This window comes from Solanum stenotomum, chromosome 2 (genome assembly GCF_019186545.1).
Source record: "Solanum stenotomum isolate F172 chromosome 2, ASM1918654v1, whole genome shotgun sequence".
In the NCBI taxonomy this organism is placed as follows: Eukaryota; Viridiplantae; Streptophyta; class Magnoliopsida; order Solanales; family Solanaceae; genus Solanum; species Solanum stenotomum.
The window spans coordinates 34,993,024-35,065,112 of NC_064283.1; the positions used below are offsets into that span (position 1 = coordinate 34,993,024).

The 72,089-nt window shown below is 34.8% G+C and overlaps 3 protein-coding genes and 1 long non-coding RNA gene across 4 annotated transcripts in view; 3 read left to right on the forward strand and 1 right to left on the reverse strand.

Moving 5' to 3' along the window:
* The window catches only part of LOC125855934 (uncharacterized), a 1,044-nt gene extending 681 nt beyond the window's left edge, over window positions 1-363 (reverse strand). The window contains exon 1 of the mRNA XM_049535579.1: window positions 230-363. Within this exon, the coding sequence (XP_049391536.1) occupies window positions 230-363 (134 nt within the window). The remainder of the gene's footprint in view (window positions 1-229) is intronic.
* Window positions 364-9,401: 9,038 nt separating this feature from the next.
* LOC125855935 (uncharacterized mitochondrial protein AtMg00810-like) lies at window positions 9,402-10,172 on the forward strand. The gene is made up of 2 exons (XM_049535580.1): window positions 9,402-9,598; window positions 9,677-10,172. The coding sequence occupies exons 1-2, from the start codon at window positions 9,402-9,404 to the stop codon at window positions 10,170-10,172; spliced, it is 693 nt and encodes a 230-aa protein (XP_049391537.1).
* A 12,100-nt stretch (window positions 10,173-22,272) lies between these two features.
* Window positions 22,273-24,209, forward strand: LOC125855443 (uncharacterized). Its single transcript, XR_007445484.1, has 3 exons — window positions 22,273-22,415; window positions 23,016-23,217; window positions 24,099-24,209. It is a non-coding gene; the product is annotated as an uncharacterized LOC125855443 (long non-coding RNA).
* Window positions 24,210-27,660: 3,451 nt separating this feature from the next.
* Window positions 27,661-35,438, forward strand: LOC125856863 (T-complex protein 1 subunit epsilon). The gene is made up of 9 exons (XM_049536509.1): window positions 27,661-27,987; window positions 30,675-30,993; window positions 31,234-31,582; window positions 32,935-33,067; window positions 33,171-33,223; window positions 33,556-33,658; window positions 34,439-34,605; window positions 34,693-34,806; window positions 35,083-35,438. The coding sequence occupies exons 1-9, from the start codon at window positions 27,789-27,791 to the stop codon at window positions 35,251-35,253; spliced, it is 1,608 nt and encodes a 535-aa protein (XP_049392466.1). The 5' UTR covers window positions 27,661-27,788; the 3' UTR covers window positions 35,254-35,438.
* The last annotated feature ends 36,651 nt before the right edge of the window (window positions 35,439-72,089 follow it).

Genomic DNA, 72,089 nt, shown 5'->3' on the forward strand with positions numbered 1-72,089 from the left:
GTCCCAACTACGCTCAAACTCCATAATGCAAGCTCAAAGCATATCCTCCAAAATTTGTATCACTCTTTCCGACTGGCCGTCTGTCTGAGGATGGAACAAAGTGCTAAATTTCAAATTAGTACTCAAAGCTTCCTGCAAGCTACCCAAACATCTAGATGTAAACCTTGGGTCTCAGTCATATACAATAGACACAAGGATCCCATGTAGTCTTACAATCTCATTAATGTACAATTCGGCTAAACGCTTAAGTGAGTAATCCATCCTGATTGCTAAGAAGTGAGCACTCTTGGTAAGCCCGTCCACAATCACCCATACCGCATCATGATTTATCTGAGTGCGAGGAAGTCTAGAAACAAAATCCATAGTTATTCTCTCCTATTTCCATTCCGGCATCGACATAGGTTGTAGTAAACTAACTGGGACCTGATGTTTTGCCTTTACTTGTTGACAACCAAACATTTTGAAATGAATTCCACAATGTCTCTCTTCATACCATTCCACCAATAATATTCTTTAATGGTTTGGTACATCTTTGTACCTCCTGGATGCATTGCATATGGTGAAGTATGTGTTTCACTCAATATTTCTTTCCTCAATTTGTCATCATTAGGGACGCATATACGTGCAAATTAGCAATAACTGAATGATTTGAATCAAGTGTAAACCAAACATTCACGGATCTTAACTCAAGGAGCAACGGTAAAGGACTCAAAGAAATGCTTGTGAAGGATTTTCGACTTATGGCATCTGCAACCACATTAGCTTTACTTGAATGATAATCAATCGTGTAGTCATAATTCTTGATAAGTTCAAGCCATCTACGTTGTCTTAGGTTTAACTCCTTCTGAGGACCCAAGTACTTTAAGCTCTTGTGATCAATGAATATATGACACTTCTCTCCATACAAATAATACCGCCATATCATTAAAGCAAACACTATAGCAGCAAGATCTAGATCATGAGTAGGATAATTCAATTTATGCAATTTTAATTTCCGAGAGGTGTAAGAAATAACTTTCCCTTCTTGCATCAAAACGAATCCTAGAACATTGTGAGAAGCATCACTGTATACTACATACTCTTTCCCTTCAATTGGTAGAGTAAGTATAGGTACTTGAGTCAACAAGGATTTGGGAGTTTCAAAGCTCTCTTGACATCTGTCATCCCAAATAAACTTTACTTCCTTCTTCAAGAGCGTAGTCAAAAGAGAGGCGATAATGGAAAAGTCTTTCACAAATCTTCTATAGTATCCTGCTAAGCCCAAGAAATTTCTTACCTCAGTTGGACTTTTGAGAGGTCTCCATTCAACAACTGTTTGTATCTTACTAGGATCCACCTTCATGCCTTCGATTGATACATGTCCCAGAAAAGCCACTTCATCAAGCCAAAATTCACACTTGGAAAGTTTAGCATAAAGTTCTTTCTCCTTCAAAATTTGAAAAATAATCCAGAGGTGTTTATCATGGTCTTCACTACTTTTGAAAAAAATTAAAATATCATCTATAAAGACAACCACAAACCGATCAAGATAAGGCTTGAATACTCTATTCATTAAATCCATGAATACCGTAGGAGCATTTGTCAATCCGAATGGCATCACCAAAAAATCATAATGACTATATCGAGTTCTAAAAGCACTTTTAGGAATATCTTTCTCTCTAACACGTAGTTGGTGATATCCAGACCTTAAATCAATCTTCCAGAGCACTTTAGCACCCTTCAGTTGGTCAAATAAATCATCGATCCTTGGTAGTGGATATTTATTCTTGATTGTTATTATGTTCAATTGCCTATAGTCAATACAAAGCCTAAGAGTGCCATCTTTCTTCTTTACAAATAAAACAGGGGCACCCCAAGGAGAAACACTAGGTCGAATAAAATCTTTCTCAAGAAGTTCTTGCAATTAAGATTTCAATTCTCTTAATTTTGCTGGAACAATTCTATAAGGAGTGATAGAAATAGGGGTAGATTCAGGAATAAGCTCGATTGGAAATTCAACCTCTTTTTTCGGGGGCAACCCAGGAAGATTTTTTGGGAAGACTTCTAGGAAATCACATACATAATGTATGTCCTTGATACAAGGCTCTCCAAATATGTATCAACTATGTGAGCAAGGTATGCCCCACAACCTTGACACATCCACTTTCTTGCCAAGGCCGCAGATATAATACTAGATGTCAATGATCTTTCACCTTGTACAATGATGTGTGAAAATGTAGGATCTTTAAAAGTCACATGCTTTGACCTACAATCTACCACTGCATGATATTTATAAAGTCAATACATTCCGATATAACATCAAAATCCTTGAAGGGCATTTCTATCAAATCAGCAGGGAAGACTAGGCCGGTCTTGAATCACGAAGGGACAATCTTGGTAAATTCGATGACACACAACTTGATAGCCCATAGAACTTTCAACCAGCACATCATAATTAAGTCTCACAGATTTCACGTTTTCAGGAAGAACAAGTGATGACCAAATATAGGAATGTGTAGAACCCAGGATCAAACAGTGTAAACACACATAAGCCAAATAAGTGAAATTTACCGACAACCACGTCTTGCCGCTCTTGATTATCCCTCTGCCTCATAGCATAAACGCGTACAGTAGCCCTTGGTCCACTAGCATTATTAGCTCCACTTACACCCGCTGCTTGGGTGTTTTTAGATCTTGCACCTCTATTAGTTTGAGGAAGATTAATAGAAGGCTTATGAACTGAGCCTTCAAATTCAAGGAAGGAGCATTATTAGGATTAGGACAATCCTTCACTTTATGATCAAAGCTCCCACAATGGAAACATGCACTAGAAGCTCTCCTGCAAGTACCATAATGGGTTTTTCCACATTGTGGACAAGTGGGAACGCGAGGCATGCCTTGGACATAATTTGGGGTGCTAGCTGTAAAAAAATCTGATCTGTTTTGCTTTTGTTGAGGTGGCCCATTAACACTACCAGCCTTACAATCATCAAGCCTTCCCCTTTTGGATGAACCTCTAAAATCTGATCTAGGCTTTCGGAATTTGCTTTCATTTCTACTATCTTCTTCTTTATCAAGTTGTTCCCAAGTAAAAGCAGCAGAAACTAACTTACAAAAGTTCTCATGTTGTAGGATCACCACGTTCTTCCTAATTGAATCATTTAAGCCGTCTTCAAATTTTCTGCACTTGTCCTTTTCCTCTTTAATAATACCGCCAGCATAATAAGAGAGCCTTAGAAACTTCTTTTAGTACTCAGTAATAGACATGCCTCGTTGCCTTAAATTCAAAAATTCCTTTCTCTTTACATCACAATAAGAAGTGGGACATACTTCATACAAAATTCCTTAAGAAAATCATCCCAAGTAAGATTGAGAGATTGTACCTTGGCATTCAGAACACTTACCCACCAATCGTAAGCATCTTTTTGTAATAGTGAAATAGCATACTTAAATTTGGCAACATCTGAGCACTACAACTGCTCAAACACCCTCTCCATGCGCTCCAGCCATTGTTCAGCATCAGTTGGATCAACACTGCCTTCAAACTCCACTCCACGCATTTTTCTCATTTTCTCAAAGTTAATCACGTTGGGATCATGCATTGATTCAGCCATGTGGTGGAAGAATTCAGTCATTTGTTGAAAAGGATGATTCATGGCTTGAGTACCACGACTCATGTGAGGATGTGAACCAACTCTTACCCCCTCAAAGATCAGAGAGGCCCAGCATATATCACTAAGATAAAATCATTACAAATGAGTTCAAGATGCTAAAAGTAAGCTCAGGGTTCAGAAAACCATCTTTATATGTCGATTAAAATGATATTGAAATGCTAGGCGGCAATGTAATACACTCTGAACACACGATCAACGACTCAAACACTCTAAAAATGCAAGAATATAGAAACTAATGTGCGGGTGTAAGTTTGGGAAGATTCAAAAGTGAGGGAAAGTGAAAGAGTTGGAAGTTTAAACCTTTGGCCTTTTAAAAACCGTCCAGTTCTTGCCCATTCGGCGACATTAGTCGTGCTCACCGACCCACTCGATGACATGCCAAGTGGTCACTTACCTCACCGAGTTTTATAGGACCTCCAGTTAATGTGGGGGTCCAAACGGTGGACTAGATCGCGATCGCCGACCTGGTCGACAATTCGCCAAGTTGCTGCTGGGATCGCCGAGTTTTACAGACTCCAAATTAAAATTATCTTGAGTCTAACAGTGGTCCAAGTCGGGTTCGCCGACCTCTTCGGCGACGCGTCGACTAGACCTTTAGCTCACCAACCTGCACTTTTCAACCACTTTCTACACTTTGACCTGCACATTCAACACACCATTATTTCAAAATTAAAAAGAATGAAAATAAAACTTGGGTTGCCTCCCAAGCAGTGCCTTAGTTAACGTCGCGGTACGACACAAGTCCACACTTAACCTCATTCTTGGGGTTAGCCATAGTATTACTTGGAGAACCCTCTTGCTGTCTCGAGTTCAGATAAGACGAGATATGACCCATTTGGATCTCCAACTGCTTGATTGATACTGAATGGGAGGTAACAGTCTTGGCTAAGGATCGACACATTTTTTTTTATTTCCTTTAAAATCTTGTATGACCCTTCAACTTTGTTGAGGATACGAGAAAGCATATCCTCAGACTGGCAACCTTCTGAATCCTTTGGCTTTTGGTGCTCATGGGGAGGCATATACCTATCCTTCTCCCCATTCCTCCAATTTGGATTACGGTCCCTCCATTCTCGATCGCGATCCTTCCAACCTTCATCCCTATTCCAACCTTAGTTACCACCCTACCTCGGGTAGTTTGAACGATAACCACCACCTTAGGTGGCTAGGAAATTCACCTCTTCATTATACAAGGCCTCAAATTTGGACTCCTCTAGATTAGCACACCCAACACCCATGGCATTGACACTTCGAGCACCAGCCTCATGACATTTTTAGACAAAATGTCAAGTTGTGTCATGGTCTTTTCCATGTTCTGGTCCCTATCTTGGTCTTTCTCCATCTGTTCCTTGGTCAATTTAAACATAAGATAGGAGACCTGATCTTCACAGTTGTACCACACCCGGTTTATGGTAGTCATGCCATCCAAGAGATGAGTCGCTATCACATAAGGTTGCTGCATCAAACCTCCTGGAGAAAGTTGGTCAGCAACACCCTTGTTTACCGAGTCAAGGCTCCGATAAAAATACGCAACACGTTATCAGGCAAGCCATGAGTTGGGAATTGAAGCACCAACTTCTTTAATCATAGCCAAGTTTCATGAACTGGCTCGCCCTCTAGACGCTTGAAGCTCTGAATGTTATCTCGAAGAGTCATCATCTTTGAAGGAGGGAAAAATCGCACTTGCAATGCGGTGACTAACTCCTCCCACGAAGTGATTGATTCACGTGGCAATTCAGCTAGCCACTTACACACTTCTCCCATCAAAGAGTACGAGAACAACCTCAACCAGATCAACTCTTGATATATGTTCTTGCAGGAGAACGATTAGCATACATCCACAAAGTTTCTAATATACTCATGGGGATCCTTATGAGCCAAACCACCGAACAACCCATTCAATTGCAAGAGCTACAACATAGTACTTGTGATATGGAACACCGTATTCCCTTCAGCTGGGGCAAGCGAATGGCACCAATACCACTCATAAGATGGGGGTTATTAGCGTTAGGCTCGTTGACATCGTTGAGGTTACCAATGTCATCTTGATGGCCTACTTGGCTGCCATTGCTGTCGTTCATACTCATACTTCCAATTTCAAAACACAAACAAGCAAAACAAAACTAAAATTAAGTAAGTTCAACTATGACTAACAAGAACAAAATTCAACTTAACCAAAAATTCTCAAGTAACACCACTCCCTGCCAGTGGCGCCATTTTGATTAATAACATTTAAAAGACACTTCATCCAATACTAAGCGTCAACAATCATTAGTTAGTAATATAACCAAACTAAGTGAGTTGGGGTCGCGTCCCAAGGGATTGGTACGTATTTGAGAATCAATAGAAAGGCATGAATATGCTCAAGTCAATCATAGGTAAAAATATTTACGAATAAAAGCATGGTTCAAGTTTGGGGTGACATAAGTGTCAAATAACAGGGGGATTTGGGTTCAACTATCAGCTATAACAGCAAATAACACGAAAATAACAAGTATGGAGACGGGTTCTTGGGTTGCGATTGGATTATGGGATAAGGCAGACAAATGGGTGATTGCAATCAATGATGAATAGTTGTGAATTAGTGAATAAGCTAGACTTTAGTGGGGATAAACTTTCTCTCGAACAATTTACCCCGAATCAAATTGGTTTCTCTCGAACACCAATAAGCAGCAATTAAGAACAACCTATGCTTTAATCCATTCATTCTCTCGAGCTGAATGTGTGGAAAAGGATTTTGATCACTCTCTTGAGCTAAACCCATGACAACCCAATACCCACAGACCATCAAATTAGTAATCTTGGTTGTAAAACCTCTCTCTCGAGCAAGCCAAAAGCACAAAGTTTGAGTTGCATTTGCAACTACAACCCTTTAAATTAACCCACAACTACTGAATGAAATCACTTTTAAACAACATTTACACTATCAATTAACAATACCCAGCAACTAAATCAACCCATAATCACATAATCACATCCCAAGAATTGGGGTTTTAGCTAGACATCATAAAAAGATAGAAATCGTTACCAAATTGTGTTTCCATCAACTAGGTAAGATTAACATTGTCTTTACAAAGGTCTAAGATGAAGAATCTTCAATACCCACTTCCAATTTCTCAGAAATGGAAATCTTCAAATCTTCAAAGCTAAGGAAATATTGTCTAAAAACTTAGTTCTAAGCTCTCTAACTTGAAAACTGAACAATAATGAAAAACTAGATAAAAATTTGATACAATATGATACTAAACTAAAAATTCAAACATGTATTTATAGTCGCCAAAAATGTGTTGCGAAGGACCATTCGGCGCAATAAGTCAGGATCGCCGATCCACTCGGCGATCCGCCCTTTGGTCAGTTCCATTTTGGCCTTCAGCAACTTCAAGTTCTATAACTTTGGGCAATATAGCACTGCATCGTGAAATCATTCGCTGACTCGCCGACTGCTCATTTCTATCATCGACTTGATTTTTTCCTTCAGGGCTTGGCACACTGGAACATTAAGCGAGACCATGGCCATTCGGCGACTCACCCAGTGGTTTAGGCAATCCTCAGGCCTTTTTTTCTTCGTTCTTTCAGTTGCCTTGTTCCTTTTTGCTCATTAGTGTCCATGTTTTGTTCCTCAATCCAAATACCTGAAAATCAAAGATTTACATCAATTATTGCCATAAAATATGCATTTGAGGACACTAAATCTATTAAAATAAAGTCCTAAATGAGTCCAAATCGTGGACTCATTAGTTTACATCTCAAACATTTAACAATTATTGTTTGTCCACTGGAATAACAGTTGAACATCCCGTTGCACATGTTCATACTCAAAATGATTTAGCAGAGTCATTGATTAAACATTTTAAATTGATAGCTAGACCATTATTGATGAGGACAAAGTTGTTTATTTCAGTATGGGGGCATGTTATTTTGTATACAGCAACACTTGTGCACATAAAGCCAACCAGTTATCATGACATCTCCCCATTACAATTGGTTTTTGGTCCGGAGCCAACCATTTCCCATCTTAGAATCTTTGGTTATGCGGTATATGTTCCAATTGCTCCATCACACCAAAGAAAGATGGGTCCCCAAAGAAGGTTGGGATATATGTTGGGTATGAATCTCATTCTATTATAAAATATTTAGAACCTAGAACTGGAGATTTATTTACGGCAAGGTTTGCTGATTGTCATTTTGATTAATCAATATACCCAATATTAGGGGGAGAACAAAAACAGTTGGGAAATGAGATAGATTGGAATTCACTTTCAGTGTCTCATTTAGATCCTCGAACAAATCAATATGAGCAAGAATTTCAAAAGATGATTTATTTGCAAAATATTGTAAATTAATTGCCGGATGCATTTACTAACCTCCCATGAGTTACTAAATCAGATATCCCAATGGCTAATGCTCAAGTTCAAGTTGATGTCCTAGTAGGACAAAATGTTAAGGAAAATGAGTCTAAACCATGCTTAAAACGTGGTAGACCAATTGGTTCCAAGGATAAAAATCCTTGAAAAAGAAAAGGAATAAATGATCAAGATGATCATAATATGGAGGCAATTGCTCATGAAGAGCTCCGAGACATAATAAATAATGACACCACTAAGGAGGTCTATGCACCTGAAAATTATGGGAATGAGGAAATCTCAATAAATTATGTCTCGATGAGAAAAAGGTGGAATCGAAATAATATTGTGGTGGATAATATTTTTGCCTATAATGTTGCAATTGAAATAATGCAACAAGATGAGGATTTAGAACCAAGATTTGTCAATGAATGTAGACAGAGAAATGATTGGTCAAAATGGAAGGAAGCAATTCAAACAGAATTGGCTTCACTTGAAAAACATGAAATTTTTGGACCAATTGTCCGAACACCTTCAGGTGTCAAGCCAGTGGGGCACAAATAAGTTTTTGTGTGAAAACACAATAAAAATGGTAAAGTCTAGAGGTGGGCATAAATACCGGAAAACCGAATCAAATCGAACTAATTCGGTTCTTCAGTTTTTCGGTTCAGTGTCGGTGTTAACTTTTCGAAAGTTTGGTTCTTCGATTCGATGTTCGGTGTAAGGGTCTCAAAACTTCGGTGCACCAAAAAACTGAACTTTTATTAAAAAAAATTAAAACTAAAATATTTATATATATATGGGAATTCGCTTAACTAAAAATTAAAAATTCAATCAACAATTAAATCATTCATGAACAAATCAAAGTAACACCAAATGTATAATTCAATAGTTAACTTGAAATATTAATTTCCAAGAGAAACTCAAACATATTTCTACCAATGTACATTATGTAAAGGAACCATCTTCATACTTGTTTTTCTAAATTGTTGGAGGCACAATGTTTTTGATAAAGACAAATATAGTCTTTTAGTTAGCACAATAAGTGTTCCACGCTAATACGCATCATTCCTTAACATAGTTTTAAATTTCTAAGTATCTTATACTTTATCCTTATTTTACTTTTCATTCACACTGAAAACCGATTTAAAAACACCGAACTAAATCGAACCGAAGTAGAAAAAACTGAATCGAACCGAATTAGTTTAGTTTAATATACGGTGAGCACTTTTCTAAAATCGAAAACCAAAAAACCGAATCGAAGAATCGAACGCCCACCCCTAGTAAAGTCGTAAGATATAAAGCACGACTTGTGGCACAAGAATTTTCGCAAAGGCTAGGCATTGATTATGAGGAGACGTCTTCTGCTGTGGTAGATGAAATTACCTTTAGGTATCTAATAAATATGGCAGTTAATGAAAAGTTTGAAATGCATCTAATGGACGTTGTCACAGCCTATTTATATGGCTCACTAGACCACAATATTTTTATGAAAATTCCTGAAGCACTAAAAGGGCCTGAAGCATATAAAAATTCAAAAGAAAGTTGTTCAATAAAGCTTCAGAAATCCTTATATGGATTGAAACAGTCAAGGCGAATGTGGTATAATCATCTTAGCGAATATTTGCTAAAAGATGGGTATAAGAATGACCCTATTTGTCCTTGTATTTTTATATGAAGGTCAAAATCTGAATTTCTAGTAATATATGTTTATGTTGATGACTTGAACATCATTGGAACTCCTAAAGAGCTTTCAAAAGTTGTTGAGTGTTTGAAGAAAGATTTTGAAATGAAAGATCTTGGTAAGACCAAATTTTATCTTGGCCTTCAGATTGAACATTTGACAAATGGAATATATATCCATCAATCAACATATACTGAAAAGATTTTGAAGCGATTTTACATGGATAAATTATACCCATTGAGTATCCCGATTGTTGTGAAATTTCTTGACAGAAATAAAAATCCATTCCAACCTCAAGAAAAGGATGAAGAGTTTCTTGGTGATGAAACTCCATATCTCAGTGTTATTGGGACATTAATATACCTTGCCAATATTACCCGACCATATATTTTATTTCGCAATAAGTTTATTAGTGAGATTCAGCTCATGTCCAACAAGAAACTATTGGAAATGTGTAAAACATATATTCATATATCTTCAAGGAACAATTGATATGAAATTATTGTATTCTAATGCATCCAAGTCAGAATTGATCGGTTATGCAGATGCTGGCTATTTGTCTGACTCACATAAAACCCGATCTTAAACAGGCTATTTAATTATTCACATATGAAGGTATATTTATATCATGGCGTTCGATGAAACAAACAATAGTTGCTACTTCTTCACATCATACAGAGATAATAGTCATTCATTAAGCCAATCGAGAATGTGTATGGTTGACATAAATTACTCAACACATTTTACAAGTATGTGGTCTTTCTGTCAAACAAAGACTACAATAATATTGTATGAATATAATGTTGCTTGCATAGCTCAATTAAAGGGATGATACATCAAAGGAGACCAAACAAAACATATTTCACCTAAGTTCTTTTTCACACATGATCTTCAACAAAACGATGAGATAAATGTTCAATAGATTCGTTCGAGTGATAATCTTGCAGATTTATTCACTAAGGCATTTCCAACGTCAACATTTAAGAAGCTAAGATATAAGATTGGAATGTGTCATCTCTAAGATATCAAATTAAGTTTTCATCAGAGGGAGTAAAATACGCGTTGTACTCTTTTTTCCTTATCCAAGGTTTTGTCCCATTGGAATTTCTTGGTAAGGTTTTTAATGAGGCAACACTCAAGGCGTATTACAAGATGTGTGCACTCTTTTTCCTTTACTAGGCTTTTTCCCACTGGGTTTTTCTTAGTAATATTTTAACGAGGCACATTATCTATAAACATCCAAGGGGAGTGTTACAAATCCATTTAATTGTGTGGATGTTTCTTTTCAATCTACACGTAACGTAATGTCCCATTTAATGTATCACTTAAAGAGCTTCTAACGTATTTTGTTTAACTTTGTAAATGGGTGATTTCTAAATCCTATAAAAGGGTATGTTTCACCTTTGTGAAAGAGAACACTTGAAGAGATTAAATAATATTCTCCACTTTATACTTTCCATCACCATTTGTCTCCCTTTATTGTTTGTGTATTCTTGTTTTTCCTCTTGTTTTACAACATAAAAGAATATTTCAAAAATATTAATTAAATTTCACATAGCTTGAAATTCAAGAATAAGTATATTACCCTTATTTAGAAGGCACAATTGGAGAGGACTAACATAGCATAAGAAAATTGTACCAAAAGCAAGTTAAATTGTACTACTTTCTCTTTTTATTGGAGAGGACTAACATAGCATAAGAAAATTGTCCCAAAAGCAAGTTAAATTGTACTACTTTCTCTTTTTCTATAAGCATTCTATAGTGTACAGTGAAAGCCTTTAAATTTTTTGCTCTGTCTGGCCCATTTTTATTGGCAATAGTTGCTTTATATCCACGTGTAAGGAACTGAAATTACCTCTGCTTTTGATAAAAATAAATTGTCTTTCTCTTTGCAAAGTATAATCATCTCTATCCCTTTCTCTGTTCATCTTGAAACGGGTGAGTCTTTTTTCGCTTTTTCTGCATCTGTTTTTTTCTCTTCAAAGATTGCTTGTATTAAGTGTGATGATTGTAAAATAACTATTTTTATCCTTCAATTCCTAATTTGTTTCTAGTTATATTTTGTATTTATTTGATTTTATGATTTTTGAATGCATTGTTGTAGGATTGTATTCTTGCATGTTACTAATTTGGTTTGATTTACTCATGGTTGTTCGAAAATTGATTTTCCCATTTTTATTCTTCTCACTTTTCTCTTTTTCTCTTTGCAAGTTCACGTTTTTTGTAGTCACAATCTGTTGGTTATTTTATTTCCAGTTCTTTTATCGTGCATTTTCTGCTTTTTGAGTAATTTATGGTAGAATTTTGCACTTTCATGTTCCTAATTTCGTGTTATATAATGATGTATGTTTTGAAAATGTATATGTACTAGACCGTGTGATGTAGTACTGTAGTGCATCTGGAGCTTTTTGTGGGTTTTCGTTCTTTTAGAATTTGTCAATTTTTTTCTATTTGTGCAAAGTTTGAGCTCGCTATAGTTGGAGTTATTTTTATTTTTTATTTTTGATTTGACTTGAGAGTTGTATTGTGAATGACCTAGAAAAATAACAAAGAGAGCCTATATGTGGAGCAATGACAACTCAAAAGTAATTTCGGAGAAAGAACAAACGTATAGTTCCATCTTAAGAGTAGTTCCATTTTTTAAAAAATGAGAAAAGATCATGTGAATGTAAAGTAGCGCATGTGTTTTCTTTCCTCCTTTGAATTGTTTCCCTTTCAGATCTGCTAATATTGATTTATTTGACGACTAATTTTAATGTTGTTTTCTTATTTTTCTAGCATATGGCAAGATGTAAGCACAAGGGTGGACAAGCAGATGAAAAAAAACAGCATGTTCTCGGGGTCACTAGAAACCTTTGATACTCTCAAATTACACCTCCTTACAGAAGTATAAGCGATCGTTATCAAGTAAAGAACCCAACTTGTAGGTTGGGGTCGATCCCACGAGGAAAATGGTTTAGACGTTACTTTAACCAACAATTATATTCAATTAGTCAAATTATTTCCAGAAACAGGTAATAAAATGGGGGTTGTGCTTGTGTGAAACAAATAGTAAGAACTTAATAAGTAATCAATAATCAAACTCAACTTTGGTTGTTATCAAGATAAGAGAAATAACTAGGGTATACGTATTCCCCACAATCTCATAACGCAGTAATCCTAGTAATAGCAATCTTTTTCTAGTGTATTACATGCAAAGTGATAAGTTAGGTATCTCTAAATCCTTGGTACGGCATCTAGAGAATTTCACCCCGCACCTTGGTCCGGCTACGTGTGTATAATTTACTAACCCTTACCTTTACCTCATATTAGACATCATAATCGATGTTTGGCTTAGTTATTACTTCGCACCAATCGACACTAGCCTATTAGATAGTATCACACTAAATCTATGTTGATAATTCTTTTCTTGTTAATTACCTCCTTGGTTCGGCAAGTAGTAACAAGGCGAGTTCTAACGTTGGCCACCGTTAAAAAGACTTCTAAACGAAAGAATTATCAATGCATGCAAAATACTAGTCAAGAATTACTTATTTACTCTTCATACTTTGTTAATTGATCATGGTTCCCACAACCCTAGTTGTGGATTTAGTTACTCATATTGGCAAGAACTCAATTCATAATTGTAGATGAAGAAATCATGAACTTACGTAAAGAGAATAATAAACCCAGAAATTGAACTTGAATAGCAAAGCCAAAATCTTCAAAACGAACTTGGGAAATCAATAATTGCTAGAGTTGCAAATTAATCTCCAAAGTTAAAAAGCAAAAATAGAATAATAGTCTCTAACCCCCAAAAACGAGGTTTACATGTCCTATTTATAGAAAACAAAACCTAAATACAAAAGGAAACAAATTAAGGAAAGTTTTGTTCAGGTGCGCATCTTCAATTCACGAGACCGACTTACAGACCGTCGATGGATCTACGGTCCGTAAGTCCCTTCCGTCAATCGAGACTTAGAAAATATTTCAGCTTCCAAAAATCAACTTCTCTGAAGCAAACAACGGACCAACAGTACGGACCGTAGATCGACCTACGGTCCGTCAATCCCCTCCGTAGCTCCATACTTAGAATCTTCAAAAATCAGGTACTGGAACCTTTGCAGTATCACTCTACGGATCAACAGTAGGGTCCGTAGATCAATCTACGGACCGTCAATGGGAACCGTGGTTCCACACTTAGTCAGATTTCCCTGATTTGTCCTCAATACCATGTCTGCTGATCTACGGTCATAACCTACGGACCGTGAATGGACCTACGGTCCGTAGATCACTTCCGTAGATGCCCTTTTTCTGCATTTCCTTCAGTTGTCTCTACACTTCCGCGCTTGAACACCTTTCCTGCAAAACATGATAAAAACACATAAAAACCAGTATAAAAAGGCCCTAGACACACACAACTTGTAAGTGAATCGATCTACGATCCGTAGATCGGGACCGTAGAGCACTATTATACTTGGACAAATTTAGGGACTTACCTGGGATCTACGGATACCATTGATGGTCCGTGGATCAATCGACGAACCGTCGATGGGATCCGTAGATCTCTGCACCAGACCATTTTCTGCAAATTTATTGTGTGGTGCACCTGCACATGTAGCAACCAATAGGCTATTATTTTGTTACATTTTCTGGAAACTTATTAGACGCGGATCCTATATTACTTCTAGCCAACACTAAGAACGAAAACACTGAAGCACCAACCTACATTGATACAAAGACGCAAGTAATCAAAGAAAGCTAAACTACTAAATGGAAAACAGAACCCTATCGTTGGCCAGATTGTACATCTTGGGTTGCCTCCCAAGCAGCACTTGATTTAACGTCGCGGCACGACGTAGGTGTCTTGATTACTCAGACTTTATCAAGATTCCAGGCCTCAATCACTTCTTGCACAGTTTCAGCATTTCCTAGATAGACCTTGATCATTTGCCCGTTCACCACAAACCTTGTTCCATCCTTATTTTCAAGCTCAACTGCTCCATGCGAGAGCACTTTTGTGAGCACAAATGGCCCGGTCCACTTGGACTTGAGTTTGTCTGGAAACAGGCGCAACCTAGAGTTGAATAGCAGCGCAAGATCACCAACCACAAATTTTCGCTTTTCAATTCTTTGATCATGATACCTCTTCATCTTCTCTTTGTATAAGGCTGAACTTTCATAAGCTTTTAGGCGAAACTCATCAAGCACATTCAAGTCATTCACCCTTTTATTAGATGCAGTGCCCCAATCCAAATTTAACTTCTTCATTGCCCACATAGCTTTGTGCTCTAACTCTACTGGTAAATGACAAGACTTCCCATATACAAGTTGGTAAGGCGACATACCTATGGGGGTCTTGTATGCAGTGCGATATGCCCATAGAGCATCATCAAGCTTCCTTGACCAATCAGTTCGATTGGCGTTCACAGTCTTCGCCAATATCTGCTTTATTTCTCTGTTGGACACCTCAACTTGACCGCTAGTCTGTGGATGATAAGGAGTGGCTACATTGTGACGGACACCATATTTCTCAAGTAGTGTTTTGAACAACTTGTTACAAAAGTGAGAGCCTCCATCGCTAATAATAGCCCTTGGTGTACCAAATCTGGAGAAGATATTCTTTTTCAAGAATGCGGTGACACTTTTACCTTCGTTGTTGGGGAGTGCTACTGCTTCCACCCACTTCGATACATAATCAACCGCGACCAGAATATACTTCATCCCATATGAACTCACAAATGGGCCCATGAAATCAATGCCCCATACATCAAACAATTCGATCACCAATATGGGATTCATAGGGAGCTCTTGTCTCTTTGAAATTCCTCCATCTCTTTGGCACCGATCACAAGACTTGGCGAAATCATGAGCATCTTGGTGGATGGTAGGCCAGTAGTACCCACACTGCAAAATCTTATGTGCAGTCCGAATACCACTATGATGCCCACCAACGGGTGATGAATGACATGCTTCAAGTACACTCAGCATTTCAACCTCAGGCACACAGCGACGAATAATCCCATCAGCACAACTACGATACAAATAAGGTTCATCCCAAAAGAATTTCTTCACATCATGCATAAATTTCTTTCTTTGGTGAAAAGACAAATCGGGTGGCACAATGTCGCTTGCCAAATAATTAGCAAAGTCTGCGAACCAAGGAATCAAATCATTAGAAGCAGCCAATACCTGTTCATCTGGAAACGCATCATTAATTTCAGCCCTATCTCCAAGCTTTAGCATGGCCTCTTCCTCTAATCTGGACAAGTGGTCGGCAACTTGATTTTCGGTTCCCTTTCTATCTTTTACCACAAAATCAAACTCTTGCAGCAACAATACCCATCTGATCAATCGTGGTTTTGCATCCTTTTTCGCCATCAAATACCTCAATGCAGAATGGTCAGTATGCACGATGACCTTAGTACCAAGCAAGTAGGAACGAAATTTTTCGAATGCAAAAACCACCGCAAGAAGTTCTTGTTCGGTCACTGTATAATTCTTCTGGGCCACATTCAGAGCTTTGCTAGCATAGTAAATAGGGTGAAGAATTTTCTCACGCCTTTGACCCAATACTACACCAAGCGCCACTCCACTCGCATCACACATTACCTCAAACGGTTGTTCCCAATCTGGTGAAATAATGATAGGTGCTGTAACCAACTTTTCCTTCAACTCTCCAAATGCTCTAAGACAAGCATCATCAAAGCAGAACTTATTCTCCTTCTCGAGCAGTTTGCACAAGGGATGTGCAATTTTTGAGAAATCTTTGATGAATCTCCTATAAAAACCTGCATGCCCAAGAAAACTTCTAACACCTTTTACAGAGATGGGTGGTGGAAGCTTTTCTATTACCTCAACTTTAGCTCTATCAACCTCAATACCTTTCTCTGAAATTCGATGACCCAACACTATACCTTCTTTTACCATGAAATGACATTTCTCCCAATTCAGCACCAAGTTGCAGTCTTCACATCTTTTGAGCACCTCGGCCAGATGTTCTAGACAATGATCAAACGAATCACCTACAACTGAAAAATCATCCATGAACACTTCAATAGTGTCCTCCACCATATCAGAAAATATCGACATCATACATCTCTGGAAGGTCGCTGGAGCATTGCACAATCCGAATGGCATCCGTTTGAAAGCAAAAGTCCCATATGGGCAAGTGAAGGTGGTCTTCTCTTGGTCTTCAGGAGCTATAGAAATTTGATTGTAGCCCGAATACCCATCAAGAAAACAATACCAACCCTTGCCTGCAAGCCTATCTAACATCTGGTCCATGAATGGCATAGGAAAGTGGTCTTTCTCTGTCCACGCATTCAGCTTCCGATAATCCATGCAAACTCTCCATCCAGTGACAGGCCTCATTGGAACAAGCTCATTTCGTTCATTTGGAACCACAGTCATACCACCTTTCTTTGGTACACACTGCACAGGACATACCCAATTACTATCTGAGATGGGATAAATAACTCCCGCATCCAGCCACTTGATGATCTCCTTTTTGACTACCTCTTGCATAGGTGGATTTAATCTTCTCTGGTGCTCAACACTGGGCTTATGATCTGGCATGAGTTGGATTTTGTGAGAACAGATACCGGGGGGGATCCCAATAATATCTGCAATAGTCCACCCAATCGCTCGCTTGAACCTCTTTAATACAGTCACCAAGCACTCTACTTGCCTTGCATTCAAATCTGCTGCAATGATGACCGGCAAAGTATTCTCTTCGCCTAAATATACATACCTCAAGTGTGGTGGTAGAGCTTTAAGCTCCAATTTCGGTGCCTCCACAATAGATGGTCTTGTGGGTGGGGACTCGCGATTCTTCATGTCTAGCTCATACTTCTTTGGTTTGGACCGGTATTCACACTTATCAAGTGCGGCTACCAACTCATCATATTCTTCAATACCATCACTACCAAAATTCATCATGACTGCTGCTAGTGCCTCAACACCTAATCGCTCTTCAATTTGCACTTCTGACCCACTCTCCACTCTGTAAGTTATAGCAGATACTGTTTGTAGCTCACCATTCTGCTTCATGGATCTACAGATATTGAAAGTTGCTTCTTCATTGTTCAGTCTGAACTTCATCTGTCCCTTTTCCATATCAACCAACGCACGCCCTGTGGCAAGAAATGGTCTCCCAAGGATGATGGGAACCTCAAAATCAACCTCACAGTCAAGGATCACAAAATCCGCCGGAAAGATGAAAGACTCTACTTTCACTAGCACATCATGGAGCACACCTATGGGCCTCTTCACAGTCCGATCAGCCATCAGTAACCGCATTGCAGTGGGCTTTGGATCCCCTAGACCCAACTTCTTGTAAATAGATAAAGGCATGAGGTTGATGCTAGCACCAAGATCACACAATGCCTTAGCAAAGTGTAATAACCCTATAGTACATGGGATCGTGAAAGCACCAGGGTCTTCCTTCTTCTGCACCAGAGATCTTGTAGCAATAGCACTACAATGCTGCAATCTATCATCATCTTCAAAACTCACAGACCTTTTCTTTGTCACCATATCTTTCATGAATTTTGCATATCCAGGCATTTGCTCCAAGGCTTCTATCAAAGGGACATTGATAGAAAGCTGCTTCAACATAGTGATAAATCTGCGATATTTCCCATCTTCAGTCTTCTTCACTAACCTTTGAGGAAAAGGTGGTGGAGGTCTAGGTATGGGAACCACTTTCTGAGGTACCTCCACTTCTTGTTCTGTCACAACCTCTGACTCCTCTCTAACTTTCACCACATCATCTTCTTTTCTATTCTCAACTTCTACCATAGACGGCATAGGTGGATCTACGGTTTGCTTGCCTCCTCGAGTGGTAATTGCCATACAATGCCCATCATTCTTCGGATTCTGGATGGTGTTGCTAGGAAGAGTGCCAGGTTGACGCGGGTTCACTGTAGTAGACAACTGCGTCATCTGCTGCTCTAGATGCTTTATTGACACTGCATGGGCATCAACCTTTTGACCAATACCAGATAAGTCGTTTCTCATCTCCTTCACATTCTCATCTGTGGCATCAAACCTTCTCATCATCTTCTGCAGCATATCTTCAATACGCGTCATATTACCTCCAACTTCCCTAGCACCAGATTCCCGATTTTGAGGGGGAACATAGGGTCCAACCCGATCGTTTCTGTTGCCATAGTTGTTCCTGTTGTAGTTGTTGTCGCGATTGAAGTTCCCATCTCGGACATAGTGACCCTCTCGGTTGTAATTTCCATAGTTCCGACCTTGGTTCCCTTGACCTTGGCGCCAATTTTCCGTGTTGGATCCTTGGGCGTTTGGTCGGAAACCCCCCGTCTGATCATTCACCGCATAAGTGTCCTCTTCATAGTAACACTCCTCAACTGGTGGTGGAGTTCTAGTTAAGTAATTTACAGCATTTACCTTTTCTGCTCCTCCACTCACATGCTTCAATACCAACCCCAACTCTGTCCTCATCTGAGCCATCTCCTCACGAATATCATCTGCAGAGTTAACAGTAGCATTATGAACAGCAAATGTGTTTCTCCCAGTATCTGACCTTCTAGTGCTCCACGCTTTATTGTTGCGAGAGATCCTCTCCAATTTTTCAGCAATCTGTGCGTATGTACAATCACCATATGAACCTCCAGCAATAGTGTCAAGTACTGCTTTATTGTTATCATCCTGTCCTCGATAGAAATATTCCTTCAGTGACTCATCATCAATACGGTGATTTGGGACACTTCTTACGAAAGCAGTGAATCTGTCCCACGAGCTACTCACAGACTCTCCAGGTAATGCCACAAAATTGTTGACCCGATCTTTGTGATTGAGCTTCTTAGATACTGGATAGTACTTTGCTTTAAATACCTCTGCTAGTTGGTCCCATGTGAAAATTGAGTTATAAGGAAGCTCAGTGAACCATACTGCAGCATCGCCTGTCAGTGACAGAGGGAACACTCGTAACCCAATGACGTTCATATCCAAGTCTGGTCTGCCTACACAACTTTTGCAAACCACCCTGAGCTTGGCTAAGTGAGCATGTGGATCCTCCGATGGCGATCCTGAAAATAAGCCTCTTGCTGTAAGCATCTGCATCAAACTACTAGTCACCACAAATGTGTGCCCTGGCGGTAGAGGAGGTAGGACGATGGGTCCATCGGAATCTGCTATGTCGACGTTGCCCCGATAGTTGTCATGGTGTTGTGGGCCTGGTGGACCATGCACTCTCATTGCATCTCCCAATTGATTTTCAGCTAGACCCCGGTTTTCCCCACCAACTACTCTTGGCTGCTGTAACTCAACTGCTTCATCTAGATTTCCTCCGATAGGATGAACTGGAAGTCCTTGATTGTTCATTCTTCGCAAAGTTCTGTTCAACTCTGGATCGTACGGAGTAAGTGGTTCGCCTTGGCTCCGTGTATTTGGCATACACTAGAGTCTGAACCTGAGAGAGACAAAAACAAAGAAAAAAATAAAATTAGGAAATATTTGACTAACGTTCAATATTGTAGTTAAAACTAAATCTAAAAGCCAGTTTCCCCGGCAGCGGCGCCAAAATTTGATACGCTCAAATTACACCTCCTTTCAGAAGCATAAGCGATCGTTATCAAGTAAAGAACCCAACTTGTAGGTTGGGATCGATCCCACGAGGAAAATGGTTTAGACTTTACTTTTAACCGACAACTATATTCGATTAGTCAAATTATTTCCAGAAACAGGTAATAAAAAGGGGGGTTTGTGCTTGTGTAAAACAAATAGTAATAAGTAATATTGTAATCAATAATTAAACTCAACTTTGGTTGTTATCAAGATAAGAGAAATAACTAGGGTATACGTGTTCCCCATAATCTCATAACGCAGTAATCCTAGTAATAGCAATCCTTTTCTAGTGTATTACATGCAAAGTGATAAGTTAGGTATCTCTAAATCCTTGGTCCGGCATCTAGAGAATTTCACCCCGCACCTTGGTCCGGCTACGTGTGTATAATTTACTAACCCTTACCTTTACCTCATATTAGACATCATAATCGATGTTTGGCTTAGTTATTACTTCGCACCAATCGACACTAGCCTATTAGATAGTATCACACTAAATCTATGTTGATAATTCTTTTCTTGTTAATTACCTCCTTGGTCCGGCAAGTAGTAACAAGGCGAGTTCTAACGTTGGCCACCGTTAAAAAGACTTCTAAACGAAAGAATTATCAATGCATGCAAAATACTAGTCAAGAATTGCTTATTTACTCTTCATACTTTGTTAATTGATCATGGTTCCCACAACCCTAGTTGTGGATTTAGTTACTCATATTGGCAAGAACACAATTCATAATTGTAGATGAAGAAATCATGAACTTACGTAAAGAGAATAATAAACCCAGAAATTGAACTTGAATAGCAAAGCCAAAATCTTCAAAACGAACTTGGGAAATCAATAATTGCTAGAGTTGTAAATTAATCTCCAAAGTTAAAACGTAAAAATAGAATAATAGTCTCTAACCCCCAAAAACGAGGTTTACATGTCCTATTTATAGAAAACAAAACCTAAATACAAAAGGAAACAAATTAAGGAAAGTTTTGTTCAGGTGCGCATCTTCAATTCACGAGACCGACTTACGGACCGTCGATGGATCTACGGTCCGTAAGTCCCTTCCGTCAATCGAGACTTAGAAAATATTTCAGCTTCCAAAAATCAACTTCTCTGAAGCAAACGACGGACCAGCAGTACGGACCGTAGATCGACCTACGGTCCGTCAATCCCCTCCGTAGCTCCATACTTAGAATCTTCAAAAATCAGGTACTGGAACCCTTGCAGTATCACTCTACGGATCAACAGTAGGGTTCGTAGATCAATCTACGGACCGTCAATGGGCACCGTGGTTCCACACTTAGTCAGATTTCCCTGATTTGTCCTCAATACCATGCCTGCTGATCTACGGTCATAATCTACGGACCGTGAATGGACCTACGGTCCGTAGATCACTTCCGTAGATGCCCTTTTTCTGCATTTCCTTCAGCTGTCTCTACACTTCCGCGCTTGAACACCTTTCCTGTAAAACATGATAAAAACACATAAAAACCAATATAAAAAGGCCTTAGACACACACAACTTGTAAGTGAAATGTATTAGAAATACCGTAAACTCACGATATATCAACCTTATGGATGCTTCAACTGGTAATGAAAGCAAATCGCTTTTCTCCACCGTATTACAGTAACTAACAATCTTATTTTTCATGAGTTCCCTTTTGGCTCATTCAGTGTCAAATGCACAAGCAATGCAGAGAAGAACAAGGTAAACATTTTGTAGCACAATGTAATTATAGAAAACTTTAATATCTAGGATAGAAAGTCGACTGGTCCATATATGTTCAAAGTTTTCTTATTTTGCATAAACCACTTTAAGTGTTTTCAATAGAGTTATAGCAGGCTATATGGCTCGGACTCTCCTAAATCGTTGTTGCATACATATAGAATTTTTCAAATGCATTACTTTTGGAGTATCCGACACGAAGAGTCCAAGCAACATAGCAAGTAGAAAAAGGTGTTCCAGCAAATGCAACAGTAAGAAGAAAGGTATATGGTAAGCCAAGAGGCGACACTGTTATTGTGATAAACCCTGTTGTGGAAATCAAAATTCTTCAGGAGAGCCGCTTAAGCACCTCTTAAGCAGAAGAAAAGCAAAGACGCCTGGAAAATTTTACTTCTACCTCTTTCACCAAGGATGAAAGATATGAATGCATTTCCTTGCCTCGATGAAAAGTATAGCAAGTAATATCATTATATATAGTTAGATTGACCGTTCTATTATCAGGCTGTTTATGGATATTCAAGCAAATCAGACAATCTTCTTCGTGATGTTGTGATCTTGTGCATGACAGTTTATGTTACATTTCAATATTGATAATTTAAACTTGAAGTTTAGGTTATACAGAACAAGTCACAAAAACTCTTATTTGAATAGCTCGATTTCTGGAAGTACCATATAAAAAAATGATAAGCTTTATCAAAATGGATGAAAGCTAGAAAAATAATTTAGCCACACATATAAGTCAACTGGTGATATATTAGTCCATATTTGCCTGTTATATTTTTTCACTACAGTAAAAAAATTTATGATGATTAAAATGCCAACTTTTTGTCTACTTTGTATTAAATTGTTGAGGCGGTTAGCTTGGATAGTAGTAAGTTTATCATTTTTTTAATACGATTTTCTACGCCTCACTTTATTTGTACTTAAACAGATAGTAGATACCAATGAACTCTTAACGCTTATCTTCAGATTCCACATTCAAATCATAACCACTACATATCTATTTTCTCACTTATTGGTGAAAAATCTAAATCCACTATATGCAATAGACCACTCATTCCAGGCATGTTTGATAGAAGCAAGCTGAGAATTGAACCGTATTTGGTGGACGTTTATTCAACTGGACATTTAAATCAGGGCTCGACCCTAAACCTTTTCCTGGGTACATGTATAAGCTGTCAGAGTTGAACTAGGAAGCAGCCGTAGTGGCTATGTGACATCTTCGACTTTACCCGCCGTTGGAGTTGATTTGTAAGTCAAATTTTATGGATGTTCAGAAAAAACTTGGTTGATAATGTCATTTTTTCAGTTCACAGTGTTGGTTTGATATTTGAGATCTGTTTATGTTGTAAATGTGCAGAGTCTAATCTTTTGATTGTAAAAAAAAAAAGTGATTGTAATCTTAGGCTATGAAATTTATACATCACTTCTCTTGCGGTTAGTGTTTATTTTTTAATGCTCAAATTTCCTCTTTATTCATGTTTTTTCTTTGTGGATTTAGCCTCGGGAGTTCCTATCGGATAAAAATAGTTGTAACAACAAGTGAAGAGGATTGAAGCGACCAGTGTGTTTGACGAAATTTTCCAATGAAAGGAAGATTGCCAACAAGTTTGTTTAACTGTTTTTCTACAGCTATCTACTATCAAGCTCATCACTTAGCATGGACGTTAATCCTCGGTATTTCTTTAGCCATGCTGTTATCTACATTATGCTTCATATTCAAAGGACATATATCTTGGATCGAAAATGAACACTCATTTAGTTGAATTGAGATATTGAATTTTGTCACATTTGTTTACTTGGTGTTAGAATGAACCTTATTTGAACTATCATACCATGATTCAATGGTATTGAACTATCATACCATGATTCAATGGTATTGAACTATCATACCATGATGCTAAGTATGACTTTTTTATTAAATTTCTGTTAAAATCGTGAGTTTGAGGTGTAATTTATCCTATCTGGAACTACTTACTCTACCAATATGTTGGTATCTCATATTGAGAAATAAGAAATGAACTCTAATACTTATCTTAATATGTTCTCTTTGTACATTGTTGCTATTCCTGGCCCAATTCACTATATTTTTATGAAATTCTTTTATTTCTGTGGAATGGTGTGAATTGTAGGCTTCAAGTGATTTACTGATACATTACATGCGTACATTTTGAATTTTTTTTGGGAAGAAATCACAGTGGCCATTCTTTTGTTTGACCAGCAGCTAAGATTATCAGTTTCATTCGTATTGTAAGCTCTAAATTATTTAACCTATTCAGTATGTAACTTCCTGATTTAGTCTGCTGAGTTTAAGTTTTATGAATGTGATTCCTTTGTGATGCAAAGACATTTGGAATGTTTACCAGTTACTACTTTTGGATCCTTGCTCGCTTTAACAATTGTACTGTTGAGTGAGGTAAGTGACCGAAAAAACAATCAAGTTCTAGAAACAGAACAGATCAAATCATGGAAAAGGATTGATTTCAGATTCTCTGATTATCATTCCTTCAGTACAATTTCACATGCCTAAAGATGAAAATTGACCTTGATAGACTTCAACAGAAACTTGTGTTGACTACTTCTGGTGTGTTCACTTTTCAATAATTTGCAGGAACAACAAGTACTAATGTTTGGGCGCGGAAAAGTAGATATGTACAAAGAGTTGAAGAGTTGATGTTCTTCATGAAATGATATGCTGTAAATGCAGAATGTTTCTAATTACTTTGACCATGTCTGCTTTTACTTGATCATCTCTTTCACTGATACATCGACATCACTTGAATAAATTGTTTCTTTGCAATTTGTAGTTTATACAGCTAAATTTATTATTTATGGAGAAGGAACTTACAATGTTGGGCACGGGCCATGCCTCTCTAGTATCATATAATTGAGAGAGCATGTATGTATTTAGGAGTTTATGGATGATTTTTGATTTTGGGTTACATGAAAATAGTAACAAAACATGTGTAATTATTTGTCAAGATTACTGATAGTCTTTTTGTTATATTTTCTTGTTGGAGAATATTTGATACATTTAAGTGTTTACAAAACTAGGAAATTATGAAATTATTGAGAAGAAAAAAATAATAGTTTTATACTCTTGTTTTTCGTATTAGTTTATTTACTTTTTTACATGCTCTTTAAGAAATTATTAATTAAAATGATAATTTATTAATTTACTCTTTATATATTTTTACAATTTTACAAAATTTATTTATACTTTCAAAAAGAATTAATTGTTAGGGTAATTAAAATTAAAAAAATTATAATTTAGTTTTGTTAATTGATAAATAATTTTAATAATTATATTTAGTAATTTAGATAATTAATATAGGATAGAAAAATAATACTAAATGTTAGGAGTATGATGAATTAGGTTAAATTTCATACTTTTAAATTATCTAAAGATAAAAACAAATAGCAAAATTTGAAATAATGGTAAAAAACAAGAAGTTGAAAAGTTGAATAATGAGAAAAAGTTAAAAGTAAGAGAGAAGGATCTTTGGCCCATTTTTCTGAGAATGAGACCCAAAAATCCATTTGTCAAATTATGAAAGGAGCCTCACACAACTTTTGTATTACTTTTCTATGCCACCTCATACTTATCCCTCAACCACCATAAATTTTTTCCCAAAAACAAAGGTTACAACTTACAAGTATCATGGATAACACATCACACCAAAATATCCTCTTGATATTCACCATGTGAAATGAATACCTTCACATTTTTATCAACCCAATACACTCTTTCATCATAATAAATTAATAAGGATTGTGTTTCATATGACCAATTTCTAAGAGTTCAAATGCAAATATGATCCTTTTCTCAATAGAATTTGATGATAAGTTTAGAAGTAAGACCATTTCCAATCCAACATCAAATTTTACATCAAATTTTTATTTGGTATTTTGGAGCTTCAACCCAACACCAAATTTTACACCATTTTGGTGTGTGAATAGTGTTATATCAAATTTGGTGTAACACTATTCATCACACCAATTCAGTTTTTGAATATTTTAATATTATTTCATTATACAAAACTTTTAATTAAACATTATATAAATTGTATGTTTTAATTAAATCTCTTGCATATATAATTATTTTTTATGTAATATTTTTATAATATTAATTTTAGATATAAAAGTTAGATTTTTTTATAAATTAATTTTTCTATATATGATTTTTTAAATTTATGTTCATTCTACTATAAATTATAATTGGATATAACTACAATTAACCTTTACAAAAATTAAAAATGCAAATATATAAATTATTAAGCAAATAATACAATGTACTTAAAAATAATCGAAAATAATAAACATTCAACAAAGTAGTAATTGACATACATCAAAATTGAAATATGAAATACATAGTAATTTTAATAAGTACAACAAAACATAATAATTTAAAAAAATTACAACAATAACTTAATAACCTTGAAAGTTGAATAGTTATGTAGAATTTAAAATAATTTTTTCAATTATGTAATGTTTATTTAATTGTATTTCATTAATGATTTCACTTTTATTTGTATTATCCATTATTATGTATAATATTTGCTAGAAATTTATATTATTTAAAAAATTATGGTATTAAATAATTTTATATTAAACGACTATAAAAAAAATAATATGAATTATATATTGTGAATGTTTTAGAAAGAATTTGTTTTATGAAATAAGAAAATATAAATGAAATAAGAAATAATAATATAATAATGAAGGGAGAGAAACATATTTTTTTTAGTGTAAAATTTGATGCAGTGGGTTGAAGTTGATTTACATTAAAATAGTGCTGACACTAAGGGCCCGTTTGGCCATGCGATATGGTATCATGATATGGAATCATGAGATGAAATTGAAGTTTTGTTTGGACATACGATATGAAATTTTTGTGTTGTATATTTTCTCACAAACATAAAAATCTCATAAGTTGTTAAACTATTAAAATAGCCCCAATTGTTTATTCAATCTTATCAAATAAACAAAAATTTATAAAATCGCATAATAAATTATTACAAAACTATTTGTTCTCCACTTAAGTAATTGTTTCATCTAACTTTAATTTAATAAAAAAAAAATTGAACATAAACTGTAGCGTACTAGTCTTTAATAAAATCCTCCCACATAGTACAGATAGTTTCTTCACGTTGAACTTGCATTTCTCGATCATGTGACTGAGAAGACGAACCAACATTGTTACTTTGAGTCATTTGTCAGTCAATATCATCCGCAACTATATTTTCATGCTTATAGACCATAAATATTTCACCACTTTAACAATCGGTTGGTGTGAGTTAAAATGACTATATGTTGGTGAGAATAATAAATTTTATTTACATATGAAATAAATGTGGGGTTATTTTAACAAAATATAAACTCGTGGATCAATTTTTGTATTAAAATATCTCAAATCATGATATGGAATTACCATATCATGGTTTTTGGAGAATATGAAATCACATCGATATGGAATCAAGAGATGAAATCAACGTAAATCACATATTCAAACGCTGATTCCATCTCACAATATCATATCGTGATATGGTATCGCATGGCCAAACGCCTATTAAATTTGGTGCTTGGATTGGAGATGCCCTAAGTAATCTAGCCAAAAAAAAAAAACACAAAATCCACCCAATTTGGAAAGTAAAAAAAGTTAAACCCGCACGAGGCCCAAAGAAATAAAAAAGAAGCGGGAGCACTGCGTAGAAGTGAAGGGTTTTAGCAATGAACTCAACTTAGGGTTGTGAAACCTTGTAGACAGACTATAGTATCGTCTCCAACTTTTTTCTCAACCTGTGGAGAGTGGAATCAGAAGAATGGCGCTGGCGTTTGATGAGTTTGGTAGGCCATTCATAATTATCAAGGAACAAGAGCAGAAAACCCGATTAAGAGGCCTTGATGCTCAAAAAGCCAATATTTCCTCTGGCAAAGCGGTAGCTCGCATTCTCCGTACTTCTCTTGGTCCTAAGGGCATGGATAAGATGCTTCAGAGCCCTGACGGCGATGTCACTATCAGTATTTTCTCCTCTCTCATTCTCCTTTTTTTCATGTATTATATATAAGTTCGATCTACAAAACAGGAATTTGGTAAAGAAGAACAAAGGAAATGAAAATAAGGTTTAAAGTAGACAAGACTGAACTGAAAATGAGAAATTACATTTGAGGGATGGTATCTAAATAACCAAATTAGAATAGACTATACAGATCTATTTGTAATCTCAGTCGATCAATGCAAGTATAATCCTTCATAACCTCTGGTACAATCTTCTCAAGCAACTCAATTTCAGGCCATTTCCAAATTCTATCACTTTGTTTCTGTTAATTAGTTGTGGCTTTAAACTTGTTTTCTTAATTTTCTATTTGCATTTGTTTTTTGCTTTTCCTAGTGTCAGGTTCTGTATATGCATGTACAGGGTACTGCATTGCTAATTGTGATGGTTATGTTCTGCAGTATGATTTGAGAAATTCTGAGATTAGTATGGTAGAATGAAAATATTTCTTTTTTGATTGTAGAATGACAAAGTTCTTTCTTGATAGTAGAATGACATGGTTTCTCTGATATGTGAACTTTATTATGTAGTCGATGTCAAGCTGAGATTTTGAAATTTTTTTGTGTGGGTGAATTTGACAATCTTATTAGAGTTCTCTCTCTCCATACATTTCCTTTTTGGTTCTGATAATTGCACTTGCAAAATATTCAATATGCTGGTCAATACAACTTAAAATTGAGTTACTTCAGATCCTCTATATTAGTTGTAACCTCTAGACAAATATATACTTCACACCATCATACTAGATACTTGATATGTGTTTCAAGAAAGGTTATCTCGAAGCATGTAAAAAAATACTTTTCTTAGCTTAGAATCCTTTCAAAAGCCAAGCTACATGAGTGCCATATTTTAAATTTTGGTCTAATCATGCACTGTGGTATTACTAGGAAATTTACGTTATCTTCTTTTGAGATGTGCCTTTAGGTCTATAAGTACAACAATAACAACAAACCCAGTGTAATCCCACAAAATGGGAGAGAGTAAAGTGTACTTAGACCTTATCCTTACCTTGGAGGTAGAAAACCTATTTTTGATAGATCCTCAGTTCAAAGAAAAACTGTTCCAAAGCACTATAAAGAAAGAAATAATGGAAATGAAGAATTCATGGAAAAATACTATAGACAAGCTGGCAAATCATCTTGAACAATGTTATAACAAGATAAAATGATAATCAAAGTACAAAAAACAATAGATAATAACCAAACTCAAAGGACAAGAAACTACAAGAGCAATACTACAACTAATAGTATAGTAGAATAAGTGAAGACGAAGCGTAACTATTTTACTGACCTTTTACCTTATTCGTGTCCTCTTATCTAAGGTCATGTTCTCGGTAAGCTGAAACTGCGTCATTTTTTGTCTAATCAACTCTCCCGAATACTTTTTATGCCTACTTCTATCTCTCTTGAAACCATCCGTAGCTAACCTATCACACCTACGCGCTGGGGCGTTTGTGCCATCTCCTCTGCACATGCCCGAACCATCTCAGTCTCATTTCCCGCATCTTGTCCTCTAGTGAGACCTTTCCTATCATGTCTTGAATATTGTTTCCTAATTTTATTTCTCCTAGTGTGCTCACACATCCATCTTTTATCTTTTAAATGTGGGAGTTCTTGACTGGATAACACTGTTCCACATAACATAGTCAATCTAACCACCGCTTTGTAGAACTTGTCTTTAAGTTTTGATGGCCCTTTCTTATCACATATGACTTCAGATGTGAGCCTCTATTTCATCCACCCTGCACCAATATAATGTATGCCATCATTGTCAATCACCCTAGCCTTGGGTAATAGATCTAACAACAATATACCTAGTGAAATCCCACTAAGTGGGATCTGGGAGGGTAGACTGTAGACTGTACACAGACCTTAGCACTACCTCGTGGAGGTAAAGAGTGTTTTCAAAAGATCCTTGGCTCAAGTATCTTAGGTAAGATACTTGAAACTTTCTCTCTTTCGAATGACTTGTGTATCAAGTCTCACTTCATTGCCAACCTCAGGTGTTACGTCATTGAACTTGCGTTCCAAGTATTCTATCTTAGTTCTACTCAACCTGAATCCTTTAGACTCCAAGGTTTGCATTCGAACTCCCGACTTGGGTTAATTCCGCCTCGGGTTTTGTCAATCAGAACTGTCATCTGCAAATAACATACACCATGACACCTCTCCTTGGATATGTTGCGTCAATTCATCCATCACCAAGGAAAATAAAAAGCGGATAAGAGTTGGTCCTTGATGCAACCCCATCACAATTGGGAAATGCTCCGAGTCTCCTCCCACTGTCTTTACCCGAGTCTTGGTTCCATCATATATATCCTTGATCCTTGATGCAACCCCATCAGAACTGGGAAATGCTCCAAGTCTCCTCTCTCTTTCCTTAACTGAGTCTTGGACTTGGTTCCATCATATACGTATCCTTGATGCAACCTCATTACAACTGGGAAATTCTCCGAGTCTCCTCCCACTCTCCTTACCTGTGTCTTGGTTCCATCATATATGTCCTTGATCGCCTTTGTTTGGCAAAAAGAGTAATGATTTGAAAGCATAGTTGACCTTATCTGTGTTCTTTTCCCTTTCTTGTTCTAACTTATGCATGCAAAACTTATTTCTTGTGATGAAATTTGCTGATCTTTGGATTTTGTATCCTCAGCAAATGATGGTGCAACTATCCTGGAGCAGATGGATGTTGACAATCAGATTGCAAAGTTGATGGTTGAGTTGTCACGAAGTCAAGATTATGAAATTGGTGATGGAACTACTGGAGTTGTTGTCATGGCTGGGGCACTTCTAGAACAAGCAGAAAAGTTGTTAGAACGTGGTATTCACCCTATTCGAGTTGCAGAAGGATATGAAATGGCTTCTCGGATAGCAGTTGAGCACTTGGAGCGTATTGCAAATAAGTTTGAATTTGGTGTGAATGAGTTTGAGCCTTTGATTCAAACCTGCATGACTACTTTGTCTTCTAAGATGTAAGTGCCAAATCTAATGCCAACTCTGCTGTTACCTTTCTCTGTTGCTATCTTTTCTTTTAAAGATGTCCTACTTTCTAGGTTCTAAACTTGTATTTTTTGACTTCAAGAACATGCTTGTGATTCATCAGGATGTGCAACTTGCACTAAAAGTATTTTGTGGTTATCAGTTTCTAATTACAACTGCAAAAATCCTTTTATACTACTTATTTGTTTTGATATGGGGAATTGGTATTTTAGTGTGAACAGATGCAAACGTAGCATGGCTGAGATCGCTGTCAAAGCAGTTCTAGCTGTTGCAGATCTAGAGAGGAAGGATGTTAATCTGGACTTAATCAAAGTCGAGGGAAAAGTTGGTGGAAAATTAGAGGATACAGAGCTAATATACGGAATTGTAGTTGACAAAGATATGAGTCATCCTCAGATGCCAAAGCAAATCCAGGATGCAAATATTGCCATTTTGACTTGTCCTTTTGAGCCTCCAAAACCAAAAACCAAGCATAAGGTTGACATTGATACTGTGGAAAAATTTCAGACTTTACGCCTACAGGAGCAGAAGTATTTTGATGACATGGTTCAGAAATGCAAGGTAAAATTTGCAGAATGTGTGTGTTTGTATATATCGTGAAAGATAGTCTAGATACATATATAAAGGGGTGCGTGGGGTGGAAGGACATGAAATATTGAAGCTAATTTCTTTACTTGTACAGAAGGGAGGGAAATCTTAGGGATTAGCAAAAAAAGTTTCTCACATGTTTTTAGACTTGTTAGTCAGACTGGCGGGGGAAAAGTTTAAGCTTATGGTCAGCTAAAACTTTAACCTTAACCTTATGTTTCCCCTGCTCCATTTTATGTAACATTATTTCCTTATGAGTCCGTTTCGAAAAGAATAACACATTTCTATATTTGAAAACAGTATTACTTTTAACTTCTCATTTTACTCCTAATGAGAAACTTTTATTGCCACACAAATGTATGGCATTTTAAGACCACAAAAGCCCTATTGCAACACAAATCTTATGACATGCTTAAGACCACAAGTTTAAAGAATCTTCCTTTCTTCTGCCCTAGGCATAGTGTCAAACTATGTCCTATAAATTCGTTTGTAGTATAGATTATAAGTTTGAGCTGCGGAAGCAGCCACTAATGCTTGCATTAAGGTAGGCTGTCTACATAGTACCCCTTAGGGTGCGTCCCTTCCCCGGATCTTGCTAATGCGTGATGCTTTGTACACCGGAATGCATTGCCCTTTTTTTTTTTCTAATGTTTCTTGTATTTTTATATGAGGATAGCACCGGAGAACTTTTTTGTAGATTCTGCTCCTTTTTTTTCCAGAATACTTTGTCATGCTATCTTTAGTATTTTGTTGTGGCTTCTTCACTTCGGTTATTTCTTTTCCAGGACTGCTTTGTTATGTTTTTTCTTAAGCCGAAGGTTCTATTGGAAACAACCTCTCTACCTCCCAAGGTAGGGGTAAGGTCTATGTACGCACTACCCTCCCCAAACCCCACTTGTGGGGTTACACTGGGTATGTTGTTGATATCAGTGTAGAACTTTGTTCTATTATGTCCTTCCCAACTCCCTATTTAAGCAAACAAATTCTGTTGTTTCCCCCTATTTTTTGTATATGCTAAATATGAGAATGAAGGGCTGTTGTGTCATTCTCTTATGCTTCACCCCCTTCCATTGTGAAGTTGCACCTTGGTTGTTATTAGCATAAACAAGTACAAGCTAGAGGGATGCGAATGTTGTTGAGTTTTCCTGTGTTCACAGTATCATCGTTTCAGGTGGTGGGGATATCTATGGTTTGTGTTTTTGGGCCTGTAAGGAGCAGTTTGGTTGGTTTTTACATGCAAAGATTACCAAGAGTTGAAGTTGCATATTTTGGTAGTTTGGCTTATGAGGAGCTGGATTTCTAACTTATCTGCTGATGTCTGACAGGATGTTGGTGCCACTTTAGTTATTTGTCAGTGGGGTTTCGATGATGAAGCAAACCACTTACTAATGCATAGAAATCTGCCTGCTGTTAGATGGGTAGGTGGTGTGGAGTTGGAGCTGATAGCAATTGCTACAGGTTTGCATTGTATTTGCTTATCAGCTATGATGCCTTTTCTGTAGTGGTGTTTCTGTTACAACAGTTAATTTAATCGCAACTTCTTGGTTCCACATGTGATTAGGTGGGAGAATTGTGCCGAGGTTTCAAGAGTTGACACCTGAAAAACTTGGCCGGGTATTGTTTCAATCTCCTGTGTCTGTTCATACATCTAGAAATGTTGTGTGATGTGCTGATAGGTCATTGACTGTGTGGTATACTACTTATAGCTGACTTACATTTTTATGAAATTTTACTCTTCCTTTGCTTACAGATTCTTAATGTCTAATTTCTCAAATCTGTATGGAGATTCTTCTCAATTCATGTTCTATTTTGCATCACATTCATATCCTTTAGAAAAATTTCATGTGAACTTAGCCATTTAACCAGGCCTTTCAAATATGAATAATAATTCTTAATGTGGTTTTGGATCTCTATCACCTGCTAAAAGTGATGTTCTATAAGTTCAGGCTGGTCTGGTTAGAGAGAAATCATTTGGAACAACAAAGGACAGGATGATTTACATTGAACATTGTGCAAATTCAAGGGCCGTGACAATATTTATCCGTGGTGGTATGTTTCTGTGACCAGCCATTTAGTTTTTCTATGGAAATAAATCCTTCTCGATGTAAACTTTTGATAGAATTTTAACGTGCTCCTTATTTTTTCATTTTTAATCCTTCTTCATTGGATTTTCTTTTGGTTTGGCATCTACAGTTTCTAGGTTTGTGCTGTTTCCATCTATGTTTATTAGATTGTGACACTGTCATCAGGTCAACTGTTGTAACTGCATGTTGATCCATGGGTTTTGTTTTAATGAGTGTAAAGATTCTGATACCAACTGAACTTAATTTTGGTTAAGATTATGGTACATGTATGATCTTTTCAAGTATGCTCCCATAATTAGTTGGGCAAATGTGGTTGAGGGTAATGCACCATGCGGTTCCCATTTCTTTTTAACCCTTTTTGTTTGGTCGGTGACCTCCACCAGATGCTGAGTTCTTGCCTAGTGGAGTTAGTGTCACAACTTACTAATATGGTATGCGAGAACTTTGCAATTGAGGAAAGGTCATTTCCCAATACCAGGATATATAGGTTTTGTTTCTTACAGAGCACCACTCGAGCATTCTTTACCTGCACATATTTGAAGTTTAGTGGGAAAAAATATAGGAAGATCAATATTACCTTTATCCAAAAAAATATAGGAAGATTATTTTTCCTGATTCTAATTTCAATATTTTTCCTGATTCTAATTTCAAAAAAGAAAAGTACAGGAGGATTATGCAGAATCTTAGAATACCTGAGAAATTGTATCGATTAGGATATTTGAACTGAGCTTTGATCATCATACAGGTAACAAGATGATGATTGAGGAGACAAAACGTAGTATCCATGATGCTTTGTGTGTGGCTAGAAATCTTATTCGCAATAACTCCATTGTATATGGTGGTGGTTCAGCTGAGATCTCTTGCTCAATTGCAGTGGAAGCAGCAGCTGATAAACACCCAGGAGTTGAGCAGGCGAGCTTTTATTTTAATTGTTCTTGTTTCTACTTTTTTTTTCTTCGAATTGATTATCATTAGAGCATCAAAACCTTCTATCTGCAGTATGCTATCAGGGCATTTGCTGATGCTTTGGATTCTATCCCAATGGCACTTGCTGAGAATAGTGGTCTCCAACCCATTGAAACTCTATCTGCTGTCAAATCTCAGCAAATTAAGGTAATTTTGGCTTGTTGCTACTTAGATATATGAAATCACTCCACAATTGTGCAGGAGTCTGATAAAGCTTCTCAGTCGAATAACTAGAAAACATAAGATTTTTTTCTCAAGAGACAATTCCTAGTATTTCTGTCATATACCCACTCGACTAAAAGAAAAATAGATATACCTCTCGACTATTTCCAAAGTTTCTCAAGTCTGAATAATTAGAAAGCATGAGATTCCGTGTCTTGTACCTTAATAGTTTTAATGAGTATAACTTGAATTTTGTTGCAGGAAAACAATCCTTGGTGTGGGATAGATTGTAATGATGTTGGAACAAATGACATGCGTGAGCAAAATGTCTTTGAGACACTGATTGGGAAGCAACAGCAGATTTTGCTTGCAACACAGGTTGTTAAGATGATTTTAAAGATTGACGATGTCATTAGTCCGTCTGAATATTAATTGATGTTTACATAAACCAAAGTTTTGTGAAGGACATTTTAGCTTTGGTAATGCCACTCCAAGTAGTGTTAGTTCTATGTGGTAATTGAGTTCATTTTTGATGGTTGACGAATTGATATGATTTTTGGATTGAAGACGTTGATTTAACTAATTTAAATTAGGGAGGATTTTTCCGCCGCTCAAAACCTGGAATTTCTTTTATTTGTTTTGATTCTGAACTATACTATGTGTCTTGCATGAGTTGTGAGTGACAAAATAAGATTTTCCGTCAACTCCACAGCTATAAATTTATCCCTTTAACCATCAAAATAAAAGTGACAATGACCACTAAATCATAACAGAGGTAACCCTTAACCTGTGAGAGTCAAGCTTTTGAACATGTTGGTTCAGTCGAAGAGGACGATAATCCATAGAACAAGCAACATTCGGTGGCAAATGGGATTTGTATATATATATTTTTTTTGTTTGAACCTCAAAATTAAGTCACTTACTTGTTATCTTGGGTGATGACTTATTACAAATCTTTAGGTATTGTTTGGTAGAATGTATAAGAATAATGTTAAATAAAGTGTATTAGTAATGCTTGCATTAACAATGCATGTATTAGTTATGTTTGCATTAATTATGCATAGATTGTTTTTATGCATTGTTTGGTTTGATTCATTAAATATAGCATGCATTGCATAAAATAATTATTTACAAAGATACCTTCCACTATTATGGTGGAAAATATGTAAAAAGAGGTTTTGAGGGGCAATGGAGTCTTTAATCATGCTAATGCATGCATAAGACCATTTCATGGCTAATATCTAGAAATTCATGGTATTAGCAATACACACATTACACAATAGAGTACATAACTAATGTTATACATAGATTAGAAAAGAGTACCAAACAAAGTACCAGTAATGCACAAGGCTAATGCATGCATGATTTTTTTTTTTTTGATATACTCTACCCAACAATTATTACTTAAAAGTTGATTTAATACCACCTTGATACGTGTAACACCACTCTCACAAGTATGTGGTGTATTACACTCGCTCCCACATTAGCGCTACGTCAACGCCATGCCAGAAAATTGATTTTTTATATCTTTTTTTATTTTAAAATTTATTATTTAATTTTTCTTTTGTTAACTATATTTTACACTAATTAATTCCTAATTAATTATTAAAATTCTATAATAATTATATCTTCTTCATAGCAAATGGTGAAGAAGAAACTTTCAACAATGGCCGTCAAGAAAACTGCCCGCGATCCGCAGTTGATTTGTGGAGTGGAAGAATTTTTCCATTCCAAAATGTACCCATAAGAAGTTTGCTTCAATTTCTTCCATTGATTGACTTGGAAACTAAGCTTCCATTGTTTCACCTCACTGTGAGCAAATTTATTGCGATTTGCAGTTGTAAATTTTTTTAGATCTAGGTATACATTCTTTGTTCTTTTTCCATGTTCTTCCTGGAGGTTTTAAAAAAAAATAGGGATGCTAGAAAATAATTTTCTTCCCATTTTCAATCGATCACTCATTATGTTCACTCAAAAAAGTCCTCCGAAGCTCCGGTGGTTGAAAATCCCCCAAATTTTACCCCTTTTTGAAGTAATTTGTTATGGGTTGCTTTTTGTTATTAATCCATTTAAGCTTACTGAGGTGTGAAGAAGATGAGAAGAGTGGGGTATGAAGAAAAAGAGATTGGGGAGGGGGGGGGGGGTGTGTGTTAAGAAAAATAATGTTGATTATTTGTTCTTTATATACTGGTAAACTTGCCGCACTTCACGCGGTTATGCAAAGCTTTACAGAATTTTTATGAATTAAATTACTTTTTCTAATACCTAAATAATTGAAGAATTGTAAATATTTATGAATGGCAAATATTCGTGGTTTTAAGTTATAAATAAAGTCTCTTGCAAATATTTTTCTATATTTCCGTCACTCCTCTGCCAATGCCATGATAATAAATTTAATTAATTAATTTTATTGAAACGTATGATCTAATTGTAGACAATAAAATTCGCGTCGAGAAAACAATAGTCAAGAACGAAAAAATTATCGCAACAATCGTTTTATTATTTCAAAGTGCGAGTGTTACAATCTCTATGATTCCTCTGAATTTGCCTTTTCGAATATAAATTCAAGCGCTCTTGAGCTTGTTTTTGAATTTTGTTCTTGTTCTTGGACTTTAATCTTGGATTCAAGCGCCTTTGGAGCTTGTTCTTGAATCTTTGATGAACTTGGACTTTAATTTTATCTTGATATTGAACTTATTCTAACTTTAACTTGATCTTGAACTTGAACTTTATCTTGATCTTGACTTCTAGTTGAATCCAAGGGCTTCAAGCTTGATCTTGAATCCGGCGGTTTTGATCTTGATCATTCTTGAACTTGAACTTTATCTTGATCTTGACTTCTAGTTGAATCCAAGGGCTTCGAGCTTGATCTTGAATCCGGCGGTCTTGATCTTGATCGTTCTTGAACTTGAACTTTATCTTGATCTTGACTTCTAGTTGAATCCAAGGGCTTCGAACTTGATCTTGAATCTGACGATCTTGAACTTGAACTTTATCTGGATCTTGACTTCTTCAAATCTTCAATTCTTAAACTTGAATACTTGAATTCTTGAACTCTCGAGTTCTTGAATTCTTGAACTCTTGAGTTCTTGAATTCTTAAACTTATAGCTTGTAGAGAAATTTGTGACGTTTGATCCACGAGCTTTCTCTAGCTTTTTGTTTAGAAGTCTTCGTTCCTTTTCTGAATTATGAGGACCCCTATTTATAGTTTTAAAATAGAAGAGTTGTGATTGGAATAGGATTCCCTACGGTCAATCAGATTTAAGTGACATAACATATGGGCTTTATGGAGCGGACTTTAATTAAATCCATATTTATTACTCCATATTTAAATAATTAACTCAATTATATTAATTCATAATATTTATTTAGACTAATATACTCACGAATTTAATATAATCCGAATCATTTTATAAATTTATATTTAATAAATTTTAAATGACTACACTAATAAAATAAAATCCATGAGTTATGAATCTATAATTTTTGAATAAATTTCTGACGGTAGTTGCTATTAACTAAACAATTTACAACGATAATAAAGGTGTGAAACATAAAATGGACGATTGGTACTTTAATATTTACATTTTGCACCAAGAAAGTCATTCTACAAAACTGCATTTCTTGTGGAGACCAAAAATAATATTATTAGTAAAAAACAACATATTAATAAATCACCAAAAAAAAAAAGAATAAATAAAATTCATTACATTTAAGTAATAGTGTTATTATCCAAAGAAATTACAAAAACATAAAGAATAAAAAGAGAAGATTTCAAGAAACAAAACCCTTAGGAGTCGTTTGGTTTGAATTCAAGTTATGATGGGATTAGTTATGATGAGATAAGTTATAATGATATTAGTTATGATGAGATAAGTTACCAAGATAATTTTTTAGGGAGTGTTTAGTTTGTTATATTTAAAATATTAAATTTTAAGAACAATTTATTTGCTTATAAAAATACCCTTCATGAATGTGAAAAATGATGTATAAAAAGGGTTTAAAAGGATATTTTTGTCATTTACTTATTTTATCCCTAGATTACTATATCACCCAAGAGGATGAATAACTTATCCCAGTACTAATTATTAATCCCAGGATAAGTTATTTCGGACTTACCAACCAAACAATGAAATAAGTGGCACTATAATTTAATTCCATGACTATTTGATGTTATCCTTCACACTAAACAATCCCTTGAGTCTTCTACGGGCGCTAAAACTGTAATTTAGATTACTCATTCACTCGTTATTGACTATCATAGTTGTAAATATTTAGCTAGTTACAACTTTTGTCTTTCCACCTCACTTCAAGAAGTCTTATCTGCTTTCCCTTGGATAAACAACTAAATATATCCATCAAAACATGATTAGAAAAATACATATAAATGAAATGAAAATAAAAAGACTCAACCACAATAAATGAGTTATAAATACTCCTCCAGTTCACTTTTACTTGTCACAGTTTGATTTGGCACGCCCATTAAGAAAATGTTATTAATAGGGAAAAATGACAAATATACCATCGTACTATCGTAAGTGGTATACAAATACCCTCTGTCATACTTTTCGATCATTAGTGCCCTGTTGTCCCAAAACCATAGCACATTTTCCCCTCACTCTAACAGAAGAACAATTAGTTACACGTGGCGCAATCCTACGGCTCAATTCAATTTGACCAATTAATTAACCCAAAATTCAAATACCCGCCGAATGACCCGTTTAACCCACCCAATATCTGTCACGCCACGAGCCTACACCACGGACGTGGCTGGCACTCGAAAACCATTGCTGGCCAAGAGAACCCTTGGCCTGACTTACTTACTCAGCGAAAGACTTTACTCAAGATAAATACATTTAAAACAAGTAAATTGAATTGCTAAAAATATAACTTAGAATGTATTATAATAACATACACTCCCAAAGTGGCAACTCAAGTCTCAACTTAACTGAAAAGGAAAAGTAAAGACTCATGAACTAACATCACTAAATCTGTCTATGAAGCCTCTAAACAACTGAGATGAACGTCGGGACAAGACCCACGACATCCTAATGAACTAAAATACTGAAAATAATAAAAAGGATCCTCCGGAAAGCTAGGAGGCTCACCAACTGACTCTGAGTGCTCCACAGGATCAACGAGGCACTGGATGCTGATCCTGATTACCTGCGTCTGCATCATAATAAGATGCAAGACAACTGGCATCAGTACATTGAATGTACGAGTAAGCGATTTGGAATGCTAAACATAACTTACGCTTGAAAAGAATCTGGAAGAAACACTTACCTTGACTTTACTCAACTCCTGGATAACTTAACTCAATATAAAGCAATAAAACACATGCAATATATAGAAAGCTTTTAATACAGTAGAAAACAAATCAGTTCATTAAAGAAATTGCACTAACAAACTCAACTTTACTCATATAATAAAGTAATATAGTTTCTGTGGGAGTTTCTCTAACCGACAACCACCACTATGAGCCTAAGTGGTGATACAATGTCTTGCCCATGCTTACAGAACTGTCCTATACTTTGCCGTCATATAGAACACTTAACTAAGTGGATCCACTAGTCTATGCTAAAAACATCTTAAGGAGTCATCTAAAAAGTATGATCCTTTACTACCCATGATGGCTACATGGTTTATGGAGACGTGAGTTATTTGAACTCAAAACTTGTCCCCATATCGGTGATTAATACTACTCCCAAAATATACTTTAGCTCATATGTTTGTAAAAACAAAACTCTTTCTTTGGTTTGAGATAATTACTCAAAAACTTAACTTAAAAGCTCTCTTGTAAATCTCAATTTCCTTTCTTGCTCAAATGTGAAAACATTTTAACTCTTGGGAATACTTAGTTCCCGTATAATCTTTGAAGAATGAACTTTACTCTTACTCTTTACTGAAAACTAGCTCACATGCTCTTTTTGAAATCTCAGTTTCCTTTTTTGTTTAAATGTGAAAACATTTACTCTTCAGGAGTACATAGTCCCGATATACTCTTTTGAAGAAATGCACTTCAAACTTTACTCTTTACTTAACTCAAAACTCAAGTCTTAAAACAAAATTAAAACAATTGTAAAAGACTTTTGGAAAACTTTATGAACTTCTCTTGACTTGACTTTTAACTTCTCTTGACTTGACTCTTAACTTCTCTTGACTTGACTCTTAACTTTCCTTGAATTGAATTATGGATTCAAGGTTTGTGATTTGTGATAGGAAAAATCTCATGATGTTTAGGAATGATTTTAAATAGCTAAACATGAGAAATGATCAAGAAATCAGTGCCTCGAAACTAGTCTGCGACGCGGAGGTGTAATTAAATTTTGGTAGCGAAAATACATTTTGAGGTAGAGAGGTCCGTGACCGCTCCGCGATGCGAGGATGAATTTTTTCGAAATTGAGGGGCAGGTTCGCGACGCGGCCTGGGGCACCAGATTTGCCCGACTTTTTCCTTCTTTCATTTTCCAGTTCCAATTCATCCAAACTCGACTATTCTTCTCAATTCTTCTTTAGATTCAGATACCAAATATATATACACAAGAATATAACTCAAACAACTCAAGGAAACAACACTTTAACCTCAAGGAACTCCTCAATCTCAACCTAACTCAAGAACAAATGTCAATTTCAAGAACACCATTCAAGATTCATTAACTTTCAACTTTCTAGAACAAACTTCGCTAAAATAAACATGATTGACGCGTGGATGAACGAACCCAACGCTATGAAAGACTCACATACCTCGTAGGGATCACCCCTTGACGAAATCCACAAGCTAAACCTTCAAGAACGACGAATTTTGAACTTTTCTTCTCCTTTATCCTCTTTTCTTTTTTTTTGCATTCTTTCTCCAAAAACCCTAGCGTAAATTTCCAATTGTCTAAACTGAACCAATTCAGTTTAGACCCCAATTTAATTGCTAAAAATGAATTAACTTAATTGGGTGGTGAAAAAACCATAATGCCCTTCTAAAATCCGAATTGAACTTTCCTTATTTGAACAACCCAACTTCTAATGGGCATAACTCACTCATATGAACTCGGAATCACGTAAATTTGGTGGAGTTGGAAAGAATATTCCAAGATATTCCCTACGATATCTTGAAGCACACCTAACTCATCCTGATCTAGGAGTTATGGTCGTTTGAAGTTGACCAAAAACTCAAACTTAACTTAACTTAACCAATTTTCCAGATTTTTATTATTTCCAAAAATCACTCTTTCTAATTCTAGTTCTTTCTAGTTCTTTGAATTTGTGAGATGTTACAATATCTTCCCATTGGGAACATTCGTCCTCGAATGAGATTACTCTTAGTAGTCTAAGGGTGTAATATTTAACATTCAACTCAAACACCCAACAAGCAATGCAATTACAACATGCTAATCTTATAAATAAAAGCCAAGAAATGGATTAGTACCTTAATTTGGAACTTCCCCAGATTCGATGAGATGTGGATATCTCTTCTTCATATCCTCCTCAGCTTCCCAAGTAGCTTTCCCAACAAATTGGTTCCTCCAAAAGACTTTGACTGGTGCTACCTCTTTTGTTCTCAACTTGCGAACTTGACGATCTAAAATCTGAACATGAATCTCCTCATAAGACAAGCTATCCTTGATCCCAATATCTTCTGTTGGTATGATCAATGGAGGATCTCCCATGCATTTCTTCAACATGGAGATATGAAATATCGAATGAACCGCTGCTAACTCTTGTGGTAGCTCCAATTCATAAGTTACTTTGTCAATCCTCTTGGCTATTCGATAAGGTCCAATATACCAGGGGGTTAAGTTTCCCCTTCTTACCAATTCTCATAACACCCTTCATGGGTGAAACTTTTAAATACACCCAATCATCTCCTTCAAACTTTAACTCCCTTCTCCTAACATCAGTGTAGGATTTCTGACGACTCTGCGTCGTCTTCAACCTATCTCGAATCACTTTTACCTTCTCCATAGCTTGGCGAACTAAATCTAGTCCTATCAACCCAGCTTCACCAACTTCAAACTATCCAATAGGAAATCTGCATCTTCTCCCATAAAGAGCTTCATAAGGAGCTATTTGGATGCTATAACTATTGTTGTAAGCAACTCAATGAGAGGTAGGTGATCATCCCAATTACCCTTGAAATCAATCACACAATCCACCTTGATACCTCAAAAATACTATCCCCCCCTTGTTCAAAAGCCATCACTTTTTGCTTATGAACACTTGCCTTTAATTCAAGCAATAAATGATATTGTTCTTGCTTATCTTTTACTTTTGACACTAATGATGATTCATCCCCATTCATCACCACTACTCTTATTTCTGTGGAATCCATTAGTCGAACTCCTAGTCGTGCAAGTCTATGCACCTCTTTTGCTAACTCTTTATTAACTTCCTTAAAATGGGCGGTACTACCCATAGATAATCTACTCAAGGCATCAGCAACAACATTAGCCTTACCTGGGTGATAAAGAATACTCATGTCATAATCTTCGAGTAACTCTAACCACCTTCTCTGTCTGAGATTAAGCTCTTTCTGACTAAACACATACTGAAGACTCTTGTGATCGGTGAACACATCCACATGCACACCATAAAGATAATGGCGCCATATTTTCAAAGCAAATACAATGGCAGCCAACTCTAGATCATGGGTTGGGTAGTTCTTCTCATGAACTTTCAACTGTTTGGAGGCATAAGCCATAACTTTGCCATTCTGCATTAACACACAACCCAAACCAACTCTAGATGCATCACAATACAACAAAGCCTTGCGTACCTTCTGGTAAGGTCAATACTGGGCAGTAGTCAACCTCTTTTCAATTCCTGAAAGCTTTTCTCACAAGCTTCAGACCATTGAAACTTCACTATTTTTTCTGAGTCAACTTGGTCAAAGGATATGAAATAGATAAAAATCTCTCGACAAACCTTCTATAATATCTAACCAACCCCAAGAAACTTCTAATATCAGTTGGAGATGTGGGTCTAGGCCAATTCTGCACTGCCTCTATCTTTTGGGTATAACTCTAATTCCATCACCGGAAACTATATGGCCCAAGAACGCCACAGACTCAAGACAAAACTCACATTTAGAGAACTTAGCATACAACTCTCTATCTTTTAGAGTATGGAGAACTATTCTGAGATGGCTAGCATGATCTTCTTTATTCCTTGAATAGATTACTATGTCATCAATGAAGACGATAACAAACATATCTAAATAAGGTTTGAAAACTTTATTCATAAGGTCCATGAGTGTTGTAGGCGCATTGGTCAAATCAAAGGTCATGACCAAAAACTCATAATGACCATAACGGGTCCTGAATGCTGTCTTTGGAATATGACATTCCCTTACTTTCAATTGATGGTAACCTGATCTAAGGTCTATCTTTGAGAAACACGAAGCGCCCTGAAGTTTGATCGAAAAGATCATCAATCTTTGGAAGAGTATACTTATTCTTGATGGTAACCTTGTTCAACTGACGATAATCTATACATATCCTAAGGGAACCATCTTTCTTTTTCACAAATGGGACCGGAGCGCCCCAAGGTGAGATACTTGGTTGAATGAAACCTTTCTCTAAAAGATCTTTCAACTGCTCTTTAAGCTCTTTCAACTCTGTTGGTGCCATGCTATATGGTGGAATAGAGATAGGATGAGTATCATGAATAGTATCTATACCGAAGTCTATTTCTCTCTCAGGAGGGACTCCGAGAAAATCATCTGGAAAGACTTCGAGAAAGTCTTTTACTACTGAAACTAACTGAATAAGAGGTATCACAACACTAGATTCATTAACTTGGACTAAGTGATAGACACACCCCTTGCAAACTAACTTTCTCGCCTTAAGGTACGAAATAAAACGACCCTTAGGCATTGTTGAACTGCTCTTCAACTCTATAACTAGTTCACTGAGTTCTACAATTTATTGATGCATAACAGGTATGAAGTCAGTCCATGCCTAGAATGACCTCGAAAACTACCATGTCTAACTCAACTAAATCAACTATGGTACTCTTGTGATTGACGAAAACGGAACAATCACGATAGACTCTTTCTGCTAGAATAGACTCACCATCAGGTGTAGAAACACTAAAGGGATCAAGAAGTTACTCAGAAAGAACATCAAAATTGAGGATTTGGATCATACCAATGACAACATCTGGCGAATCCTCTTGCTCTCGACGACTAGAGATAGCATAAAGATAGTTTTCTTCTCCGTCTGCCCTTGAAGTAGCTCATCTAGATGCAGCTCTATCTGGTGGAGCAACTAAAGAAGACTAAGCTCTATTACCCCCATTACCATTACTCTGTCGGCTCTTAGGACACTCTCATAAAATGATCATTCTGGCCACGCTTGAAAGCAACTAGTTGAGTCATCACGACACATCCCTGAGTGGATCCTACCACACTTAGCACATGCAGGAGTCTTAGTACCCCCTTGTGCCTTATTACCTTGCGAATACGCAGGTCTAGCTCTGAAGTTCTGAGAATTCTGACTATTGTACTCACATTTGTTCCTTGGTGCAGGTGCACTAGCAGATGATGAAGCAGGTCATTTCTGCTTATGTTGGAAAGAAGACCAGTTTGCATTACTCTTTTGCTGCCCGGGCTCATTCCCTGATGTCTTAGCCCTGTTATTCTCAAACTCTTCTCTATCCTTCAGTTGGTCCTCCTCAACTTGTTGCACATGGATCATCAGCCTTGCTATGCCCATGTCACCTATTAGCATGGCTGCCTTACTTTCCTTACTTGACAGACGAGTCAACCCAACTACGAATAAAGTCATCCTCCTCCTCATGTCAGCAACCATCTCTTTGCTTCTCTTAACTCACGAGGAAAGAAACGCTTCATGAAGGCACTCTCGACCATAGGCCAGCTCAAAATCGGTTACGCGTAAACATGAGTTAGAAAGAGACTTTTATAGAGATACACTCTATCACACGAAGTGAGTATTAAAGAAGTGAAGGAATTCCTAAATGTTGCAGCCTCCTAATTATATATGTGACGCGCTTCACACCGATAACTAGGACTCTACAGACACGAATTCATAGAATCCCTAGGACACTTGAACTCTGTGCTCTGATACCAAGTTTGTCACACCCCGAGCATACACCCCGGACGTGGCTGGCATTCGAGAACTATTGCTGACCCCAAGCGAACCCTTTGCCTGGCTTACTTACTCAGCGGAAGACTTTACCCAAGATAAATACTTTTAAAACAAGTAAACTGAACTGCTAAAAATGTAACTTAGAATGTATTATAACAACATTCACTGCCAAAGTGGCAGCTCAAGTCTCAACTTAACTGAAAAGGAAAAGTAAAAACTCATGAACTAACATCACTAACTCTGTCTATGAAGCCTCTAAACAACTGAGATAGACGTCAGGACAAGACCCACGACATCCTAATGAACTAAAATACTGAAAACAATAAAAAAGATCCTCCGAAAAGCTAGGAGGCTCACCAACTGACTCTGAGTGCTCAACTGGATCAACGAGGCCTTGGATGCTGATCCTGATTACCTGCGTCTGCATCATAATAAGATAGAGGACAACTGGCATCAGTACATTGAATATACAAGTATGCGAGTTGGAATGTTAAACATAACTTACACTTGAAAAGAATCTGGAAGAAAATCTTACCTTGGCTTTACTCAACTCCTGGATAATTTAACTCAATATAAAGCAATAAAACACATGCAATATATAGAAATCTTTTAAAACAATAGAAAACAATTTAGTTCATTAAAGAAATTGTAATAACAAACTCAACTTTACTCATATAATAAAGTAAAATAGTTTCTGTGGGAGTTTCTCTAACCGACAACCACCACTATGAGCCTAAGTGATGCAACGTCTTGCCCACGCTTCCAGAACTGTCCTATACTTTGCTGTCATAAAGAATGCGTAACTAAGTGGATCCACTAGTCTATGCTAAAAGCATCTTAAGGAGTCATCTAAAAAGTATGATCCTTTACTACTCATGATGGCTACATGGTTTATGGAGACGTGAGTTATCTAAACTCAAAGTCATCCCCATATCGGTGCTCAATACTACTCCCAAAATATACTTTAGCTCATATGTTTGTAAAAACAGAATTCTTTCTTTGGTTTGAGATAATTACTCAACAACTTAGCTTAAAAGCTCTCTTGGAAATCTTAGTTTCCTTTCTTGCTCAAATGTGAAAACATTTTAACTCTTGGGAATACTTAGTTCCCGTATAATCTTTGAAGAATGAACTTTACTCTTACTCTTTACTGAAAACTAGCTCACATGCTCTTTTGGAAATCTCAGTTTCCTTTCTTGTTTAAATGTGAAAACATTTACTCTTTGGGAATACATAGTCCTGATATACTCTTTTGAAGAAATGCATTTCAAACTTTACTCGTTACTCAACTCAAAACTCAAGTCTTAAAACAAAGTTAAAACATTTGTAAAAGACTTTTGGAAAACTTTATGAACTTCTCTTGACTTGACTTTTAACTTCTCTTGACTCGACTCTTAACTTCTCTTGACTTGACTCTTAACTTTCCTTGAATTGAATTATGGATTCAAGGTTTGTGATTTGTGATAGGAAAGATCTCATGATGTTTAGGAATGATTTTAGATAGCTAAACATGAGAAATGATTAAGAAATAACTGCCTAGAAACTAGCCCGTGACGCGGAGGTGTATTTAAATTTTGGTCGCGAAAATACTTTTTGAGTCAGAGAGGTCCGTGACCGCTCCGCGACGCGAGAATGAATTTTTTCGAAACTGAGGGGTAGGTCCGTGACGCGTCCTAGGTCGCCAGATTTTCCCGACTTTTTCCTTCTTTCGTTTTCCAGTCCCAATTCACCCAAATTCGACTATTCTTCTCAATTTTTCTTTAGATTCAAATACCCAACATGTATACACAAGAATCTAACTCAAACAACTCAAGAAAACAACATTTTAACCTCAAGAAACTCCTCAATCTCAACCTAACTCAAGAACAAAGGTCAATTTCAAGAACACCATTCAAGATTCATCAACTTTCAACTTTCTAGAACAAACTTCGCTGAAATAAACATGATTGTCGCGTGGGTGGATGAACCCAACACTGTGAAAGACTCACATACCTCGTAGGGATCACTCCTTGACAAAATCCACAAGCTAAACCTTCAAGAACGACGAATTTTGAACTTTTCTTCTCCTTTATCCTCTTTTCTCTTTTTGCGTTTTTTGTTCAAAAACCCTAGCGTAAATTTCCAATTGTCCAAACTGAACCAATTCAGTTTAGACCCCCAATTTAATTGCTAAAAATGAATTAAGTTAATTGGGTGGTGAGAAGAACATATGCCCTTCTAAATTTCGGATTGGACTTTCCTTATTTGAACAACCCAACTTCCAATGGGAATAACTCACTCATATGAACTCGTAATCGCAAACTCGGTGGCGTTGAAAATATTATTCCAAGATCTTTCCTATGATAACTGTAAACACACCTAACTCATCCTGAGTTAGGAGTTATGTCGTTTGAAGTTGACCAAAAACTCAAACTTAACTTAACCAATTTTCCAAATTTTTATTATTTTCAAAAATCACTCTTTCTAATTCTAGCTCTTTCTAGTTTTTTCAGTTTGCGAGATGTTACAATATCCCCATTACGCACATAAATGCTAACCTATTTTCTGCAATTGACTCCTTCACAGAGGTACAGTGGTGAAGGAATAAACGCCGACAACACAACTGCCTCAAATTTCTATTGCATCATCCAATCATTTTCTCAATTTAATCTGTTGTGATGCAGTCACCATTTTAGAGACTACATATAAAGTATCAAATTTCTATTGCACCAACCAATCATTTTCTCAATTTCTTTTGTGATGCTCTCTAACAAAAGATATTGAGAAAAGGCGTATGAAGTGATAGATGGAAGAGATTACTCTTAGCCGTTTGTATCAACTACGAGGAACAAGTTTTTTTTTTTTTTTGTACCTTTCTTTTACAAAGTTTCCTATTTTCTTCTAATCACAGACATTTATTTTTTCCCCTCGACACTAACCAGTATATAGTAGAGTAGATTTTTGCAATGTAAAGAGCCACTGATTGAAGCAAATATCTCCTTCTCTTAACATTGTAGGTAAGTTTATACTACTTTTTGCCACTTTACTTTTTCTTCAAACATCTTTGTCCATAATTAATTTTTGGAATTTTTGCGCAACACCATAGTGTGAAAATAATAAAATTGATATTTGGAATATTATAGCTTTTTCTAGTTAGTTTCTAGAATAGTCTAGTGTAGTATCTAGAATAACTACTATCTTAAAGAAATATCTAGATATTCTAGATCTAGATATTTTAGAGAGTTAGATATTTGTAATAAAATATAGAATAGTCTAGATGTTGTAATATCTAGAACCATCCCACACAAGTATAAACAGGGTGGCCTTAGTCATTTGTATACAACCCAAGAACAACCTAAATCAAAGAGTCTAGCTTCTACTATAACAAACTTCTTTTATCCAAAATACTCTTTCTGCCTTCTAGCTTCCTCTTCTTTAGTTGAGTCTTCCGATTTTAGTTAATCATCTTGGGCTAGCAGAAGGTTTCCCCGATTATAATTTTCTTCTGCTATTCTCTACATGGTATCAAAGCTATAGTCATACGTTGGCTTTTGGATTTTATTCAAGATCGGGTTAGTGGTAGATTCAACTAGTTTGTTTATATGAATTTTAAGGGTCGTGTTAATGGACTGGGAATGAAGTTGTTGAATCAGTCCAATTACAAGGTATGAAAAACATGTATGAGATTATACCTTGTGGGCGAGGATTTGTGGGATGTTGTTAACGGGAGTAACACAAATCCTCTTGAGGACGGACCCGAGAATAGTAGCACATACAAAAAGTGGAAGCAGGTTAATGCTAAGGCGGAGTTTGTCCTAAAATGGTCCATATCCTCCACTTTATTTGATTATATTATAAAGTGTAAATCAACTCATGAAATATGGAGGACCCTCGATCATTTGTTCAATAAGAAGAATGAAGCTTGGTTGCAGATATTGGAGAATGAATTGGCCAATACTATTCAAGGTAATCTTTCGATTGCCGAGTATTTTTTGAAGATTAAGAACTTATGTTATGAGATATCTTTGTTTAATTCGGAAGATGCTATCTCTAAAGAACGAATGAGAAGAATTATCACTCGTGGTTTGAAACCTGAATATATTTCATTTGTGACATCAATTCAAAGATAGGCTCAACAACCATCCTTGGAGAAGTTTCAAAATTTGTTGTCGTCATAGGATACTAGCCAAGCAGTTGGCTAGTATATTTGTCAAAGAAGGAGAATAAAATGCTCTTGTAGCCAGCAGGAGGAACTTTAAAGAAAAAGCAAGAGATATGCCCCACACTTCTGATCCTCAGGTGGTTCAAGCTCACCAGGAGAGAAGGAAGAGTCTTCTAACTATTATGGTAAGAAGCCTCTTACATGCTATCAGTGCGGAAAAATAGGACACATAAAAAAGATATTGCCAAGCCAAAGGGAGTGATACGACACAAAAGGTTGTTGAAGAAGAAAAAGAGTGCGAAAAGTGTTTAGTAGCTGATGCTCGAGCAATAGATGTCAAGATTTCTATCAATCTTGAAAAAGACTGGATCGAGAATTTAGAATATAATATAACTGAGCACTTGGAAAAGCAAGAATCTACTGTTTTCGGCATGAAGTAAGAAATTTTTGAGGATGTTCCCAATGGTGATATGATAGCTTCTATTGAAGTGTCACGACCCAAGCCTAGGGCCTAGACGTGACCGGCGAATGGGGAACCCGAAGGAACCCCAAACAAGCCTCATAGCGTATCTTACACATCATTGGTCGCGGAAGCAATTAAAATGACCATAAGCGATAAGCATAATCAAGGGGGAAATCGGGACTAAGGGAGCAAAAAAAAAAAAAGAAGAAATGATACATAAATACCATAGATGAATCAAGCTCAAACATAATACACAACTTGTCCAACACCACCTCTAAACATAGGTACTTTAGCGGGGGCCAAGACAAACAACTGGGCTCACCCTCATAGACAAAACATAACTAAAAGGAAAAGTCTTATACATAGCAAAAGATCATAAGCAACGTCCCCGGAATGGAGGACTCACCAATAACCTTGATAGAAAATCGTATTAGCCACGCGGAGGACGAGGGTCAAGCGGTGCTCCGGTCCCTACATGGTGACATCATGTAGGCATAGAGTATGCGTTAGTACGTTTGAATGTACTAAGTATATGGGATGCAATGCAATGCAACAAGGGATGGACATCATAGGCAAAATGCATAATCGTACCCGATAGATAGCATATTAATGAGATGATATGTATAATGATGCTTATATAAAAATCATATTTAGTAGGGCATAGTATATGTGTAGTGAGTGACCATCAATATAGTATTTCCAAGGCCTACCACCCCCTTGGAGAGGCGAAAGAGGTACAAACCCCTCAATGTGGTTACCCGGGCCTACCACCCCCCGAGCTAGGGACCAAGGTACAAACCCCTCGATATGGTTATACGGGCCTACTACCCCCCGTACTAGGCAACCAAGGTACAAACCCCTCGATACGGTTATACGGGCCTACTACCCCCCGTACTAGGCAACCAAGGTACCAACCCCTTGATACGGTTACCCGGGCCTACAACCCCCCGAGCTAGGCTTGGTCGACTCACACACTATATAGAGAAAATCATATACATGTATCCATTTCATCATCATTTCAATACTTATATAATCATCCGACTCATAGGACGTACATTGGACCTTCCATTTCATAAGAATTCTATAAATGGCATTTTATCAAACATATGGTGGGCTACTTGTTCATGTAAATAAAATCATGTGTTTCAAGAGTACTAAGTCCAACCAATTTCAAAATCCATATAAAACAGCCCACCAACAACATACATATATATATACATATATAACAACCTTCATAATTTGATCATGGAGGCATGAAAACCATAAACATCATATAATCATTCCATTTCATGATAATATACAAAAATAGACCATAATAGGATGTGTAGTAATAATTCCATAATTCAAGAGTTCATAAATGATCATAAGGACCCATAAACTTGAAGTAAAATAGAGGATAAATGGTTGGACTTGTGGAAAGGAAGGTTTCCACAATCAACCCACATACCTCAACTTTGGAGAATTCTTGATGAAGATTGGAATGGAGAATTGCTTGAGATTGAATCTTGAATCCGGAATTAAAGCTTGGGATCCTTGAATTTGGTTGATGATCTTGGTGGAATTTTTGGAGAGGGTTTAGAGAGAGTTTTTGGATGTTTTGAAGTTAAATGACTAAGTATGGATATGTCCCCTTTTTATAAAAAAACGTCCCAACACTTAGAAAAAAAATTGAGGCGGGTGAACAGTGTTTTCGGCTACTGGAATTTGCATTTTCTGCCGGACAGGTTTTACGAAAATGGTCATAAATCCTTCATCCTAACTCGGAATGAGGTGAAACAAATTGCGTTGGAAAGCTAACTCACAGAGCTTTAATTTTGATAGTTTGAGCTCCTTCCAGTTCCTTATGTGCTAAGAGATATGCCTCTTTAACGTTGACCCTGAAAATCGCATTTTTTGCGATTTTCGAATTTTGATACGGTTGCTCTAAAATTCGGGTTAGACCCATTTCCCACTCAATTTTACCCCCTGAATAAGAATATGAAGTTGAATTTCCGAAATCATGCACGGATTTTGAGATATATGGAAATTACAATTATAGGTGTTTCCGAAGCACATTTTCGGGCATTTTTGGGGTCGTTTCATGAAGAAATCAAAGAAGAAGATCCCAAACATGCAATATCTGAAACTACATGTGCTAGTGGTGACCTTTACAGAGAAATCATTAAGGGAGATGTATTGGAAGCTGAATTATTTGGTCAATCATCTGCAATATCAAGGCCAATTAATGACTCAGAGCAATTTTGAAAGCAGATGGAGAAAGTAGAGATCAAATAGAGGAAGAAGTTGATATTGAAGTGTTGGAGGCAAACAATATGATTTTTGAAAGCTCTAAAACTGCCAAAAAATCTACTGAGGAGATGATAAGAGAATATGGTAATGGATCCTATGTTGGTGTTGAGACTTAAGGAAATTGATAGTGTTTCTCTAGATAATATAATTGAAAAGGGGGAGTCTGAGAACTCAATAAGGAGATAATCTACATGGATCAACTGACGATGAAGAATCTTTATCATTTGAAGAAGCAAGAGGAGTCTGAAAGAAACTGTTGAGATTTTCACCTAGACGTGGCTCAAAGCTTTGTTTGAGTTCTTCCACAACAAGTGTGGGATAGTTTCCAAAAATCACTTTAAGGGTGAGTGTGAAATGATAAAGTTAATTTCTGGAATATCATAGATTTTTCTAGTATAGTTTCTAGAATAGTCTAGTGTAGTATCTAGGATAATTATTTTAAAGAAATATCTAGATATTCTAGAGAGTTAGGGCATCTCCAACCCAAACATCAAATTTTACACCAAACTTGATGACAACACTATTTTTGGTGTAATCAACTCCAACCCACTGCACCAAATTTTACACCAAAAAGAAATATTTTTCTCTTTCTTCATTATTATATTATTATTTCTTATTTCATTTATATTTTCTTATTTCATAAAACAAATTCTTTCTAAAACATTCACCATATATAATTCATGTTATTTCCTTTTATAATCGTTTAATATAAAATTATTTTGTACCATAGTTTTTTAAATAATAAAAATTGCTAACATATATTATACATTATACATAATAATGGATAATACAAATAAAAGTGAAATCATTAACGAAATACAATTAAATAAACATTACATAACTGAAAAAATTATTTTAAATTCTACATAAATATTCAACTTTCAAGATCACTACGGTGCTCCCAAACTGCTCTATTAATGCATTACGTAGTTCAAAATGAACTTTTTTGTCCTTTATTTTTTTATATCGAGCTAGAAATTATAATTTATAGTAGAATTAACATAAATTTTTTTTAAAAAAAAAAGTCATATATAGAAAAATTAATTTATAAAAAAGCTAAATTTTATATCTATAATTAATATTATAAAAATATTACATAAAAAATAATTAAATATACAATATATTTAATTAAAACATACAATTTATATAATGTTTAATTAAAAGTTTGTATAATGAAATAATATTAAAATATTCAAAAAGTGAATTGGTGTGATGAATAGTGTTACACCAAATATGGTGTAACACTATTCATCACACCAAATTTGGTGTAAAAATTGATGTGGGTTGGAGCTCAAAACACAAAATTTTACACCAAATTTAGGATTTGGTGTTGGGTTGGAGATGATCTTAGATATTAGTAGTAAAAGATAGAATAGTCTAGATGTTGCAATATCTAGAACCATCCCACACAAATATAAATAGGCATGACCTTAGTTATTTGTATACAACCCAAGAACAACCTAAATCAAAGAGTCTTCTTCTATAACAAAGTTCTTTTTATCCAAAATACTATTTCTCCCTTCTAGCTTTCTTTTCTTTAGTTGAGTCTTTCGATCTTAGTCAATGATCTTGGGCTAGTAAAAGGTCTTCCTGATTATAATTTTCTTCTGTCATTCTCTACACATAGATCAATCAAAATTTATAAGCTAATATGTAGAGTTTAGTTGATAGTTCACTAGATATTTAAATCTTCAAACAGGGACATATATTCGTCTCCTCGGTTTATTTTTCATTTCCACCATATTAATTTTCTTTGACAATTATTGTCATTTGAAATTATTACAAGTGTAGTTATCAAAAAATTATCATGATTGCTCACGGGAAACTAATTAGGATCTTTCTCTCATAAAGATTTAATTGTTGGCTGTCAAAAAAATATCATGATTGCTTAGGGAATGTGATATGGCTAGTTGTCTTGTGTGCAAGAAGTGAACTCATCATTTTTTCCCCTTACTTTATATAATACTACTATTCGTGTCCGCGCGTTGCGCAAATATTTTTAAATGTCATAATTATTAAATTAAAAGTAATTTATAAAAATTATTTACTTGTTAATATATTGCTTAAATAGTTACAGTAATACATTATTACTATTTATATGATCATATTAACTCAATGTTTTAGTATATAACTTTTTTGTTATAATATTGTTCTAATAGTTATGATCAACTACATTTTTATGTTACAATATATTTATGTTAAGCAATAAAATAAAAAAGGTTTTTTTTTTCTTATAAAAAAAATCAAATTTCAACATTCCGCATGAAATATTTAATACTATAAAAGTAAAAAAATAAATTTAAATGTTTTATACATGTATAATTCAAAACTACAAATTTCAAATAAATTTATTAAATTATAATTATTAATTATCATTTAACATTTAATACAAACATGAAAATATAATTTAATATATAATTAATTAAATACATTTCATATTTATTATTGAAATTAATTAAATACACACAGTGAAGCTTGATTTTACCTATAAGTAATAATTTTTATTAAATTACATTTTATTTATACGGTTTAAATAACCTAACAAACAAAATACAATAAACAAAAGAAATAAAAAAAACTTTATATAACATTGTAATTTATTTTTATAATAAAAAGAAGTCAAGTGATCCCAGCTGTAATGTCTGAATATATATATAGACGCACACATTAGATATATTGTTTTTGTATGTTTGGGACTTTTATTTTTATTTAAAAAAATTAAATTATCTTTGTTGATTTAATGATAAATTTTATTTTATTTTATAGTAATTGTATTTCCTCTCCTATTAGCTATATATAAATAGACTAATAACAACTATCCTCCCCCTAATAATAAAGATGGATGATTGGAAATTTCAAAAATAAATAAATTTTGAATTTTAAATTAATTCCTTTCAAAATTAATATTTTTACCTAAGAACATGTACTATTCTATCCATAATTGAATAATCCACTTATATGTTGCACATTTTATTTTCTTGAACCTTTAGTTTTTTAAAACAAATATCCATTTTTATTTTTATAATTATTTAATATTAAAAAATATTATTAACTTTTCGTGTTAATTATTTTGAGTGGAGATAAGTGAATTATTATGTGCTTATGATTTAGGAGAAGATATTGTACACTTTCAGGAGTAATTGATTTTTTTTTTCTGAAAAGGTAGTTATTAATCAATTACTTTAATTTGTGAAATTCATCATAAATTTACTGCACGAAAATTAGAAACTGATCTCAATAATTTTTAAAATTAATTGCAGTAATAATTGGAGATAAATTAATTAATTTAATCATCATAGGAGAAAAATATAATCTCGTAGCAGCTATTAATAAGGGGTAAACGTGATTTACTCTATGGTAATTTAATTTTTTTTAGAGTTTATGAATAAGTGAAAATGTAATGGGAAGTTTTAAACTGCTTATTAATTTTAGAAAAAGAATAACCATATTGTTAGTTACTCAATTTTATATTCATGTTTTATTTAAATTAAAAATTTTAAGTTTTTTAAGTTTGTTATTTTAAAAGAGATCATTCAGATTTTTATTGATTAAATTTTTATATTTATATAAACTTTATTTTTAGAGTAATATTTTTTTTAATTATATAGTCTTTTTTCCATCATTTTTTAGAGTTTGTGCATAAGTGAGAATGTGATGAGATGTTTTAGAACTAACTATTAATGAATTTGTTTTTCAATCAATTTTGTTTGTGCATAAGTGGAAATGTGATGGGAAGTTTTAAAACTAATTATTAATTAATTTTAGAAAAGGAAATAAACATGGTAATTTTTAGTCAGTTACTCAATTTTATATTCACATTTTATTTTAAATAATGACTTTAAAGGTTTTTAATTTTTAATTTTAAAAAAAATCATTCAAATATTTCTCTTTATATGAACTTAAAATTTTAAAAGTGCTTATATCACATTAATTTTATCATTTTAGTTAATAATAATTATTGTTTCTTTTGTGGGGGTGACATGTAGATCTTTCACCTCTCCTACATTTATATTGTACTTGTGTGTTGCACATATATTTTTAAAATGTAATAATATTTTAATTTTAAAATAACTAATATAATACTTATGAATTATTATTAAGAAACAAAACTGCATATATAATCATATATAATGTTTTGAATTTATATAAATACTTGATGCGATTAAAATTATACCCAAATCTATATGCATTGAGGATATGTTTCAAAGATACCAAATATTATTCTAACAACTTTTCCTTCTCCTTCTCTTAGTATAGTGAAGATAAATAGCATATGTGGCGTGTGTTGAATTGATATTTATTCTAATTAAATAAAATTTAAATTCATAGATCAAATTTGATCCTAATATTAAAAACAATGTCCCTACTCTAAACTAAAATATAATTTGCAAAGCATATTGCAACCTCTTTAAGATACTTATTTCTAGTTCAATCCTGCAAAATAAGACGATTTTAATTTAACCAAATATAAAATATGAAATAGAAATAAAAAAAATTTCAATAACCAATAAAAAATTATATTATATTTTAAAAATATGCATATTCAAGAATGTATTGAAAGTGTAATAAGATGAAGAAAACAGAATCCGGCTATTCTTAAAAATAATAATTAAATAATGATGATCTAAATCTAAATCAAAATATCATTAACAAAAACAAAAATAACATTACACAACCCACCTGTTTTAAATTTTATTTAAAATCAGTAGACTTCAAACTTGAGTTATAATTACTATATAAAAAGATTATCAATATTTAAATTTTTAAGTTAAAAGTTATGATGAATATTGAATATAACCAATAACTAATTTATTAATTAATCTAAATATGTGTAATTTTTTTGGTACTAACATGCTTTTTTCACCCATTTCGATTCAACTAAAAAAATACGATACTAAATACATAAATAATAGGGCAAAAGAAATAAGTAATAAATAATTTGTAGATGTATCATAACTTTTGTTTATCAAACCTTGAAGAAGTATAGTTTGTTCATTCATCCTTTTTGTTGTTCCGTAAGAATGTGATTTGACAAAATTCTATCCTCATTTCTATTGAAAAAACGCGGACTAACACAAAAATATATATGGTCAAATGATAGAAATAAAATGGGAAAATAATGACATAAAAATTTTTACGTGAAAACCCTTTTAAATAAGGGAAAAATCATGGGCCAAGAGGAGCAACTGATATCACTATAGTAAGGAATTTTACACCGTGTAGTCACGAATACAATACACAAAGTGACTACTACACACTCAAAAGTAATCACACTCTTTTGATTTCCACCTTACTAAAATATCACTCACACTCTATTTTTCTTCACAGACTATTTTTTTTGTATAGTCTATGGAATACCTCACTTTGCTCTCAAAATGATTTTTTCTCTCTAACTTGGTGTGTTCTACAAATGAGCAAGAATGCTCTATTTATAGAAGGAGAAAACCATGCCTATGTCACTAATGACATAGGCAAATGTAGCAAAGTCCAAAGGGTTGCAAATCTTACCAATTTTCCAACCATCAAATCTTTTATTTTCAACTCTTATCACTATTCCTTTTTAACAATTACTTGTAGCAATTAAGTAGCAAAAATTACCAAAAAATATGGGATGGACTCCACAAATTTCCCCCTCCAGTCCCATTTACCAGAAGGAGGTATCTCCAATTTCTTTAGAGAGAGCTCAAACCCACAAGTTCTTTACATAACACGAACTTGTCTTTCGGTATCATCTTGGTCAGCATATATGCAAGATTTTCACTTGTGTGGGTCTTTTTGACGTGAAATGATTCACTCTCCACTTCCTCACGAATCCAATGATATCTGGCGTCGATGTGTTTTGTTCTTGAATGGTACATGGAGTTCTTTCTCAAGTCTATTGCACTTTGGCTGTCACAATAGACAATATACTCCATCTGATGCAAACCAAGCTCTTGAAGAAATCGCTTGAGCCATATCATCTCCTTGCCGGCTTCAGTAGTCACAATATACTCAGTTTCAGTTATAGATAGTGCAACACACTTCTGCGACTTCGACTGCCAGGATATAGCTCCCCTTGAAAAAGTAAACAAATATCTAGTAGTGGATTTCCTGTTATCAAGGTCACCTGCCATATCAACATCTGTATAGCCCTTCAAGATTGGATCTGATGCTCCAAAACACAAGCATTCATATGAGCTTCCTCTAAGATACTTGAGTATCCACTTCACATCTTCCCAATGCTTTTTTCTCGAATTGTTGAGAAATCTGCTGACAACATCAACTGTGTGAGCAATATCAGGTCTAGTGATACCATTGCATACATTAGACTTCCGACAACGGAGGAATATGGAACTTTGTCCATGCTCTCTTTTTCCTCCCTAACTGTAGGACACTTCTTCTTGCTCAACTTCATATGACCAGCAAGAGGTGTACTAACCGGCTTAACATTTTTCATATTGAAGCGCTCTAGTACACGTGCAATGTACTTCTTTTGTGACAAATAAATCTTCCTTTCATCTTTGAGACGAGTAATTCTCATGCCCAAAATTTGTTTGGCATGACCCAAGTCTTTCATAGCAAAAGACTTACACAACTCTTTCTTCAACTCGTCAATCTTGGAAGTATCCTTGCCCACAATCAACATATCATCCACATACAACAAGAGGATGATAAATACATCGTCAGAAAATTTTTGTACAAATACACAATGATCTGAAGAAGTCTTCTTATAGCCTTGCTCCCCCATAATAGATTCAAACTTCTTGTACCACTGTCTAGGAGCTTGCTTTAGTCCATAGATACTTCTTCTGAATTTGCACACAAAAATTTTTTTACTTTCTACTTTGATGCCCTCATGTTGTTCTATATAAATTTCTTCTTCTAGGTCATCATAAAGGAAAGTCATCTTCACATTCATCTGCTCAATCTCTAAATTAAGACTAGCAGCCAAACCTAGAACTGTACGTATCGAGGACATTTTCATAACAGGAGAAAATATTTCGTCAAAGTCAATACCCTTTCTTTAACCAAATCCCTTAACAACCAATCTAGCTTTGTACCTGGGCTTCAAGTTGTGTTCTTTAACTTTAACTTTGAAGACCCACTTGTTCTTCAAAGCTCTCATGCCCTTGGACAATTTTACCAACTCATAAGTGTGGTACTCATGCAGAGACTTCATCTTATCTTGCATGGCTTAAATCCATTGATCCTTGTGCTCATCTTCCATGGCCTCCTCATAAGATTCAGGTTCTCTCCCGTCAGTGAGTAACACATACTCATTGGGTGAATAACGAGAGGAAGAAACCCGTTGTCTTGTGGACCTCCGAAGCAGAATATTTGATTCGTCCACAACTTTATGAGCATGAGGATTATCAATAACAATATCATTGTTATTATCAACATCAACATGTTGATTCGATACATGATTATGGGCGTCACCATGATCATCAAGCCCAAGAACATCATGCATACTTGTGTGAAGAACTTCATCTAGATGAACTATGCCATCAAAAATTGAAGATTCTAGCTTCTCTGTTTTGTCAATATCTTCAATTGTTTGATTCTTCATGAAAATAATATCACGGCTTTGCACGAGTTTCTTCTCAATTGGATCATATAGCCTGTAACCAAATTCATCAAGGCCATATCCAATGAAGATGCATTGCCTTGTCTTGGCATCTAACTTTGACCTCTCATCTTTCGGCACATGTACAAAAGGTTTGCAACAAAATACTCTCAAATGGTCGTAGGAAGCATCATTTTCATACCAAACTCTATTTGGAACATCACTTTGCAAAGCTGTAACATCTCGCAACTAGAAAGAACTAGAAGGAAGTTTAAAATCTGGAAATAGTTATTTTTGGAAAGTATAAGAAAATCTGGAAAATTGCAATTAAGTTAAAATTTAGTTTTTGGTCAACTTCAATCGGCCATAACTCCTAGATTATGATGAATTAGGTGTCGTTCCAGATATGGTTGGAAAGCTCTTGGAACAATCTTTCCAATGCCACTAAGTTTGCATGATTCCGAGTTTGTATGAGTGAGTTATGCCCTTTGGAAGTTGGGCTGTTGCATTAAGGAAATGTCCAATCCGGAATTTTAAGGGGTATTTTAGTCTTTTCATTGCCCTATTATTTTAATCCATTTTTAGTAGTTTAATATGGGTTAAATTAGATTTTAGTCAGTTTTAGAATTTGAGATTTCACGCTACGGCTAAGGAGAAAGGAGAAGAGAAAAGAGGAAGAAGAAAAGGGCAAATTCATCAAGATCGATCAAGGAAGTTGGTGTTTCGCCAAGGATTTGCTTCTATCAGGTATGTGAGGCTTTCATAACGTTGGGATCGTTTTTCCACGTGCCAAGAATATTTATTTCAGTTTGGATTCATCCTAAAAGCATACGAATATTGATGATCTTGATACCTATTCTTGAATTCATATATTGTTCTTGAATTTGACTGAGTTGGAAAGTTTCTAAGTTCCTTACGTCGCATTATAGGGTCGTTTCGAGTTAGGTTCTTAGGTACATTTGTTGGGTATCTGTATTTAAAAGTAATTTGGAAAAAAGAACCGAATTTGGGTGATTTGGGGTTGGAAAACGAAGAAGAAATTTCGTCGGACGAAATAAAAGGGTGGCCGCATATCGTGCTCCTAGTTCCCAGATTTAAACATTTCAGCTTCGCATCGCGAAGTTGACACGAGGTGTTTTGCCTCAAAAGACGTTTTCGAAACCAAAATTTAATTATGCCTCCGCATCGCGGACCCACCTTCAAATCTTGAGTTTCGGTCTTTTCTCATGTTTAGCTATCTAAAATCATTCCTAAACAACATGAGATCTTTCCAATCACAAATCTTAATCCTTGAATCCATAATTCAATGTAAGGATCAGTTAAGAGTCAAGTCAAGAGTAGTTAAGATCAAAGTCAAGAGTCAAGTAAGAAAAGTTCATTTCAAGTTTTCATAAGTCTTTTACAAACATTTTAACTTTGTTTTAAGACTTAGGTTTTGAGTTTAGTAAAGAGTAATGTTGAAGTTCTTTTCTTCAAAGAAACATATGGGGACTAAGTATTTCCCAAAGAGATTTAAAATATTTTACACATTTAAATAAGAGCGGAAACTGAGATTTCCAAAGGGCCTTCTGGCTAGTTTTCAGAAAAGAGTAATAGCTTTCTAAATGAAGCAAGCAGGGAAACTGAGATTTCCAAGATAACCTTTGAGCTAAGTTTTTGAGCACTAATCTCAAATCACAGAAGAAGTATGTTTTTAAACATAGGAGCTAGTATATTTTGGGAGTAGTATTGAGCATCGAATTGGGGGCGAGCATGAGTATGAGTTCAAATAACTCACGTCTCCATAAAACCATGTAGCCACCATGGGTAGAAAGGGTCATACTTTTTAGATGAACCTTTTTCACAATAGACTAGTGGATCCACTTAGTAGTTCAGGTCCTATACCTTTGGCCGGGTATAGGATGCTCTGGCAGTGTGAGGTAGATCGTTGTATCATCACTATAGCTTTTATGTGATGGTTGTCGGTTAGAGAAACTCTCACAGAAGTTATTGTATTTTTCATATACATCAGTTTATTGTATTTTTTACATACATCTCAGAGTTATATGTATCTTTGCATACACACAGAGTTGACATCATGTTTTTAAACAACTTTTCTTTATATTGCACTTGTTTTAAATTGCTTTATATTGAAATGAGATCAGTTATGTTGAGTTGAGTTGAGCTGAGCTAGGTAAGTTCTTCAGTTTCTTTCAGATTCCTTTTCAAGCCTATGTTGTTTTAGCATTCCAACTCGCATACTCGTACATTCAATGTACTGATATCAGTTGGCCTACATCGTCTTATAATGCAGACACATGTAACTAGGATCGGCATTTCAGCGCACCGTTGATCCAGTGAGCAGTTCAGAGTCAGTCGATGAGCCTCCTTGCATTCCGGAGGATCTATTTTCACTGCTTTCTAGTTTAGTTCATTAGGATGTTGTGGAGTTTGTCCCAACACCCATCTCTGTTATTTTAGAGGCTTCATAGACAGACAGTCAGTTATTTTAGCTATCTTTACTTTTCATTTCTTATGTTAAAGATTTGAGTTTGTCTAAATTGCCAGTTGAATGTTCCTTTATAACATTCTAATTTCATCATAAATGTTTATGTGATGAGTTAAGTCTTCCGCTCAGTTAGTAAACCGGCCAAGGGTTCGCTTGGGGCCAACAATGGTCTTCGAGTGCCAGTCCCACCCAGGGTGTAGGCTCAGGGCGTGACAAAAGCAACAGTAGGAGATAGATTAATAACATGTGCAATGGTCAATAAATCCTCACCCCAAAATGAGTTCGACAACTTTGCTTTAGAAAGCACACATCTAACTCTTTCCATCAAGGTCCTGTTCATCCTCTCAGCCAAACCATTAAGCTGAGGAGTCTTAGGAGGAGTCTTCTGGTGTCTAATACGTTGATGCTTGCAGTATTCGTCAAATGGTCCACAATATTCACCACCATTATCAGTACAAATACATTTCAGTTTCTTTCCAATTTCTCTTTCAACTGAAGCCTAAAACTGCTTGAAGACACCTAACACTTGATCTTTATTCTTCAAGACATAGACCCAAAGTTTTCTCGAGCAGACATCAATAAAAATGACAAAGTAGAGTGCACCACCCAAAGTCTTTGTCTTCATTGGACCACATAAATCAGAGTGCACCAATTCAAGCAACTCTGTCTTTCTTGAAGGAAGATAGGACTTAAAGGAAACTCTATTTTGTTTACAAGCCAAGCAGTGGTCACACTTTTGTAATTTAGCACTTTGGAAATCTGACAATAGTTTTTTCTTAGCTAAAACATTAAGTCCTTTCTCGATGATGTGGCTAAGCCTCTTGTGCCATAACGTTGAAGAGTTATCGCTCTCAACCGCATTCACCATATCAGCACAAGCAGAAGTCGTAGTCCTATATAGACCACGACATTTGTTACCACGAGCCACAACCAAGGAACCCTTAATGAATTTCCATTTTCCATCACCGTTGGTACTAACATATCCTTCATCATCCAAAACACCAACATAAATCAGGTGTAAACGAACATCGGGAGCATGTTTCACATTGTTCAAATCTAGTTTAGTTCCAACACTAGTTTTCAAACAAATTATACCAATACCAACAATCCTAGAAACAGTCTCATTACCCATACTCAAGGTTCCAAAATCGCCAGGAGTATAAGAAAAGAAAAAATCCCTCATTGATGTCACGTGAGATGCGGCACCAGTGTCCACAACCCAGCTTGAATCATTACAAGCAATATTTACCATATCCGCATCAAGGACGGTAACAAGATCTTCGGTAGTGACTGTGGCTAGGCAATTTTCATTGCCATCTTCTTTAGTTTCCTTTTTGTTTTTGTTCTCCCTCTTCAATCTCCTGCCGAACTTCTTTGTGTGTCCTTTCATGCCACAATGATAGCACTCAATATCCTTAAGCCTGCCTTTGGATTTGCTCCTATTTTGTTCTATATTCTGAGATCACGAGTTTTGTTTCTCCCCTGGAGCCAGGACATTCGACGAAGAAGAACCTTGAGATTTTCTTCTCATCTCTTCGTTCAAGACACTACTCTTGACGGGATCCATTGAGATCACACCATCCAAAGTAGAATTTGACAATGAAGTTCTAAATGTTTCCCAAGAGTCTGGTAGGGAACCAAGTAGAAGCAAGCCTTGAATTTCTTCATCAAATTTGATGCCCATAGCAGATAATTGGTTCATGATCCCCTGAAAATTATTCAGATGGTCTGTCATCGGAGAACCATCATGATACTTTAAACTCAACATCTGCTTTATTAAGAACATTTTGTTGTTTCCAGTTTTCTGAGCATACAAACTTTCAAGATGCTTTCATAGGGTTCGAGCATGTGTCTCCCCAGAAATATAGTTCAACACATTATCGTCAACCCATTGCCTAATGAATCCACAAACTTGTCTCTGCAACAGATTTCACTCTTCAGTTGTTTTATTATCAGGCTTTACAGTGATAAAGACTGGTTGATAAAAATTCTTGACATAAAGCAGATCTTTCATTTCCCCTTTCCAAGTGGCATAATTGACACCATTCAAAGTAACCATTCTACTTGTGTTGGCTTCCATCGTTTTCCCCAAAAAAAAATAGTTATTGCAAACCAAAGTAAATCTTTTTTTATGTGAATGTTCAGACTGTGCTTCAACCACATAGCATACTTAGATAAAACATTGACTCTGATACCAGTTTGCTGGAAAAACGCGGACTAACACAAAAATATATATGGTCAAATGATAGAAATAAAATGGGAAAATAATGACACCAAAATTTTTACGTGAAAACCCTTTTAAATAAGGGAAAAATCATGGGCCAAGAGAAGAAACTGATATCACTATAGTAAAGAATTTTACACTGTGTAGTCATGAATACAATACTCAAAGTGACTACTACACACTCAAAAGTAATCACACTCTTTTGATTTCCACCTTACTAAAATATCGCTCACACTCTATTTTTCTTCACAGATTGTTTTTCTTGTATAATCTATGGAATACCTCACTTTGCTCTCAAAATGATTTTTTCTCTCTAACTTGGTGTGTTCTACAAATGAGCAAGAATGCTCTATTTATAGAAGGAGAAAATCATGCCTATGCCACTAAAGACATAGGCAAATGTCGCAAAGTCCAAAGGGTTGTAAATCTTACCAATTTGCCAACCATCAATTCTTTTTATTTTCAACTCTTATCACTATTTCTTTTTAACAATTACTTGTAGTAATTGAGTAGCAAAAATTAACCAAAAAATATGGGATGAACTCCACAATTTCTTCAGAGAGCATGCTTCGTTGCTTCAAAATTCTCTAACTTTTGTGAGAAAAAAATTTCACAGCATCCTTTGAATTTTTTTCCACAAATTCATCAAAAAGAGTTATAAATAGAGATTTGCCAGTTATCTCTAAGTATTTGACTTTATCATGAACGATAATTAATTTTCATTTACTATCTTTATCTAAATAAATATTTGTAATATTTTATTTATTGGCTTTATCCATTTATACCTCTATTCTATGAGCAAATGGGTATGGAAGTATTTATAGGGAACGTGAGTGAGGGTGTGGATTAGTTTAGACATAAGAAGTTACATTTTAATTTTAAATATTGGATGCTAAAATTGAATAAAATAATGAGCATTGAATAGTAAATTAATTAAAAAGAAAACTAATTTAATTTAAATAACGTATATTAAAAACCTGATTTTATTTTGATTTTTTTAAAAAAAAATGCACGTGAATTTTACAATACATTTAAATTCTTTTAGGTGATAAGTTTTACAATTTGTGTATACGTGGAGGTGTAATTGAAAGTTTTAAAACTTTTCATTTACAATTTGTTTCAGTTTTAAAATTATTTTTCAATTAATTGTAATAATTTCTTTAAAATCATTTTCAAAATAAAATATATTAAGAACGTGTGTTGTAAAATAAAAGTTACCATTATTTTCTTAAAAGCTAAATAAATAAATAATTATAAATTTGTAATTCCTAGATTTTAGCAATATTACCTTAAGCATTTATCCTGACACCAAAATTTTCACCTTCACGTCATAAATTTCTTCTTCTTCTTGCATACCAAAACTGTTAAATTTTGTGTTAGAGTAGAAATAAAAATATTGCGATTTTGTTAATTGTGATGTTGATACATTTGTTTGAATACATATTTTAAATAAGTAGTTTTAAGAGGGTGTGTAGTAATAGTTTTAAGAGGGCGTTTTCAACTGATAAGGTTAGTTAATTTTTGAAATTCAAATTTTAATTTTTTTGAAATTTTGCAACTTTTTTTTTTTTCAAAATTGCAAACTCTTATGTAAAAAAATAATTGCATTTTCTAAATTTAAAAGAAGTGGAAGAAAATGGGATAATGGATTTCATCCGTCCTTTTATTTCTATTTTTTTAAAAAATTGTGGTAACTATTTTTGGAAAAAAAAAACGTAGTTTTAGTTTTTTTAAAAACCATTTTTAAATTTATCTTATTTTTAAATTTTAAATTTTATTTTTCAAAATTGAATAATTGAGAAATTTTGTGGTGGTATTTTTTCTTTCTCATGGTATATATAGATAGATTTTTATTCGTTTAAGGTTATAATAATAATATTAGAAAAGAAACTTCAACATTTGAGAATACAAGTGTTACAAAGTATGAAAGTAAAGAAATAAACAATTGTTGTCACAGTTGATACCCAAAGATTGCTTCTCATCAACAATTGAAAGAGGAATTTGTAGACACATAAATTGTATTGGATTAAATTCATACGAAATTTGAATTAAATCTATGTTCATTTGGGCTGAATGATTAATTGGACTTTACAAATAAATAAGTCCATCTTATTAAATTCAAATCCAAGATCCATTTCACCTTGAAGCTCAAACTCATGCCACATGTCACATTGACTAGGCATCCAAGACCAATAAGGCGGCGCCACGTGTCCAAATGAGGTGGTAGTCCCAATCAAGTGCAAGAACCAATCACAACATGCCAAGTGTCAAAATGACATCCTTTGGCCAATCATATGCAACCTTGTCCACCCCCTACAACTATAAATAGGGGATGGACATGACATTCTAGGATTAATAAAACTCTTCAACAAGCATTTTGCAATTAGAGAAAGTTACATCAACTACATAGCTCTTCGAAGGAGTGATCAACAGAGTTCTTCCCGGAGATCGACTTGAAATGACAAAGCGCTTTTCGACATTCCCGGAGATCAACAACTCAAGGAGGTCTACATCATCCAACAATTCGAGAAGTACACTACTGAAGGCCCTCGAATCTTGGAGAAGCTTAGGAGGGAGAAATGACAATTCTTCAACAAGCATTCTGCAATTAGAGAAAGCTACAACACTAGCTACATAGCTCTTCGAAGGAGTGGTCAACGGAGTTCTTCCTAGAGATTGACTTGCAACGACGAAGTACTTCCTAACGTTCCCGGAGATCAAATACATCTCAAGGCGGTCTACATCATCCTACATTCGAGAAATACGCTACTGAAGGCCCTCGAATCACGGAGAAGCTTAGGAGAGAAGAATCAAGAGAACAACATAATTGTACTCACAACGATTCAGCAATAAAAAAAATATTTTTCTTTTATTTATTTTGCTTGCAGTTGATTTTCAGCTCTTACGAAAATTTGTTGCGAACAACATATTACTGAGAAGAATATTTTTACCTCACCACAACATCTGTAAGTATTTATCCCTCCTTTGCTTCTTTTTTCCTCTTCATGTCACACTTATCCATATTTTTTCATCACTTAGTTATTGTGACTATGAAAGAGTATTATGTATTGAACATATACTATTTTGTATAATGTTCTATTTTATGTTGTTTGACCTATTCAAAAATGCTTTCGTACATGTGGTGGATTCTCTTACTTTTGGAGGATCTAACATGAACCCAACAACATTTTTAAAGAGTTCGAGCAAGTTCTATTAATATATAGATATTCCCCTTATCCCACAATAAAAATATTTTAGCAGCAATTAAGTTAATTTGGTTATAGGAATTTTGCAGTTTTACACCAATTAGTGAATGATAATCTTTTGATCATGTTTGAATTGGAAACATGGTTAATTGTACTGTGTATGATTGTTGATAGATTGTTTGAATCTTAATTATTCAACAGAGCATCAATTTTTTCTCATATAGTTTGTCTTCTTCTTCAATTTTATAAGATCAGATTTCTCATTTGTTGTACAAGATTTTATAGAATTGTGTTACCACATAACGTGTACATCTTAAGAAATAAATTTTTGTTTTGTGTCGAAAATGTTGGGTTCAAATGCGCGGATCCGCCACAACTTCCTTCATATATATTTTTTCTTAATCAGTTTAAGCATGCTGACCCATTTATTTATTATGTTCTAAAGGGCATTAGGGTCTGTTTTGATGAGCTTATAAAAAGTAACTTATCAGTAAAAAGTTAAAAGTCAGAAGTAGATGGTATCCTACCTTTGACTTATTTTAAAAAAATTTTGGACTAAAAGTGAGTACTTAAAAGAACTTTATAACCTTTCCAAATACCTCTAAGACTTAAAAAGTACTTAAAAGTCAAAAGCATCTAAAAATAAGTTAATCCAAATGGGCACTTAGCATCTCCAACTGAGTCATCTTTTCCCAACAGCAACATATGAATGAGCGGTATATATTTGTTACTTCAATGAAAATCATTTGTGTGTATTTAGAAGAAGTTTCATAACCGCGCGAAGCGTGAATAATTTCTCAAGTATCAAACAATAAATCTAAACATGAATTTTGAAATATCAATTTTTAATTATTTTTTTTCACATATGAAAAATTAAAAATTATCATTTTCATGTCTAATATGTCAAGTACACAAAACACTATCATATTGATCTTAGAAGATATTACACAAACAAATCATGATTACAATACTCAATGTTCACAAAAATATATTTGTTAATGTTGTAAAATGAATGTCCACACAATATACTTTGTGCTCAAGTAAGCTTAGTGGCCAAGTAACTTTGGGCCCAAATTTTATAGCCTATATTTATCTCCTCTTGTAATATGAAATGATAAGAAGAAGTAAGCACATACAATAATAAAGGAAAGTTACTACTACTATTACTTTGTGTCTTTCTATCTCTACTCTTCTTAATTCCAATTTATTATATTCATTTTATAATACATTATCAGCACGAGTCTCTGACCTATCTCAAAAATATACATGAGATGAGTAGCTAAATTGGAGAGATCTTTCAGTATGGTAAGTATCAGATATGTATTTTACCAAGCATTTACTAATGAGCAAATTTTATGACACAATATCACCTTTCTGTATCTTTTATTTGAATCTAACATTTATTTGATAACAAGAACTTTTAAAAAGTTGTTTAGAACTTATTAGTACTATGCAAAAGATGTTTGGTTTGCATTACTGTCGGTGTCGTTCTTATATCTTAATGTAAATAATTTTTTGTATAGTGTGAACTTTGATTTCGGTGAATTTTAATATATATAATTAACTGAATTAAGCTTTTTAGTTAGCAATATCTATGATATACTCACTTTCAAATTTGTAATTTTCTTTCACTCTCTTTAAAAGTATATTTCCTCTTTATGCTTTATTTTGGCTCAACTAAACAAAAATAATTATAGTAATAATAATAAAATGATCTTATCATTTGAGCTTTGGGTCTCCACTTTAATTAATCTATAAAAAAATAAAGTGAGATTATTATTGACACGTTATGTGCAAATATGAGAATATATATGTATTTTCATTATAAATTATTCATCTACACATGTTTAAAACATCATTTCTAACATGAAGTCATCAATTCACTAATCCAAAAATAGTTCAACACTTTATAAAGATTTCATTTCATTTGTCACTATGTTTCAGAAAGGATTAGCATAATGAGTTTTCTTTCCATTAGAAATATGCATTTGAATGATTTCTAATCTTGAAAAGTTAGAAGGATTCTGTTATTATGAATTATTATGTTAATTTTTAAGTGATAATCTTTACAATTCCAAATGAGGTTGAATATATCTTGAATCATGAAATAAGATAAAATATATATGACGAGCCAAATAATTATCCTCATAAGTTGAATTTAATTTGAGATATCATTTTATTTATTGTGATTATTAGTGTTTACCTCTAGTTGCTTTATCTATGATTACAATTGAAGAAACAAATTTTCTTTACTAGCAACAAATGAAGTCAATGTTGAGAATTAATTTGTTGATCTTTCAATAAGTGAATTATTCATAACACTTTTAAGTTGAAAATAGTATTCAGAGCCACCTATGAGGATCAACTTTGTTTCGGTAATAATTTGTATATGATCTTTTGAAATGTTATTATGACTAAATTTATTTGTGCTATTAATAACAAAGTAACAATATTTTAAAGGCTCAAGAATGAATTTTATTTTGGACTATATATGATGTCATTGATTGAGGTAAGACGGTGGATTCAAATTTCACCGCATCAAAGGGGTAAAACATCGATTAAAGTCTCGATGCACCATGATGATAAGATTTTGGGTTCAAGTCCCTTCGTATTTTGGCCTAACACGCCTTTGTATGGATAGGACAGTGGGTTAACGTTTCAATTTCAATGTAATATATTGATATATAATGATGATCGAGCAAATCGATATGCTCTTGCTAAAAGTTGCGAAGTCCGTACAACTGAATATGCTCTATTCATTTAAGTGAATGTGATAGCAATACAACAAAAGTTTGAAAGATGACAAGATTATTTTATGATTGGACATATGATTATGGACATGAATGGACAAAATAATAATACTCATCATAGTGAAAATTATAAAAGAAAGAACATTATGAGTTCTCAAAATGGTCTTTCAAAGAGTGAAGGTATTTTTTGTCATCAAATGATATGAAAGGTCATTAGAAACATGTTTTTTATGAGACCTAATAATTTGATAAGTTTTATTCCTCCATCAAAGGAAAGGAAGATAAAGTCATGATACACTTGACTTTCAAAAGTGATGTTGAGATATGTCATATGAATATGATAAATTTCAAAGCATGACAACAGATTTTGAATGAAAGGAAAAATTATGAAGAATGTATATATGATTATGGTCAATTCCTTGAAGAGAATGTAAGTTGTGATATGTATCATGAAAAGTGGATCATTCTTAAAAGTGAATTAATGTTTCAAGAGATAATGAAAATAATAAATAAAAACATACTCATGTACGATTTAATAAATACCACAACTCACCCCTAAGGGAGGTTAGATGGAAATAAAGAGAAAAAATATTTTGGTATAAAAGATCATTGGTCAAGTACTTTTAGTACATCACAAATATTATGGTATGTTTTGTTATGAACTACCGAAAGGGTAAAAGAAGAAAATAATTTTTTGCCACAATTTTTTTTTGTCATTTATTAAGTATCTCTGTATGCCAAAAAAATATTTTGTCAGATATTAAATAAAAAGGGAGGAGATACTAATGACAAAAGTAAATCAAGAAATAAGTTTTGCTTGTAATGATTTTGACCATGACAATAATGATATACATTTCTCCTTGAAAGAAATGTTTACTAGACAAACAATGTTATGACGTATGTGGTAGTATCCAATGTTAATTGTGAGCTTTGGTGAGCTACTGTGCTACTACTCAAAGAAATAAAATTGCTCATGATATTGAGATTGTAGTTAGTCTCGAAAGAAACTTTTAAGTTTCAAAGAAATAGTTAAAGAAAAATAATAATATTGAGACTAT

What these genes read in the sequence shown, in the direction of transcription:
- LOC125855935 (XM_049535580.1), top strand. Translation starts at nt 9,402, where the DNA reads ATGGCAGTTAATGAAAAGTTTGAAATGCATCTAATGGACGTTGTCACA. An exon ending in AAACAGTCAAGGCGAATGTG is followed by an intron (nt 9,599 to 9,676) that starts GTATAATCATCT and finishes TTTTATATGAAG; the next exon opens with GTCAAAATCTGAATTTCTAG.
- LOC125856863 (XM_049536509.1), top strand. Translation starts at nt 27,789, where the DNA reads ATGGCGCTGGCGTTTGATGAGTTTGGTAGGCCATTCATAATTATCAAG. An exon ending in GCTGATAGCAATTGCTACAG is followed by an intron (nt 33,068 to 33,170) that starts GTTTGCATTGTA and finishes ACATGTGATTAG; the next exon opens with GTGGGAGAATTGTGCCGAGG. An exon ending in TCAAATCTCAGCAAATTAAG is followed by an intron (nt 34,807 to 35,082) that starts GTAATTTTGGCT and finishes ATTTTGTTGCAG; the next exon opens with GAAAACAATCCTTGGTGTGG.